This window comes from Enoplosus armatus, chromosome 6 (genome assembly GCF_043641665.1).
Source record: "Enoplosus armatus isolate fEnoArm2 chromosome 6, fEnoArm2.hap1, whole genome shotgun sequence".
Classification (NCBI taxonomy): Eukaryota; Metazoa; Chordata; class Actinopteri; order Centrarchiformes; family Enoplosidae; genus Enoplosus; species Enoplosus armatus.
The window spans coordinates 13,936,133-14,007,875 of NC_092185.1; the positions used below are offsets into that span (position 1 = coordinate 13,936,133).

Here is a 71,743-nt window from a genome sequence, read left to right on the forward strand (position 1 = left end):
CATAACACCAGGGTGGATGTGACTGAACTAGTGTTGACCCTATCTAGACTTTCTCCATGTTGAATGGCTGAAACTGGGTAGCTTAATCATTGCCCTGTTGCTTATGTTTTTGTTGATGGACAAAATTATGGGATTTGACTAAGAGGATTAAAATGACAGCAGTTAATGAGACACAGCTGGGACTGGATCACAACAGACAAAATTGTATTCCCCTCCACCCCCCTGTTGGAGTTACAAATCCATAAATACATAAACTGACAACACATGCACACATGGGCATACACATCACCACACAAGCACATATGTTCCCTCTCGCTCTATCTCTTTCTTTTTCTCTCCAACACACACCTAGAGGCCAAGAGACAAGCTGCCACTCACTCCCATATAATGCTTATTACAGGGTTTATTATCCCATTCAAATGAACCAGATTAATTCATGTCTTTTCTCCTGGATTTGAAGTATTTAGCCTAACAGGACACACTGTGAATAATAGCATAATTGTAAGCTCTCCCCCCGCCCCCTTTAAATGTTTGGTTATAGGGACAGGGCCAATATATGTACATGTCAATGAGGCCTCTGATGTTGTAAATGAAATTCAAGGTTGATCCACATCACATTACCGACTTGATCCATGTTATTATGTCTCATAAAGTCGGCTACAGTGACAGGATAAACAGGAGTAGCTGGCATCTGTTGGACAAAATATAACAACACCTTATTTCTCTATTCTGACGAGGAATTAACACTGATACATAAAGCAGAATTGTATCACCTTATTAAGTTAATATGGTGAATGTGTTAGAAAACAGAGCAACATTAGCAAACATTTGAATGTGTCTGGTCACTTGACTGCAAATTTAAGTCCAATATTCACTCACTTCTGTTTTGATCTCCACCAGCTCCTGAGAAAAACATTTGGCTCTTTAGCTGCTAAATTCTCCACTTTGTTCACCGGCTAGTCACTGACTAAAAGGCAACTGCAGAATTGGGTGATAATTCTCTGTGGGCTTTCACACTACATGTAGTCATCTGACCCACTGGAAACTATTGCAGCTTTAAAGACACAATCCATGATCCAAAAGTATGCAAAAACAAAATTAACAGGGTCAGTCAATTACCATAATTACATTCCATTGGTTGACAGGTCTTTTAATACACAGACTGACAGCAGACAACAGCTCCCTCAAAGTTATTAACATTTACTGATGAGTAAGGGTTAAGGTCAGGTTTGAATATTGTTTATTCAGTAATATTTGTAAGCACAGCTGTAAAACAAGCCTATTTTAAGTTCTAATCAGTTCCAAATAAAATTGCCTGTAATCTATATGGTTAAACAATGACTGGGCCTTTAATGATTTTTATAGGCACAGCATGGTCTCATATCTTCTATGTAAATGTCACCATGTGATATTTAATGCAGTAACTATAGTATCCTGTATATGGAACAGAGCTTGCTTTCATTAAATGATCTTGGATTGATTTCCTGTGATGATCACTGTCCCCAGATTTCTCCTCCAATATTTCCAATAACTCAAACTTTCCATCCCTCCACCTTAATCTCTCTTGAGTAATGACAGGTCTAGAGTGTATCTGATGGTGGGGTGTTCAATGTACATAAAATGCTAATGACATTCCTGGACATCATGTCCTCATGAGCAGCCTGCAGCGCACATACTAAAGACAACATGCTTAATTAAATTCATGGGGACCGAGATGGGCCTGCATGACACTAATGTGGCCTGAACCTACATGATAATGTAATATGCATGTTAATAAAGAGGCATCTAGTTTAAAGATTCTAAATAATGGAAGCAACACATTATTAATCATGGCTGGGAGCACATCTAGAAGACAGAGTGCCTGCAACGCATGCATTTTGAAACAATCCTGATGTGTGTATGTGTGTGTGTGTGTGTGTGTGTGTGTGTGTGTGTGTGTGTGTGTGTGTGTGTCCATCTGCGTGGGCGTTTTAATCTATGTACACCTTGCGACTTTCGCACACGACAATGATGCAATATATTACACTTTCTCAAACAGCAGTCAAAAATGACATTCCCAGCATCAATTTGCTGCAGTACATTTATTGTGATTCCTCACATCTTTCAATCTCACAGACAGCCCAGTGTTCGGTTGGTACATACAAAAGGGGGTGACTGTATAATAATCAAACTTTGATAAAAACTAGCTGTGGCTGTCTCAAAGATGTATCTATTAAAGTGAGCCCTGTTCGTCAGTCAGATACAAAGGATAAAATGCAGAGAAGGATTGGAAATCAGAGGGAGATCACAGCAGTAAGGCTGCAGCTGTGAATTTCAACATTACATGGTGTGATGTGGGCCGAGGAGTAAGCTAGCAAGATCAGGGGGATAACCCGTCCGTCCACAGCTTTCCTATGGTCATGCCTGCAGGACAGACATGGCATCTCACAGTGCAAAGCGGCCTACTTGTAGATTCCACAATTCAGATTCAACAATTAAGTCCAACACTTGTTTCGGCTGTACAGTCAACAGTCAATCTGCTCTAATATTTGGAAACACATCGCTCTTTCAAAGCTCGAGGGCCACAGCATTATTTAGCTTGGCCTGATGCTGTGATGAATTAGTGAATTTCCGTGAGTGTGCTCTGAATTCCATTATGCTAATATTAACAGACGGCCCATCTGCAAGGAGCATCAAATAGGATGTATTTCTGTTCAGTCGTGCAATTTCTACCCATTGGAACATAGATTTAACCACCTGTGCACATATTCTAATACAACATGATTTTCATAGAAACGCTGTGGCCATGAAAGAAGAAATATTGTGTAATACGAATTGGCATACTCACTGAAATGTAAAAATCAGTGCAGGTGGTGCCCAATGACCCACAAGCCCCTATCATGTCTGGGTTAAAAGCTGATTGACACCAATGACTTTGACTCTTACAGTAAGAGGGAACAAAAAGTTATGCCTCCATTTCAAATCATCTGAGTTTCAGCCCACACACAGGACATGCTTCAATGATCTGAGAAATTACAGGATACCACCCCTTCCAATTTCGCCATCACTGGACCAGACTGTTGCAGGCTTTTGAAACAATTACCCCAAGGGGACCAGAGTAACCTTGTTTATAGCTCATTGAGCATCCACAGTTCCAATTTAGCACAGGTAATTACAACATCGTTATCTTCTCCTAAATCTCCTCCAGAGGTGTTATCACAAAAAGCTACCTTTGGCTCAGCTGTTTGCCTTTTGGACATTGATCGAAACAAACACAGCATCAGTATGCCCAAGCATTTCTTGGATGGGCTTATGTTCGTTCTCCAGGTGTCGGTGACCCAGTGCAGCCTGCTCACCCAAAACACATCAGTCACACTAACACACATCTGTCGCACCAGTCCAACCCACTCCATCACAGCCATGGCTGGTCTCTCTCCTTGTCCCGCCCAGCTTGGAGAGGACAAACAAATCTTCTGATTTGCTTCTAATCTGCAGTCTACCCTCAGCGTGGGCCAGCGTCAACCCAGCACATCAAGGACAAGCGATCCACAGGGGGGCTATCCATTAGCACAGCATCCTGCCTCCACCGTAGTGTGATAGGGACAGGGCAGAGGGATATGCTCCAATTAGAGATGGAGACATGGGGACTTTGCCCCTGACATGCCCCTGCTGCTCCACAAAAGAAGTGTGAGCACACCTTTCTCATACAAAAGGAAGGCTTTCCTTCCTGTCGTTTCTCCTGCCTCGGGCTGTTGCTGTTCATTCACCTCATGAAGCCAAACCATTTCGCATCATGCTGTTTCTTTTTGTGTGTGTGGTGCTGCCTGGGTGTGTGTGCCTGTAAGTATGAATGGCTGGTCAAGCTTATGTGTGTGTGTATGACTTGTGTATGTGTGCTTGGGGTGGTCTTTGGCATGCATCTCTTGTCCGAGACTTCCATCAACAGAAATCCATCCCTCTATATTGTGCAGCATGTTCAGCTTGCCTGTACTGGGTTGAGATAGGTTGGACCAGTTTCATGCTTCAGGCATTTGCATGCTGCATGAACACAATCTGCTGACGCCCAGTGGGAACTCCTTCCATCCATTTGCATTGTTTTTACGCTCCTACGCGAAGAGAACCAATTTGCGGACATAGTACGTCTGATTTTTAATCAGGATTTGTGTACATAAGAGGTAAGAGACGCAGAAGAAAGCATAGCAACAACGCACTGGTATGAATATTTTATCTTTGTTCTATATGAATAAAACACAACATGGACCTGATTCAACCACAGGACAGCATACCTTTCACTGGTCCCGTGTGTATCTGGCCATTCTAAAGGGGAGAGATGAGCACTCAGATATGATGAGCTTTTCCATTATAAGACGCCTCCCATCGAATCTGAACTTCCCCAATGGCCTGCAAATGCAAGTGCAGCCTTCTACATAAGACAGAAGAAATCTAGTGTATTTGGTTGATTATTCAGTGTATCAACTATGCATGAAGCAATTACATATAAGGGCCTTGGGGCTCGGATGGAAACCGAATGGATGAATTCCTACAACGATCCCTCCCTCCACTCTCTCTACGTGTCCATTCATTAATCCAGCCGGGCGGCCATTTGTTTGTGCAAACATTCGTTGAGCTGTTTGTCTGTTGTTCGCTCAGTCGTGGAATTATTCTCTTTTTTTTTTAATCTGCTTCAAGAGACGTAAGTGTCTTGTGACCCAATCTATAGAGATTTCCGTCTGAGTTGAAGAGACTGGCTACATTGATGAATAAAGGTCATAGGTAGAAGAAGCAGGCCCAGGGACAAGGCTTGCGGTGACAGAAAAAAGAGAGACGAGAAATAAACCACTGGATCTGCAGAGGCTTAGATTGATTGGAATTTAGAGAGAGGGAGGAAAAATTAAATTGGGGGAAAGGGGGGGGGGGGTGGCTGGATCAGAGGAGACGGAGAGAGAGAAGAGAGCAGGAGTCAGCATGATAGGGGCGAGCCAGAGAATGAGATTTTTGCCCTGAGAGCACCAACTTCAAAAGCTTTTGGGGGCATGCCTTTACACAATTTTACTCTTAACATAATCCAGATTTCTGAGAGTGTGTGTGAGAGAGAGAGAGAGAGAGAGAGAGAGAGAGTGAGGATGGAGATGAGAGAGATGTATGAGAGACAGAAGCACCCCCCCCCCCCCCCCCACCTTCCACTGATCCCCCCTCAGAACAGAATTAATAAGTCATCACCCATTTCACTAAGTCCAACATTTATGATTGCTTTGAAGGTTATAAGCTACACATCGCATTAGCATGTTCTAAATGAATTTGGAGCTCTGATTGACTCATATGCAGTGTGTGTTTTTTAGGTTGTCTGAAATCTACTTTCTGTGTTTTTGTGTGTGTCTGTGTGCCTGTCTGTCTCACATTCTTCCATCTGGATTCTTTTAATCCCATTCTCTTCCTCTAATCCATCTTTCCCCCTCTCTGCCTCCCACACTCTCTTCCCCTGTCTTTGCCCCCCCCCCCCCCCCCCCCCCCGCTTCTCTATCCCTCTGCTTGCTTGATCGCTGCTGTCTGCATAGCGAGGAGCTATATCTTCCACGCTGTTGTGATTCACTTGGCAGCCACTCCAGATAAACATGTTGTGGTGGACAGACGCCTGGGTCCCGGTCCGGAGGAGCAGGACGGGGAGGACAGACTGACGTGGGTGGGCCCTGCCCTGGTCCCAACGTCAGCACGGGCAGCGCCAGCCACTTGGCCAGATGGTCCGGAGTCGAGCTCTCGCCACTGTTCATCAAATGCACCCGCCTGCTCTGTCTTGCCTCGCCATGGCCCCCAGCATCATGTCACAGTGGAACCAGAGAAAATTAGCACCTAATTATAGGCTCCTCTCTGTGAAGAATGGTACTGGTGCTGGTGGTGTGTGTCAGCGTGTGGAGGCTGGGTGGTTGACTCACTGTGGGACCGAGGCCTGCAGACCACGCAGAGGACATACAGAACACACACACACAGGCCACGGAGGAGACACAAGTGATTACACACACATATGCATGGGAACACACACAAGCAAAAGGCTGAAACTCCATTCTTTCTGGTTGATTTGTGCCTCAGCAGGGTCTGCCCCCTCCCCCATGAGGAAGCCACAACAGAAACCACTTGTGTTCCATCTCTGATCCAACAGGATTAATTACACACACAATGGAAGCTGATGCCTCTGGTTTCTACGCTCCACAGGCTCCCTTGTGTAAAGGATGGTGTAGTTAATCTTCACTGGGAACAATGGAGATTTTCTTCTGGTGTATTTGGTTGAGACGTAGACACAGAGGAGAGCTTGAGTATGCTGCCATCTTGTGATTGCATTTGGACAAGTACAGGATGTAAGCGAGGGGACTGCTTCATCAATGCGATACTAATCAGCAATGTTGAATTGTTGTCAAAGGTAAATAAAGCGCTATAGGAGATTCACTATCTGAAGCTAGCATAAGATCCCGGGATGTGAACAAAATATTTAAAGCCATGAAATTAGATGCTGGTCAGATACTCAGCCGAGAGCCTCTGTGATCAAGAGAAAATATCCTGACAGCTGCTCAGATGGAAGAACCAGCAGTGGTCTGAAAATAGCTGCATGATGAAACTATGAAAACCTAAAAAGTAAGAAATGCCTCCTGCTGAACTAACTAGCTCTGTGAGAAATCAAATAAATTCAATCACTTTTGTCTGGAAAGTTAGCCATTAAATCTTTATTAGGTCTGCAAAGACTTACCAAAAATAGGTTAATATAACAAAAAAAGTCAATTTCTCATTCTTAAACCATACAAAACCATATTGCATCAAACTTCAATACTGTTGATTTCTCCAACATCTCTTAACATCCATATATTATGTCATTCGTTTACAACACAACAGAACGAAGAGAAGAAATTTTATGGGCCGAGCAAAACATTTAACCACAAAGACTCGTAAAGCACACCGTCGCCTTTGCATCACTCTGAATGTATGCACACTTGTAAGTGTAATTTCTGGAGTTAATACAAAACTTTGGCACAATAGATGTTCTGTAATCAAGAAAACTGTAAGCAAATGTCCCTGCAGGTTTTAGTGCATGTTGAGTATATTGTAATCCGCTGAAGAGCAGCGCCGGAGAAGAAGTACTGGGGAGTTTGATTGAAGCGTGCATGTGATGAGAAAAGGGTGGTGGGTCAGGGGAGGAGAGGGGACGAGGCATTGGTACAGTTTATTTTAGGGTACGGCCACTTTGTAAGGGCTCCCGGGGATGTTGTCGTCGCCCCATTTGACGATGACGGTGTAGCTGCCCTTGTCCTTGACGGTGTAGGTGACGTTATAGAGCTTGTTGCCCATGTGCTTGACATACACCTCCTCGCAGGGAGCATGGGGTCCATGAACACCCACCATCAGCATATTGGTACCTGCAGAGAGCAGAGGGGGAGTTAATGATCGTGGTGTACAAAAGTTGCACAGGTGTTTGTGTGTGTGTGTTTGTTGTGTTGTCTTAAAGCTGCACTAATCAAATGTTATATACAACCCACTGATGTAATGATTATCTCTAATGTAAGAGGAGTCACTCATAGTGACAAACCCATAGAGAATTATGCCCCGATTCAGCAGTTTAGCTCAACGTTTTAGTGTCTTTCATCTCTTTGTTTTGGATTTCAGGCCGGTAACTTTAATGTTTTGTTTACTCTCACTCATAATTGCCCAACACCACAGCCAGACAGACAAAGTTAGCGACTAGTTCTTGAACGTAGTGGAGCATTCAGCCGCTAAAGAGACAGATGTTTCCCTTAGGAGTTGGTGGAGACAATACTGGACTTGGTCTGGTTGCCAGACACATGACTCCAAATTAATGCAAATTTTGTTCCATGTCTACTGGATGTGTAAATTGGCAATTGTTTGCTAACACATTCACCATAACAACTTTAAAAGAGTTGTGTTTACATCTTGTTCCTCTGCCTGCAAGTGGCCAAAAAGGAATCAATATTGCTTTAGTCTGTAGTGTCTGCAGAAACTACATGTTTGATTTATGTTTTTTCTGTACGAAGGTCTGTTTGTGTCTGTCTGTTAGCGATCATCTCACCTGCTTTGCTGCAGTCAACTGTAAAATTGTTTTTCTGTCCGACCAAAGCCTTGGACAGCCCTGCTCCACGACAAACCACCTTGCTGGCATCAGATGTCAGTGAGGTTGAGGTGGTGGAAGAGGAGGACCTGCAGGCACCACCCACTTTGGAGGTCTTGGTCACTGTTTCGACCAAGACAGAGGAGGTCTCGTGGAGGCTGTGTCCCCCTGACAGCCGGGTGCCTGTGGGAGAGGGAGAGAGAAAGGTTATCTAATATCATCATGGCTCAATACAGACATTATATAATATACTCAGTATTGACAAAGATATGAGTGAAGCAAACATGCTGCTGCTCGTGGTGAGAGTTTCCCTCCGTAGAAAAGTGCAAGGAAGTGGACTAGTGCATGAGTAGGAAAATATTTCATACCACTTTCAAATAAAGTGAACTTCCAGGACTCACTGGAGTTCTTTTTATGTTACATTAATAAAAAATAGGAATTTGTGTGCTCCAAGTAGTGACAGCAATATAGCGGTGAAGTGCCAGAGAAAGACAGCTATTATGTAACACGTACACTGAGCAGTATGAACGAAAAGGACACAACATTTTCCTGACTTCCACACTTTTTTCAGAGGAACATTTGTTTCATAATCGAGACACTTGTCATCCACAGATCAGATGGGAGAATGACTGTCAAGCAGACCTGTGATTTTAGCTTTGAAAGGGCTTCCCACTATGTGCTGTGGCCCTCCGTATTTAATGGTGATGAGATAGTTGCCAGGTGCCATGGGTGTGTAGGTGATCTTGTAGCCCTCAGGACACTCCCGACAGTCCATCTTGACCTTGGACGGCCCATCGATGTTGACCGATAGAGTGGCAGAGCCTGCGTTACAGGTGTTGACCACAAACTCTGAGGGCACACCTGGAGGAAAGAGGGCAATGCAGAAAAAAATGAAAAGACTGCTCAGTTGCTGCACGTGACCATGCTAAATTATCACGCGTATTTGTAGTGGTGATTGTGTATCTACCTGTGGTTCCTCCCTGCAGTCCAGGGCCGTGTGCTGTCACCATGCCTGGGTCTCCAATCAGCCCCGGGTCACCCACTCGCACTTTAAAGGGGCTTCCAGGAATGTGGCATCCGTTGAACTTGACATCTATGGAGTGAACGCCGTTCTCCCGTGGAATGAAGCGGATGGCATTTTTGTCTGCACACAAGCGGAGAAGTTACTGATCTATTACTCATAAATGATGCTCAGGGATTTAAAAAAAAGCTGAATTCTCTGTCTACTTTGCACTGCAAAGTGAGGTTGGTACGTACCGCTGTCCAGGTCAGTCACATAGCATTCCTCAGAAGAGCCAGAGGGGGTGTGGACTTTGGCGTCAACCAAACCTCGAGCCCCGTTGCGCTCCACCATGAAGGATGCCTCTTGGTTTACCTTAAAGTCCTTCTCCTAAAAAAGACAGGGAAGAATATGATCAGAATATGTGTGTGTGTGTGTGTGTGTGTGTGTGTGTGTGTGTGTGTGTGTGTGTGCGTGTGTGCCCGCACCTCGAGACACAAAGACACAAAGTGTGTGACTCATCACGCCTGAACGAGAATAGATTGAGCGGCTGGGTGTGAGAGGCAGAAAAGGTCAGAGTTTACAGCGAGGCGTTTAGTGTTTTTGCCCTACAGGCGGACGAGCTGTCCTACCAGACATAAGAGGTAGGATGACTTTTTAAACGCTGGTCTGATATCGCACTTCACCTGGCTTCTTGTGGCGGAAAAGCACTCTGAAGTGGCTTTTCAGTTAACTAAAAATACACGTTTTTAGCATTGTTGGCAGTTGTAATGGAAACTGTGAAAGCAAATAAAACAAGCATCTGTGAAGGAAGGAGACCGATATTGTGAGCTGTCACACGTCTTTATCTTCCGCTCACTCTTTTCTGTCTTTCTTCCTCTTAGACAGAAACACAATCACATAGACTAGCTGACTGCCCACACATAGCACAGCTTGTGTTGCCCAACATGAGCAAGGGACAGTTAATCCGGCCCTTCATCACTGGCCAGCATCACAGTATTATAGTCGCAGATAATGCTCCAACACTGGCATTCAATCACATTTCAAGGGCAAAGTGCTATTAGACAGAAATATCAACAACCACTCGTACATTATGTTACATGCAATCTGCTATTCAGTGCTGATATTTTGTGACTGTGCGTGTATTGTGTCTGTGATTGTTTTGTGCAACAAATTAACGTGGCTTCTGTCAACTCTGTGTGTGTATGTATGTGTGTGTGTGATCTTACCTGAAGGCTTGTGACAGTGAGCCTGCGGGCCTCGTCTGACAGTGTAGCAATCGGAACGATGAATGGGCTGTCAGGGATGTGCTCGTTGTTGAACTTGATTGACACCTCGTAGTCACCTGGGGAGGCAGACAGGTTATTTACTTTCACCATCAAATGAACTGGAGGAAGTATGGAGGAATTACTGAAAAGTTTAGCAGTTTAGAGAAAAAAAAAACATTCAAACCAGGAAAGTTCTACCTGGTTCTTTCACTATGTAGGAGACGCCGCAGGAGCCGTCCTTCCTGTCCTCAAAGGAGATTTCAGCCTTGCTGGGGCCCTCTACAGCGATGGACAGACCACCAGCACCTGCCTCTCTGGTCCAGATACTGAATTCAGCTAGAGAGGGTGAAACAAAGCTAAATCAGAAGAAGGTTCATCTAAAGTATCAACATTTCATGAAACACTTAAAATCATGTTTTAAATAGAATTTGGAGAAAACACAATTGATAGCATGTCTACGTCCTCAGAGGGAACTTACTAGGTGCTCTAGCCACGCCTCTTTCCAGACCAGGTCCTCCTGCGCGGACCTTGTGTGCTCCTCCCTCCCCCATGGGCCCCACAGTAAACTGGAAGGGGCTACCAGGGACATGTTGGCCTCTGTACTTGACGTTGACAGTGTGGGGTCCAATTTCCTGGGGGATGAAGCGCACGCTGTAGGTGCTGCTCCCTCCATCCATTATGTCAGCATCCACAGTTTTCCCACTGGGGCTGGTCACCTGAGCCGTCATGGCCTGAGAGCCACTGTCAACTGGATGAGGCAGAGCAGCACAGAGGATGTGTTTAGATACAACCAAGACATTTGCACAGGCTATATTACAGATAGTCTTGGTTAACAAATACAACATAAATCATTTAGTGGGCAGTTAAAGCCAAATCTTGAAAGATTTGCTTTAAATTTGGACTCACCCTCAGGTCTGGCAGTGATGCCAGCGAAGCTGCTGAGGCTCTCTCTGCCCAGAAAGTCTCCAAAAACATCTCTGAAGGGGCTTCCTCCTCCTCCCACCTGGGTGCTTTCCTCTACTCGTACCTCCCTCTTGGTCTCTCCGCCACGGGTTTTGCTGATCTCTGTGCGCTCAGTGCGGGTGTAGGTGTGGCTGCTGCGGGTGAACGTCCTGGTCAGCCTCTCCTGAGCTGAAACCATCTGGAACCAGTTTCCTACAGCAAGGAGAAAGCAGTGAGAATACAAATGTGAGTGTACAGCAGGGTAATTTTTTTAAAGATGGTTGGCTGCTGCCCTCTAATCACTTCTCACTGGCTTCTGTACTCACCTGGGATCTTGAGGTTAAGGCCACATGTGCTGCCCACTGAGGCAATAGAAGACGCCTGTCTCTTTCTAGTAATACTCTCCTTGATCCTTCCTTCTCCGGTTACCTTCACTGTGAAAGGACTTCCTAATGGGCACAAATGCATATACAGTAAACAAAATATATACAGACTTCTTTTATTTTAAGATGCCAAATGCTTTTGTATTTGTATTTGTCCAGGCAAAATATTCAAACCTGGGATGTGCTTTTCAGCAAACTTGATGTTAACCGTGTAACTTCCAGGTTCTGTTGGACAGTAGGTCACTCTGCACGTCCCATCCTCCACATCTTCACAGTTGATATCCACTTTGCTCGGACCCTCGACTGACAATGCTAGACCCCCATAACCTGACAGAAGAACAGAAGTAGAGTGAGGTTGAAAAAGTAATTCTTGCCTTTGTGTTTTTTCCGACTGTGTGTGCCATAAAGGTGAAACGCACCGTCTCTAAAGCTTACCTGCGTTCCTTGTATCAACAAAGAATTCAGCCATTTCGAAAGTGTGTGCCTCCACCAGGCCTTTACCGAAAGCCTTCACTCTGCTGGCCTCGCCAATCTCTGACTGGCCCACCATGATTTTGAAAGGGCTGTTGGCCACGTGCATGGCATTCTTCCTCACGCTCACTTCATGCTCGCCGACCTCCTTAGGGGTGAAAGAGATACCTGTGACCATAAAAAAGGCAGAGATGGGAAAAAAATCAAGACCAGAAAAACTAAATTTAAATGCATTAGATGAATCCAGCAATGTCTCTATGTTCTGCTAGTATCTGGTAAGTGAATATCTCACCAAGGTGTCTGTTGGGCAGTCTCTTGAGCAGGCAGGGCTCCTCATTGCCTGATGGTGCTCTGATACTGGCAGTCAGAGAGCTCAGATCAGTCTCTGCGATCTTCAGCGACACGTCAGCCGCTGTGCCGACGTTCAGCTGTGATGTCCTGGTTATGGAGTCATCCCCTTGAAATAAAAAAGGTGGTTTAGATGTTTGTCAACCCCTAAAACCTGATTTAATTTATAATATACACATCCACAATAAATATCAACAGTTTAAAAAAGTCAGTCTAAGGGAGATATAATTTGTGTCCTCACCAGTTATCTTAGCAGTAAAGGGACTGCCAGGAATGTGCTTGTTGTCAAACTTGACAATGATGTTGTAGTCTCCAGGAGCTGTGGGCAGGTAGGACACAGTGCAGGTACCGTCTTTGTTGTCCTTACAGGTGATCTCGGCCTTAGAGGGACCTTCCACTGCCAGTGACAGACCACCTGAGAGCGGGAAAAAAACACCCAGATTTTAAATTTTCTGCAGTGTGGTGCTGACAACAGTTTGTAAGGGTTAACTGTATTACTACAAAACTGGAAAAGTAAGGCGTGGTACCTTCTCCTGCATTCTTGGTCACCACAGTGAAAGTGGCAGCCTTGTTGACCATGCCGTAACTCAGACCTGAACCATAAGCAGTCACCACTCCAGTGTTCACAGCATCCACAAAGAACTGCAGAGGGCTTCCTATAGGGGATGTAAGGCAAACAGTTATGAGACTCAGAACTGTGTACAGTATTTATTTGTATTGTGCTTACAAAAACAAGATAGCACAAAATCCTGATATAAATCAATTATAATCATTATTTTCAAAGCAGACAACGACTTCACATCCGTCTAACGTGGCGTGTTTCTTACCTGGAATGTGGTTGCCCTCATATTTGATGTCCATCTCGTGCAGGCCTCTCTCTGTGGGCTGGTATTTGATTGTGATGGTGCCATCCTTGTTGTCAGTGATATGTGGGCAGGCAGTCTTGCCTGAAGGCATCCGCACCTCACCTAGAAATGACAGCTATTTGGTTAAATGCCAGCAACCTAAAAAAGATGTTTTGTGGGTTTGTGTGTGTGCAGGGTTTTTCTTTCTGTTTGAGTAGTGTTTGTCACACCTGTGATTTCTCCTTGCTGTGGCATGAAGGGGACGAGGAAGTTAACCGGACGGAAGAGAGGATCCACAGTATCGCGGGGAACTACTGGCTCATTTGTGGCCTGTCAATACAGAGAGAAGAAAAATAGTTGGTTTCATTCACCTAAATGTCGGAACAAGAGTGCACCTCGCACACACTCAACTGTAGCAGCGGTTAAATACTTTACTCACCACCACATGGAAGGGGCTTTTAGGGATGTTCTGCCCCCCAAAGCGGATGGTAATAACATATTTCCCAGGTTCAGGCGCCGTGTAGTAAATGTCAAAGGTCCCATCATGATTCTCTACCACGTCCATGTCCAGCTCCATCCCTTGTGGGGTCTGCACCTTACAGGTCACCTTGCCTTTCCCAGCAGCCTTGGCATCCACTGTGATAACTGTATCCTCAGAGGTTTGCAGCTTCTGAAGACTTGCTGTTAAGGACAGAGAGGGAAGGAGGATAAAGGGTAATGAGAGTTGCAATTTTCTAGCAATGCAGAGAAATAAAAACAAAGCCTTGGTTACTCACACACGCCATGTCCTCCAATAGAAACTGGAAAGGAAAAATGCAGGTTTTGAATATAAATATGTAAATGCTACATCTAAATGCTACATATAAATAATGCATTATTTTTATCTATCAGAACAATTATGGATTCACAGTGTTTTTTATTACCTGTGAGGCGACATTTGCTGGCATCTCCTGTGGGCAGGGACTGGATGCGGTATGGGGAGTAAGGAATCTCATCTCCTCCATATTTAATGGTGATGGTGTAGGGGCCTGTAGAGTCAGGTACATAGGAGACAGTGTAGGTGCCGTCTCTGTTGTCCTGGATGGTTGCATTCTTTGGCTTGCCCTCTGGGTCCTGTCAATAGACAATATTGAGTTATTTTAGATGGTGGTTTATAGTTCAGAAATTATCGTGTTAAAAATAGCTGAACCCACCAGAATCTGCACGGTGAGCAGTCCCTCTCCAGCGTCACGAGCATCAATGGTGAACTCAACAGGCAGGCTTGCAGACACACCTTTTGTGTCTAGACCAGGGCCACTGGCGCGTACCTTGCTGGCATCATGCCCAGGCTGAGACATTACCTTGAAAGGACTGTGGCAGAAGGAGAGAATATCAAGTCTAATTACTAAACCCAGCCTTACAAAAGACAGAAATGGGAACAGAACATTTGCTGAACTACACTTTTCTTTTTTAAATCCAACCAGACAGAGCAGAACTTTAATTAAGACATATCTGCACATACTGCCTGGCTTCACACTGTACCTGTGTGGGACTTCCTGATCTGCGTATTTGACAGCTACAGTGTAAGGGCCATCCTGGGCTGGGGTGTAGTGAACTGTGTGGGTGCCATCACCGTTGTTCTTCACACCAACTGGCTCCACAGTACCTGGAAATAAGACATTATGGAAATAATCATTTACCACCAACTTGCAGTTACTTGTCAGCTTAGAGTAGACAAGGTTTATGGGTTTTCATGATTAAACAGCATGTCCTCACCTGTTGGGCCATAGAGTTTGACATCCAGTGGGGCCTGTCCAGCCTGGGTACAGTCTGCTGTGAAAGTCTGAGGAACATGGGCTCTCACTCCAGCACCCAGACCTGGACCTGAGCACTTCACCTTGCTGGGGTCCACAGGGTCCCTCACTGGCACACGGAATGGACTGCCAGGAATCGGGTGACCTCCGTAGGTAATGTTGACGTCGTAGCTTCCAGGAGTGAAGGGGATGTACTCCACACTGCAGCTGCCATCTTTATTGTCCTTGCAGGATATTTTTGACTCTGAGGCTCCCTCGATGGTCAGGCCCAGGCCTCCTGTACCAGCACCCCTGAAAGAGGAGCCAACACTTTGAATTTTATTGCACATGTTTGAGTTAATTTGCCACAAATTTCCCCTTCAAATGTGATCCAACAGTACCTGGTCTCCACGGTGAAGCAGTTGGGCTTGTTGGTAATTCCTCCCTCCAGACCTGGTCCATAGGCGCGGACTCGGGACGGATCGCATCCCTCCACCACAGACACCCTGAAGGGACTCTTAGGCACAGGCGCATCGTCATACAGCACCTCAATCAGATGCATTCCTGCACATAAACAGAAAGATCAATGTCTGATGTCATACCTCTCTGCCTGAGTGATCTCAAAGCGAGCCAATATTTCTGTTATTGCCACTTGCTTTTAATTATGGGCCAGACAAATTCCCTTTTAGGGAGATAAACATCTGTTTATTTATAAAAGACTGCATCTACAGCGCAGACACTCTGGTGAACGTACAAGGCATTACATCTGTTCCCTATTCATTATTCTGTTGCAACATTTTTCTGACAGAGCCCTCTCAGTAGGCCTATAAGCCAGATTCCCAGTCGCACTGCTATGATATTAGAGCATGTCTGGTGGTGGAGAAGTGCTCTGTGATCTCTTTGCTTTGTGTTATAGGCCTCTATTAATATCCCCTGTCATTTCCCTGCTGTATAGCTGTGTGCAGGCAGCCTTTAGCACACATACCTGCCTGGTTAAGAGCTTCTGTTCCAGAGCACACTATTTATAAAACAGAGCCTGTCTGCCTCTCTGCCTCCCTGCTCTCTGCCCCTCACATCATTGCTCCACTGCATCATTCTGTATTTATACCCCTCTTTTTCTCATTCTTTTTTTTCCCACTCTCCTGCTTTACTCCCAAATGGCGCCCAACACGTGCACCTGTTAGTGATTCCTCCGTCTGTCTGTATGCACTCTTTCAGACAGCCTGTCTATGTAAAATCCTCTATCTATCTTCTGCAGGTTAGGTTTGTTAATGTTACATTTTTGACAAAGATCCTACTTAATCCTTGAATTAAAACTGTTAAATGAAATAATGTAATATTTTTCTCCTACCATCCTCAAATGCTGTGTACTCCACTCTGTAGGTGCCGTCTCCCTTGTCAGTGATGTAAGTGTCTGTGTTGGTGCCGGAGGGGTTGATGATGTGAACCTTCACATGACTTCCTCCAACCTTGTTGAGGGCACGGGCATCGACGATGAAGTGGGTTGTGACTTCTCTGAGGACCCCTAAAAACAGAAAAGCCCTTCAGGTGATTTGTTCCCAAAGAGAAACAAGACCAAGTAGGCTCAGTCCTGTTAAGACCTGAAATCTTTATAACGGATTTATGAGCTGTTTATGAACCAGTTAAAAATAGTACATACTAGGGCTGCAACTAACAATTCAGTATTTTCATTTTCAGTTAATTAACTTGTAAATAATTTTTGGTTTAATGAACTGATCATTTAGACTATAAGACATCAGAAAATACTGTTAAATAACCATTAAAAAATGTTGCAGAGCCCAAGGTGACATCTCCTAACAGCTTGTGTTTCAGAGCTACAATCCAAAACCCAAATATATTGAAACAACAATTATATAAAACATAGAAAAGCATGACTTTAATTGCTTTTCTGATAACTGACTATTTATTTTAGCACTAGTACATACCCTAGATTTATTAAAAATGTGCATGTCATGCTAACTCATTTTAAACTCGGGTTCTTGGTCTCGTTACCTCTGGGCTCCACTCCTGGCCCATAGACGTGCACCCCGCTGGTGTCCACAGAGGGCTCGACCTGCAGGACCTTAGGAAACTGGGGAATCATATGGCCACCATACTTGATCGTGATGGTGTGTGTGCCATGGAAGGGTGGGATGTATGTCACAGAGAAGGTCCCCTCTGCAGTTTTCTGGATGTGCACTTCGGCCTTAACTCCGGTCTCTGATACAATCTCAATGGTGAGCTCAGCGTCGCCTGCCCGGGTGCAGTCCACAGTAAAGGTCGCTGGTTCACCTGCCTTGGCCCTCTCCAGACCCGGCCCGCTAGCTGTCACCTTGCTGGGGTCGAGGACCGAGCGCACTGCAGCCTTGAAGGGAGAGCCGGGTATGTGCTGCTCGGCAAACAAGATGTTGATGGCATACTCCCCAGACTCAGTGGGCAGATAGTACACTGAGCATGTGCCGTCACCGTTGTCCTGGCACTCAATCTTCGCCTCGCAGGGACCCTCCACAGTCAGGCCCAGCCCACCTGCACCAGCTCCCTTTGTGTCAATAGTGAATGGAGCTGGTTTACCCACAATGCCTCCCTGCAGGCCTGGGCCAAAGGCTCGCACCTGTGATGCAACAGTCAGGTCAGTTTTTGAGATGTGGTGTTACAAACTTGTATTCAATGTCATGTTTCATGAGCCACATGCATGTAGCTGTCATGAACTTTTACCTTTGAAGGATCAGCAGGCATCACTGCTTCGACCCCAAAGGGGCTACCCATCACTGGGTTCCCATCATAGCTGACATCAACCTTGTACGGCCCCTCCTCTGGGGGAATGTACTTCACACTGTGAGTGCCTTTGGCTTTGTCTGATTCCAGCTTGCATGGGATTGGTCGGCCAGAGGGTGAGGTCATCTTCACGCCTACATTACCCTGCCCACCAGCGCCCTTTGTGTTGACTGTGAACTCCTGATCCTTTCCAACCTCCACTTCTGCAAGAAAGATTAATATGAAGAACTTAAAGCATAATGAAATTAACTATTTTTACATAGTTAATGCAAGAATATAGTATTTAGTGCTTGTAACTTACTGTTGTCTAATCCCTCCACTTTCACCTTTCCAATATCCAGAGGTGGTGCCACTGAGATGTGGAAGGGGCTCTTGGGAATGGGATCTCCTCCATGAGTGACTGAAATTGCCATGTTACCCTGAAAAGACACAAGAGGAAGAATGAATATTGATTGATTTGAGGCGTTATTATGAATAATCTCTGCACCCTGTTCAAATGTTAATGGACTTCAAAACAGAGGCCTACTGTACCTGTTGAAGAGCCGTGTACTTGACAGTGTAGGAGTAATCGTGGTTATCGATGATCTCAAAGTCACGAACCGCCTCTCCTGGGCCTGATGCTGCGAAATGCACCTCAGGCTTGGCCTTGCCAGCTCCCTTTGTGTAGATGGTGAAGTGGGTTGGAGTGCCCACCTCCACTCCTGAAACACACACGTGTTTTTTCAATGCTATCAATCCTAGTCAAATCAAATCATTTCTATGACATCAAGAATTGTGGTGGGTGTTTGTTGCAAATGCAAATACCTATACATTTAGTGTGCTTGGTGTTTATACTCATTGTGGTTCTTGGTGTCAGCTGATCTCACCTGTCTTGTTGAGTCCGGGGCCCTCTGCTCTCACCTTGCCAGCATCATGGGAAGGATCCACTTTGACTTTGAATGGACTGATGGGAATTTCCTGACAAAGCCAATCATAAAACAATCATAAGAAATTACTCATGACTAAATAAAATAACAAAAATGATTCTACAAAAGTCTTCAGTCCCTTTTGCACTGGAAACTGTATTCTTACCTGGTCAGCAAACAGCACCATGATGGTATATTTGCCTGCACCAGGGGGAGTATACTTGACAGTGAAGGTGTCATTGTCATTCTTGATGATGTCAAAGTCGATGTCTGCCTCGGCAGGGCCAACCACCCCTGGGGCACACTTGATTCCAATACTGATGTCCCCTAATGGTGCATAGCAATGAGCACAGTTCACGAAGGTCATTCAAAAGTAGATGATGTGAATAAATAGAAGCAGTCCCTCCACGGCCTAGAGCTTTATTTCAAGTACATTTCAAATAACTTACTTCAGCTTTGTCAGCTAAACTGCACACAATTACTTATTCTGTTCATTCTGTGTTTTATTCTTTTCAGCATTCATATGATGTAGCACTAATGCCATTTAGAGTCTAAACTCAGAAGTGTTTTTGTATCCACCCACACCAACTCCTCACACATGCTCACCTTGTCCAGCCTCCCCACAGTCCACGGTGAAGTATGTTGGCTCGTTAGCCTTGAGCCCCGTCTTCTCCACTCCAGGCCCATAGACCTTGACTTTGTCTGGATGACAACCCTCTCCAACCAGCACCTAATGAATTCACAGTGTACTTGAGGCAGAAGCAGTTGGTTCAAGTACAACTGCTGCAGTCCTCTTACTTTATCTATATTTGATGGAGTATCATTATATTAAATTGACTGAATTCTAAGTGGAGCATAGTTGTGTTTGTGTGTGTGTGTTTACATTGTCATGTGTCTTACTCTGAAGGGGCTGTTGGGCACGTTGACCTCACCCCAGGCGATGATGATGGTGTGTTTAATGGGCTTGACAGGAGTGTACACACATAGAAATGTGCCGTCTCCCTTGTCAGTGATCTTGATGTTGATGGCGCAGCCTTCAGCATCCTTAGTGGATACAAAAGCATGTCAACTCTGGTCTGTATGCAATATAAATGATGTGCTCCAATAAATAAACAATGACGGTTTCACAAACTGGTGCTCTCCATACCTGTGCATAGATCTTGAGGTGACCCTTCCCAGCCATGCGGGCATCAATGGTGAATTCAGTTGGTTTGTTCACAATGACACCAGTTGGCTTCAGGCCTGGACCATAGGCTTTCACCTGCAACATTTTATTGTTTTAATGTATTTTGTTTATAATAAGATCAAAACAGGTGATGAAAAACGTGGTGACCTGCTTATACGTATGGTATATAATTCAGTGAGTGGGAATTACCTTCTCAGGGAAGATGTCATTGGCTGCAGGAAGGATGTGGGCCATGAAGGGGCTGTCCTTTATGTCCTCGTCGTCACAAACGACATGGACAGCATAGTCACCAGGCTCAGTGGGCCAATAGCGCACATCACAGGAGCCATCACCCTTATCGTCACACTCAATTTTAGCCTGTGATGGGCCTTCGATGGAGAAGCCTGAACATCAAAAGAATTAAAATGTTCAGATTTCACATTTAGAATACATTGAAAAATTCCACTTTTCTCCTGTGAAAGCTCATATCACTTGCACACGGCTCACCTAGAGTTCCAACTTCAGTGCCGATGGCCTCGACCACAAAGTCAGCAGATTTTCCCACCATGCCAGTCTTCAGACCAGGACCCCAGGCCCTCACCTTCTGAAAACCTGCCTCCTCACCCACCTCCACTTCGAAGGGGCTGCAGTACACAACAATACACAACATTACCTAGCGTAAACGTGAATGTGCATCATTAATGAATAGGTAAAGGCAGCAATAGGACCTTACCTGCGTGGGATGGGCTGGCCTCCCCAGGTGATGCTAACTGTGTATTTACCAGGCTTAAGGGGGTAATATTCACATTCGTACACACCGTTTCCTGTGTCTCGCACTTTCACTTGCTCCTCTGCCCCAGCTGAGGATGAATAATAGAGTCAATATGGATTCTTATCAAATGGAAGAGACATGTTATGCATTTTGTTTAGCGATTTGTCATATGTGAATGCTACCCTTCAGACAAAAAACAAAACAAAGCAAGTCATTCTAAAAATGTACGAGGACTGAGGAGTGATGCAGAGAAGTGAGAGCTGTCTGACTTACTTGGTCCTTTGACTGAGACACCTAGTGCTCCGCTGCCAGCTCCCTTGGTGAAAACTTTGAAGTCTGCAACCTCCTTTACTCTCACGCCTTTAGGCTGAAGGCCTCTGCCTGTAGCTCTGCAAGCGTTTGGGTTCATGGCTGAAAGGAATACCAACAAGTGTGAAAGAGTGAAATATTTAGCAAAGCTAAAGACAACGAAGAGTAGCCAGCAGTTGACAGCAATGTTAGTAGCAAAGAGATCCAATTCAAGTGGGATTCCTTAAAGGTTGACTGACAGAACCTGTAAATGAGAATGATGCTTTTTTGCAGCACACATAACACAAAGTGCACAACGTTGAATAGGATATTGACACATCTGAGAGCATCGAGGGAGCATCTGACAACATTTCAGTCAGGCACTCCGAAATGTTGACTGCAGGCTTAAAACTGAATGCTGGCTGATGCAAATTTAGATGTGATAAAAACAAACATGTCAACAGCACAAGCAAAGATATTTAACAGAGAAGAACAAAGTCGACAGAAATGCCAAGTGGGACAATCTGTAAACTATTTGTACGACACTGCATCTCATCTCTGTCTGAACATAACTAAACCATCAAGCTGCAGGATGCAAGAAGATGGAGCAGGCGACCAAGCACGACATCGAGCCGCGGCACCCTAATCTTAGAGAAAGCACAGAGGGGCATCTGCAGGGCATGGCATAAGAAAACGTTTGGGGGGGTCTGGCTGAGCAATGGGCACAGGCTCCTCCCGGCAGACCATACTAACTTGGGCGGCCTGGTTTTGGGGGGGGTACCCCCTTCCCACCCTTCGCTCCAGGAGGGATGCGCACTGACTGAGGGGCTATCTGCAGTGGAGCTCCCATGGGAGGAGCAACGGATGGAGCTAGAAATGACAGATAGCAAGGGTTATGGTCTACACTGGGTGGCTGTTCCCAGGGAAAATAAAGATGAGTGTAGATTGTGATGGATAGATCACCCTGACAGCACGCTAAGAAATCAGATTTGTCTGACAGTAATTTACAACACAGACAGATGGCTCACCCTCTGCGATGTTGACAGTGAAAGGGCTCTTGGGTATCTCTTGGCCTGCAAACAATACATGGATAGTGTGAGGCCCTTCCAGCATGGGGCGATAGGTGCAACGGAAAACACTGTCGCCCTTATTCTCCAAGATGAGCTCCACTGTGTCCTTTTTGCCCTGAGGATCAACGATGACCACACTGACATCGCCATTACCAGCACCTGAGTGTGACAGGGAAATGATCAGTTATCACAGGTCAAAGCAGATGCTGTAGCTTTAGTTTTTAGATTCTTTTGAATTTGTTTTAAAACAGCCTTTCATCACATTCCTGTTGTCTGCATGTCATTATGTAAAGTGGTTGAATCTTCCATACTAACCAGCTGTGTAGATGTCAAAGTAGGTGGGTTTGTTAGCCACATTGCCTGTAGGATCCAGACCTGGTCCCCTGGCATGGACTTTGCTAGGGTCACCCATGGCCTTTGCCACATTCACCGTGTAGGGGCTCTTGTCAATGTCCTGACCAGCAAACAGCACTTTCACCTAAGAAGAAAAAAGCAAGAGAAATATGAGACACCTTTAAATAGAGTCCATGTTGTGCTGAGTGATGAGTGCACTTAGTACATCAGAAAATAGCAGCTTGGGTCTTACCTTGTGAACACCCTCAACTTTAGGAACATAGGTGACAGTGTAGGTTCTGTTTTTGTCATTGTTTGGTTTAACCTTAGCCTGGAGAATAAGAAGACAAAGTAACAGAGGGTTCGATTAAAGATTAGATGCTACACTTTGCAAAACTCCAGCAGGGTCATATGAGTTGGCTAGCAGGCTGTATGCTAAGATCCCTTGTCTATTAAATATAACTTGCCTCCTCTTTGTGTCCCTCAGGATCCTCCACATAGACCAAAACCTCACCACTGCCAGCTTCCAGAGTTTCCACAGTGAACACAGCTGGCTGCAGCACCTTGTTGCCATGGGGCTCAATACCTGTAATGTAAATACAGAGGCTAGAGATAAATAACACCAACATACACCAACAAAACAAGTATTACAACGTTTCCTGAGAGTAAGATGCTTGTACTATTGCTAAGGTAACATCCCTGCTTTGATACTGAGGACTGAGAAGGTGAACAACATTCATTATACATTCATACTGCTCATATGAAGTGTTGTGAACCGTGCAGGTGTTCATGGCAACCATTGGGCAACCCACCAGGTCCGTAGGCTTTGGCCTTGCTTGGGAAAAGCTGTTTGGGCCTGACAGGAGCTCCTGGCTTCAGCTTTGCCTTGGGGAACTGAGACAGGTAGGTCATCACTGAGTGCTCATCCACATCTGGGTCCACAATTTCCTCAGGAGCGATCACCTACAGCACAGAAAGACAACCAGCACATCAGGAGTTAATCGTGTGTGAGAATAAATGGTTGGGTATGAATCGAAAAGTATAGTCAACATAAAGGGTAAAGTTCAGTTTTACACGATAGCCTAGTTTATGTTTAAATTAACTGTACTGCCATTTTTAAGACTCCTTTAAAGACTAATTTCTACAACTTTCCCTTATTAAGCAAAGTGCAATGGGATTTAACAAAGATTAGATTTATTTACTCCTCTCTCCCTCCCAGCACTTGTTTGCCTGTCTATCACACAGTGGCACAAAGCCATGCTCCATGCTGGTTATATTTAACCCCAGGACAGCAGGGTTAAGGATTGTTGCCCTCAATAAGCCAGCCAGGGGGATTTATCCTGAGCCAGACCTCTCCCACATCTCCTTAACACCACCACACTGGAATCCAGCCGCCAGGCCTGCAGAGCCATGACATACACCCCCCGGCTATCTCACCAATGCTAAGCCTCATGGAGAATAGCTAACCCTGTGTCTTAGACAAACAAGTAAACAACCTGCATAGTGCACATTACAATATGGAGACTCAGAGTATTACAAATGGGACTGGAAATGTTGCAGTCTTTCTCTGTTCACATTGTTATTCTGATGAGCGCCGGCATATTTACACCTCTGTTTCAGCGGCTGGCTCGGAAGGTGTTAAGAAACCTCACACCACCACAAATTCATGAATCTACTAAATAAAACTCCTACAAACTCACTAACTGAGAGCTACAATACAGTAAATGGAAATATTAAAAGTGAGATGGGTAATAAATATTTCATGACACCCTCCAGCATGATCTCCCTGGAAAAACACTGGGCTCGATTTCATACACAGTACTGCCTTTTTTTGGTTCAGTTTTGCCTCGCAGGTGTGCGTACATGTGGTGAGGCCTGTTTGCATTTGCAAATGCATCTTGGTACTTGTTTTAAACTGCTTGGAAATGCTTGGTGCGTAGTGAATGTCTATCCGCTGAGTATAAACTATGTTGCCAATTACACCTGAAAGACACCTGCTTTCCTTGTTGCACTGTCCTATGAGATCAGCCCCACCCACCTGACACCCAGCTGAGATAAAGCAAACTAAAATAACACCTTGTGACCGACATCTATCATGCATCTTACCTGAGGCACACCCAACCAGTCGTCAGCCTGTTGCATGGCTTCTCTGGCATTCTGCACAGGCTGGTTTGGGTCCCACTCTGCCCAATCAGGACACAAACCTAACAGAATGCACACAGGGTGATTAGACAATTCTGCACGCACGAATGCAGTCAGTGTTACACTGCGGTTGCTATAATAAGGCACACTCGGGCTGTCACTACTATCTGTCTAACACCTCCAACTACAACATCGCATGACCATACCCACACTGCTCCGCTCCTCTGAATTCACTGAAGGACTCTCTCGACTGTTCAAAAGGAACAACCTCGAGACGCTCTGGCATTTTCACTGTGGCTAAAGCTAGCCTCCTCCGTGCTGCTAATGCCTAAATTGGATTAGTGTTGGCGATAGAGTTGCCACACACTCAAAAGGCCCATACAGGCACACCATAGAACACTATTATCCAATTAAAATAGACACAGGACCACAGTATTAACAGGGCTGAGTTTACGTGCATCTGCAAGGAAGGAGTGTGCAGTGACAGTACAGCTGGGAAGCACCGGGGTGGGCCCTCCACCATGTTACTATGGGAAATCACTTCAAAGTGATGTCAGTGCTGGATTAGTTCATAATGTAACATCACTGTAATACCAAGAGAGGCAGACATTTGCTATAGTTGTATGAGAACATACTGGATATACTAACAGACAATGCAGCTGTGTGCCTGTCAAAAAGAATATTGGTTTCTTCCTCGTCTGCCCAATTAACTTGTTTTGTACATTTGTATCTGAATTAAAAGCAGAGCTTCTGTGTTTCAGAACAGAGCTAGTTTCGTCAGTTACCCTGCTGTTTGGTATTAGCTGATGAAACAACAGAACCTTGTATGGTCAATGTTACAGCACAGTGTTTGAAAGATGCGTCTCGTCAGATCAATGGCTCATATAAACACAGTTAAACACAGTTCTGTACTCCTCTTGCTACTCCTCCACCTTTCGCTCTGTGAAGCACAGCTACAAGAGGACTTTCTACTGTTCAGTGTTGGAAGCAGAAGTCTAAACTGGCAGTGACTCAAACTGTGGCCTTGTGGTCCCTGGATCTGTGGCTTAGGCACCTCTCTGTGACAGATCAATGTGCATTTTGATGCAGAGCCAAGCATCCCCCTTGACAGAGGCGGAGGAATGGTGCCCAAATTTGGGGGTGTTGTGTAGCAGGACGGCTATAAACACTACAGCCTCAGGGTCCGAAACAGTGAGAGTGAAAGCTTCAGTCATTGTGGGACAGCTGGCAGGGACGTCCTCCGGCCATCAGCAACCCCTCTATATAACCCACTGACACTACCTGGCCTCCAGAGACAGATTACACTGGCTGACATCTGAATCTGATCTGGATGTGTGTGTGTGTGCTCCAGCATGAGTGAGAGATATACAGCCTTCATTTCTAGATGAGGAGCACAGGAGACAAATTCTCCTGAGAAGGTGATACTGTTTCAGATACACTGACTGATACATGCCTGACCCCAACCTCCATAGCAACCAAGCAAAACCGCAACATACAACAAGCCTGTTAACATGCACCGCACGTATTCAGACTCAGCTTACTCCGCCCGGCCTGTATGCTCGGCTCATGCCACTACACACTTCTTACCGGGGGCACAGTTGTCGACCAGAGCTCCCAGGGCTTTGCCATCCCGCCAGTCACGGTTGAAGTTGTTGATGGGCAGCTGGGGCACCTTGTTCTGTATCCAGCCCAACAAGCGCTGTTTGGGGGTCAGCTTCTTAGTCTCCTCGTCGTCCTCGTCGTCCCACATGGGCATGGAGATAGAGTAGTGGAGGATGAGAGTCCAGATAAGACCCAGGATCAGCTTTAGATTCCCATCCACAATGGCTTTGCTATCTGTAGTTGGACAGCAGAGACAACAGTGTTCATGAGGATTTATAACTTCCAAAAGTTCACATAATGCACCATGTCTGACAGTATTTGGTGGAACACTAGTTAACTGCATCTTCCAGCTGTGTTTTCATCGATAATTGTTCCAGGGAGATTTGTGCAATCTACTAGTAAGTTGCTTTACATTCTGTATTTTGCTGCCCAAAGCTAAACCACAACAAATGAAGACCTAAGATCTATACATAAGAGTATTATATCCAAACAGTCCTCCCTTGCTGTTCTGCAGAGTTGACCAGGCTATTCTGAGTAGAAATATAAACAATGATGATTGACTGCTGAGGAGACAGGAATCTAATGCTCCTCACTGCTTCCCCCGAGCCCCTTTCTCCCAGACAGCTGTCTGGCTGAGGACCCCTGACAATCTGTCACCCAGTCACAATGGTACTCTGAAGACTGTGACAGCTGAGGATATGTGGAAGTGGATCCCTCTCTGCATAAATACCACTTGGATTTCAATTACCTCCAAAACTTGTAGCGCCAGCGTGTGATAAATCAAATAGGTGCAGATTAGATTCAGTGACAGCGAGCACGCAGCTCATTTCCTTAAGTTCTCCGAGGAAAAGTTTGTCAAATAAGCCATTTTAAATCCACTCTAATTTAGAAATTCAGCCATTGAAGCCGAAGAGAACCTCTGAGGAGCGCTTTACTTTAATGTTTCATCGACTAATCTTGTGTGATACACTCCGGTTAATTCAGTAAGACCTTAATAACAGAGGGACTTTGATGCCAGTTGTTTATCACGAGACTGTTTTATTGAAGCTGTTTATCTTTTCATAGATCAGTGCCTCCTTTCAGAGGGTAATATTTGATGTGTCACCGTTTGACTGGCGCAGGCAGGTGGCAAGATGCAGCACAGGGTGGTTTTGATCCCGCTGTGCCCGGCTTTAAGGGCAACTGTGTGGTCAAAGAGATATCCATCAAATGGTATCTAGTTACACACTGCGACACATGTGCACCTAAGCCTGTGGAGACTCTTTTAGTGTCTCTGGGTCACTGGAATGAGACATTATCTTAAGAGGGCTGCATTGACCCACTAGAGAGAGGGTGCTAGGAAGTAAAATGCCAGAGCTTCTATTATCACGGCCTCTTTCTGTCAAAACAGTCTGACCTAGTATGTGTCTGTGCAGCTGGGACAACGGTGGCAGGCACACACTAACATATTAAATCCTAGACACAATGTCCTGGACACACTCTGCAGACTGTGGTGATATCTGTGATTGTGACCTTTGCTCTCCTGTGATCACCAGGACCCCTGATATTTGAGCTTGCCACTGAGAGTTTTCTCCCAGTATCCTCACACACACACTCACATTAACACACTCAGTGTATATCCAGGTGGACACACTGTGGCCTTCACAGTCCACCGGCCAAAGCCTCAGCCATGCCGGGAATTTCACTCAAGTGTGTGGCAGGACCATTAGTCACCAAACCAGAATAATACTCTGTCAAAATGTTAATAACTTCTCTCCTGTATGAATTGTGGGGTTGTCTACAGGTGTATAATTAAGCCATAGCTCTCCATCTTACAATATCTGTGCTTTTCATATTAGGCTACTAGTTTCTCCTCAGTTATTAAATCTCTCAAAGAGTTGGTATTCTGTCCACTCTGGTGGACTGAAGTCTTCCTCTGGGGGCTCTGTGGATGTGACACATATCCACAACAATTTATTGTAACTTCAGCAATCCGCACCACAGTCTGATCTCCAAATCCCCCTGGAGTTAATCCTCACCTCGCAGGAGCTGCTGAGGGCTCTGGCTGTCAACGAAGAGCCCCAGTGAGTCCTTCTGACCCCTGACCTGACAGAGATGAGTGTGTGCGCCTGCTTGTGTTTATGTATAGAGGGGAGTGTGTGTGTGTGTGTGTGTGTGTGTGTGTGTGTGTGCGTGTCTGGCACTGCTGTCCATATGTATAAATTGTGTCATTCTCATTAGCACAGTCCTAGTGAATTTCCAGCCCATAGTTTACCACATTGCTGCAGCAGGAGTAAGCTTAAGCACACTATGGAGCCACACTCTGCCTTGGCCCTGACACAAGTTAATGACCTCAGTGGCACCTCTGCAGTAACTTTCCAATAGGCTGCTGACCCCACAACGCAATGCATCTTTCCAGAGGCCTGTGAAAGCCAACATACCAACAGAGCAGCTACAGAATGTGTACGTGTTTGTGAAGATATGACAGACTTAGAAATATATAAAAAAAAAGATATTAAACATTGTTATCATGGTTCAGCTTTTAAATCTTATTAGGATCTGGACACACTGTCTCTGTCAACTATAATAAAGTCGTTTTTATTACTTTTTCCTATCTAATAATAGCCTGGTAATTTTTATGTTTGCATTTTACAACTGAATTGGAAGAAGCCATTGAATCCCAAGTCTAACTTACCAATTGAAACCAGTTTGATATGCTCTCTGTCCAGGAACTCCAGTGCCACAGAAACGTTTTCCAGTTTCATCTGACGGAAGTTGGGTCTGGTGTGGTACTTTCTGTACATTTTCTTCTGGCTCAAAACTTCCAGGAGTGAAATTAGCTTCAGCCCGTCAGTAAAATCCCTCTGCAGGTCGGTGATCGTCTTGTTGACACACTTGAGGTGCTCATTGGACCACCTGGTGAAGGTGTTCTGCTGGATCTTCTTCCATGGCGCGTCCTCGGCCAGATCCTTCTCCGTGGCGGGCATCTCGTCGTCCTCCTCTTCCCCAAAGTCAGTGGCCTGGTAATACTGCGGAGGCAGCTGGTCGTCGCTGTAGTTATTGCTCATCATGGTGGCTTTTTCCGTGTCCACTTTTATACCTCGCTGACACTTGCTGGGCAGCGCAGAAAACTTTAGCAGGTCGATGGCAAGCGCGCTCTCGCGGAGGAAAGTTCAAACTTGGAGGAGTTTAAAAAGCAGCCTGGAGATTTTTCGGATGTACTTGCGAAGAAACCACTTATGTCAGGACAGTGATGGATTAAATTATCCGATTTACAATGTGCCAGGCAGCTGGTCGTCCGCTTTTTTTTAATTGGCACCCTCTTGACAAGTCGGTCCTCTCTAATATGGCCCCGAGAAGAATGTCGCTTTCTGAAAAATGGGGTTTCGTGGCAGGTGAGCTGGAGCAGCAGCACTGTTGGAGTTGACTCTGTTTAACTTGACTGTTGAAGGAGGAAAGAGTTGGATATATAAAGGACCCAGGGCCACGTCACGCAGCCTCTGTGATCATAGTCTATTTGCTAATCCATAAGGATAACGGGAGTCGGGGTCGGTTTACGGGGAGGATGGGGCAGTGATTGGTCAGACCCCGGGCAGCGCAACAGTTGCGGCATGCGCCTTATTTTTAGGCGCTCCTATTTGGGCGGCTGGGGGCTGGGACTCAACGATTGTTGCGAATGTGTGTCACACAAGTGGCAGAACAATTGAACTATGAAAAGAAAGTGAGAAGTGGAGTTGTGAAGCTGCTTCTTTACAGAGGATGATTTTGCACCTTCATTTCTCTCACTGAGGCCTCAGAGAGAAACATTTTAAAGGATGAGGTCACCCTGGTGAAGATGAAGCAACTGTATTACGTGTGTTTCACAGCTATCTGCCACCCCTGAGTGAAATGCATTTCTATGTAGACAAGCAAAGGTCAATACAAGCTCAAGTGAGGTTATGGGAGGATGTTTGATATTATAGAAAACCAGTTTATTTGGATTTCAAGTCAAACCACAGTAATGAAATATATAGCAGGAAATATGTTGTGTGTTATGTCACCAACAAGAACTGACTGAGAGTTATTACCTTTCAACTAACTAAATTCATAATTTTAAAGTTTACACATTTTAAGTGGTTTTTCTTTTAAATGTCTGTCCAGACCACATAAGAATCTTTTTTTTTTTTTACCGAACAAGAACAAAGTGACTTCTTGAACTAACTGAAAACAAATTAGTGTCATCTCCAACTCTGATCAGTGACAACATGACAGCATCCATTGACTGAAGATGAGGCTGTGTATAGAAACACACTGGGACAGTTGTCAGTGTGTGTGTGTGTGTGTGTGTGTGTGTGTGTGTGCATAGTAAAATTGATCATCTATATCTAAAATGAGTCAGTTCCAATGAATACTGTGTTTGCTGCAGGTTCCTGGACTGTCAGGGTGTTGTGACTCAGCAGTCAGTGACACGGCAGTGACACCAGATGCCAGCACCATCCTTGATGAAGTAGTGGGAGGTAATAATAGCTGTGACACATCCAGAAGGCATTCTTAGGATACTCAGTCTGGACACAGCCAGGGGTCCACGTGTTGATTTCCCACCTTTTAATAAGACACTCTTAGAGTTTTAGTTTATTCCTCAACCATTTTAGCCATTTCCTTTTAGAACAATTCCATATATGAATCACATAAAACAATCTATCACATAGACTGTGCAGCAGTCTATGTGACAGACATCTGGACAGACATCTATGTGATAGCATTAGGATTAGGATAATTTTAGGAATATTCTCCAATAATGATAAAAATTGCAGTAGCTGTGTTATTTTATGATATTGGATTATTTTTACTGATGTATTGCTGTGTATGCAGCATTTTATGTTGTAGCTAGGCAAAGTAAAAACTTTTTCTTACTACTTTAACAATGCATCATATTGTATTAGCTGACCATACATTTTGTATGTTAAACCTTGATTTCCACTTCAGTTGTTGCCATTGAAATGTAGCAGAGTTATAGTTTATAAAGTAGCTTAATATGAAAATACTCAACTTAAATACAAGGACCTCAAAAATGTACTTAAATACAGTACAGTACTGAGGAAACACCACTGTGTGTAAATGAATGCTTAGAAAACTTAGCTTGAGACCTACATGAAATATTCTTCTAAATTATAATATATAAGTTTAACTCTTTTTACAGTATGGTTTTTTATACTTTGGTATATGAAGTCTCATAATAATACAATGTAATCCCACCCTTGATGGGAAGTATAAAGTATGTGTGAACTAAACCAGAATCACTGGGCTACATCTGTTGACCTGGACGCTGTTCAGTTGACATTATATCCCCAGAGGCTGCCCATGGCTGCTCTCACAGTCAGCTTGCCACCTTTTTTAATCAGCCTTTTCCCTGTTAGTCTGTCAGGTGAATATATCAAATATTTAAGAAGGGATTTGGGGTGAATTTGCTGGACAGATAGGCCCGAGGACAAGGCCCGGTTGATTAGGTTTCACTGGTGATCTAACTCTGACATTTCGACCGTTAAGACACTTTTTTTTATTTCTTTGGCCATAACTCTGACACAGAATGAGACAGAAACCTGATTCAGAATCTGTTGGGAATATTAGCAGACTCTGGAAACTAATTTAACTTAAGTTAGTGACAGAAGGTTGTTCAGTGAGGGATTACGCTAACTGTACCCCATGACTAGATCTGTACATCCAGACTACTTCTCGGTAATTAGACACACTTCAACTCAGTAAGTCAGGAGTCCTGGCAGCAGTAATGAGTGTAGAGGCCCTCATCAACAACGTTGACACACCAGTTCCTGCCATCTGTAAAGAATCCGTGTCTGTGAGCTTATGTCACGTCTCTGGAGTGAAGTTTATTAATATCCATTCAACGTGTGTAATGCGACGCCAGCAGAGAGACGGTTCTCACTCAGGTTGACTCCTCGTGATTTCATGAATGGGATTGCGTGAGACCTTAAATCCTTGAGACTGTGACTGCCAGTGAGGCCACCTCCCGAGAAAAGAAAGCTCTCAGACATCATGTGGGGTGATTATATTTATTTTCTCAAGTCATTTACAGTACAAAATAGACCTCCAGGTAACAAAAGAGCCACGACTATATTGAAAACAACAATGCTATCAATATGTAAAGCAACAAGCTGAGAAACACTGTGCATTACAGAAGCCTGTGAAACTATGACAAAGTTACAATTCATGAAATAAGCTCAGAAATAATGAAAAATAATGTTCTGAATCAGACAACATTCAGATGTACCATTGCAGTCAAAGGGAATTGAATTTCAAACTGATCATATTTTTAAATAGACAATGACAACATTTGCAGTCCAGTGGCAGATTATTTCCTTAGTATAGTGTTCATATGCAGAAATAACATTGGTCAGGCATTGCTTATCAAGGTTCTGTTTTATGACAAAGGTCTCAGAAAAGATTTCAATACATTAATGAAATTTAACAGACTGGAAAAACCAGGACTCATGTTGCTCTTTCTGGCAACTAAGGTCAAATGCAATCCAAATGCATGCAATGACTACACCACCTTTGTACAAAGAGGTACTGAAAATGATCAGCAGTGCTAGCAGTTGTTCTGAGTAACGTCACCATAAATAAACATTTACACAGAATATAATTCGGCTATCAAATATACGATGCTCTTTCAAAATAGAATAAACTTTCTACAAAGCTAGTACAAATGGATTTAAGAAATATCTCTCCCATAGTACTGTATGTCACATCTATTTACATGAAATATAAAGTGACAGAATCAACATAAATTATATATTGTGCTTCTATATGGTTTCTAGCATGCTTTTGTCAGTTCTAAAATATTTTCACAAAAAAAACATATCACAAATGTAAACAATAATCGGAGTCCTTCCACATGTACATATATTTATTGTAATTGATGCTTAAACTAGCTAAATCTTTCTGACACTTTCTTATTTACATTGGAACCATATCAGTTTCTAAAATGCCCTCACAGCTGACTAACCCTGATCATTCACTTCAGTCGCATCAGTGGTTTAATCTATGTGACCGGATGTCAACCGGTGTTTATCAGATCAGCAGTTTGTTGCCTGTTACGTGTCATCAGAAAACATTCTCACAACAACCTGCGATCATAAATCTGAACAACAGTGCACTTGGAAAAAACAAGCCATTTAAATCCTGCTGGAGAGGACAAAAAGTGCATTTCTCTCCATCGAAATCAAACTTGAGTTGAATCATACTAATATAGCTCGATCATCCTAGAATTTGCCCCCAAGGTTGTGGAGCTATCTTAATTAGCACGTTGTAAGTGCACAAATGTAGCTGTGGGTGTAAGATTTCAGATGTTCAAAGTGACCTGTGAGCAAGTACAGGAAGGTGAATCACTGCACTGACTTTCTAGCGTCTTGGTTAACTAATAATTAAAAGGGGAAGTTGTCTGATTTCAGAGTCAGACACAAAACAACCGTGAGGCAGACGGAAGTGACAGAGCCTGGAGATAAGCACATAACTGAAAAACACTGTGAAGACGAGCTGGGTTAAACATCAGCCTTATACACTGAGCTTACATTTACAGGTGTTTGTTAGCCAAACCTGTTCTCCTTGTAATAGCATGTTAGTGGTGTTCCCCATGGAAAGAAATCAATTTGATATTCCAAACTTGTGTGGGGGAGAAAAGCAGTGGTAGGAGATTAATTGCATTTAGTATTTGGGAGGGAAGCAACAAGTAATTGATACTCATTAACAACAAATGCAAGCTGCTCTTTCTGTAGATATTTAAAGGGCATAAGTACATTTCAGGGTTTTCAGTGCATTAAACGTCCAGACTCCATGTTCGTCATTATAATCCGAGACAATTATGAACAATATTTAAACCAAACAAATAAATAAATAATGGTTAAATAAATTGAAAACCATTTGGTGCACATTAATAATCAAAACCTTCATTGTATCACATTGTTAGCTAAAGGAGAGGGAAATAATATTCACAGACACAGAGGAGGAATGACACAGCACTAGCATACATTTAGTGGAGTGAGATCGTGTCCTCATGTGGGCTCTCTGCAGGTCTACTCGTCACCGCAGCCGCCTTCAATCTCAAATGACTCTGAGCGCGTCACCCTCAGTCTATGTGTGCATGTAGTACCTTCTCATCAGAGACAACATCTTCCATACATTTTCTACTACACAGTTGTTAGCTCTATCACATTTAGAGAAATCCAGTTCAGTCTATAGACATGGCAGGAGAGAACGAGGGCTGGTCTGAAGCAGACGTCTGTCCCTGTGCAGTTGTTGCCCATCCAATCAACATCGGACGAGAGCTCTCAACAAGCTAGTCATCATTAGTAGCACTGCTGTGGCGGCAGTGATAGTCAAAATGGAGTTCCAACCTACCTCACTCCCCTGAGGGAAGACAGGAAAAGAGTGTCATTAAGAGTCAGTAGAGGCTGTATCTACTGTATCAGCCATAGATGAACCGTTCTGGGCTTTGAAAGGAATAGTTTGACATTTTAGGAGATGCGCTTATTCGCCTTCTTACAGAGAGTGAGATGAGAAGATTGTTACCACCCTCATGGCTGTACATTAAATATGGAGCTGGAGCGATTAGCTTAGCTTAGCATAAAAAATAAAGCAAGAAGAAGCAGCTAGCCTACGGGCACCTCTAAAGCTCCCTAATTAGCATGTTGTAGCTTGTTTGCTTAATCCGCACACAAATAGAAATATATAAACAACAATTTGAGGTTTTAGGGTAGTTATGTGCTGTTCCTATTTCTTGACAAACAGCAGTTTATCTGTCCACCCAGCAATTAAATGCTGTCTCCGCTGGATGTGGTGACAACGAAGACAGCACTTGGCCAACAATTAGCCAGTGCTCCTAACTCCCACAAATCGTTTTTACATTTCTTTTTGTGGACAGATTAAACAAACAGATCCAATGCATTAATTACTGAACTTCAGATGTGCTGGTAGGAGTATCTTTGAATTTTGGACAGAGCCAGGCTAGCTGTTTCCCCCTGTTTCCAGTCTTTATGCTAAGCTAAGTTAACCGTGACTGGCTGCAGCTTCATATCTAACGCACAGACATGAGAGTGGTATCAGTCTTCTCATCTAACGCTTGGCAAGAAAGCAAATACGCATATTCCCCAAAATGTTGAACTATTCCTGTAAATGACTTAGCCCGTGCCATTCAAGGAAATATTTTGTTATAATTTGCCAAACTGCTCACCCGCCCCACGTCCACCTTCCATAAATGTTCAGATTTGGCATGACTTCAGTTTGGACCCTCCCATAACAACCACCCCTCTAAATTAATCTTGAACAATGATTTATATTAAAGGGTCAGTTCACCCAAATAACAAAAAATATATTTTCTCCAGAAATACGTCTTTTCAGAAACAGTGTCCTGATTAATCTGGATAATCCACACAATATACTGTTTACAGTTTTCATTGAACTACTTTTTTTCTGAAGACATAGTCCCTATGAAGGCTGTTGAAGGTGTGTGAACAGTTTCTGTGAATTATCCACAATAAACAAGAAATTATTTTCACTTATTATATCGGGGTAAGACAGAATTCTCACAAATAGATATCTCAAAACCTGAGCAAATAAAACCAAAACTATCTGCATAGCTAGATGCAGGAAACTATATATTTTTTATGTTATTTGGGTTAACAGACTCTTACGTAGCATTACGTATCAGATAGCGATAAGCTCCTCCCATACCTTGCCCTCTGGGACGCCAGCTCCGACAACCAGCACCAGACCACAGCCACAATTACAATCATTCCTATGAAGGGGATGGAGAGAACAGGGTGCTCAGACGGATGGATGAATCTCTGAGGAGGAAACAAAAACAAACACAAGGACCATGGCAATGAAGGGAATGAATGAATGGATGGATGGATTGAGGTACCCAAATAATAAATACACAGATAAAAATGGTGTGACAACAGCACAAATGGACCACTACTACAAATCACTAAATTAAAAGTGTGACATGGTCTATGGCTGTGATATAAAGGGGAAGGGTTGTGATGGAGTGATTTACATTTCCCGTTAAACAAACAAAGCAAAACTATATGGTGACATACACATCAACTCAATGCCAGTATGTGTGAGCAGTCATATGTGGCATTTATTGGCTGCGTGTGATGTTATGGTGACAAAAAAAGAAAGACAGAAAGCATGAATGTTGTGACCAGCATACAGTATGGTGGTATTTTGTCTCTCTATCCTCATTTTGTAGTTCATTTGTTGTTTTGCTAAATTTGTCATCATACAGGCTGATAGGGCATGGACATTCAGAGAACAAGGACAGCATCAGAGACAGGCACGGGTAGACAGTTTGACACAACGCAGAGACATCTCATCACGGCTGTTGTAGACAAAACACAGAGTTTTAGTCCTGTTTGTTTCTAACTACATAAAACATAAAGGACAATATTAGTGTTCACACACATACAGTGCTTTGCATTGCTGTCAAACAATTCCCAAAACACAGCATTGTTTTTTGTTTTGTTTTGTTTTTAAATATTTTTGGATGCATATTCCATTTCCTTACAGGTAGCCATTGGTATCCATTCCCTTTAAAAGTGTATGAAAATCAACTTGCAGAATATTGACTCTGTCTTTGTGTGGTAATGGAGTTGTAACTGCAGATTGTACTTGGGTTGGTGCATTCAAGTGCCACACTATGCTGCGTTCACAAACTGTGTTGTCAACAAAGTGAAACCCTGAGGACAAATATAGACGACGAGGAATTTGGTGCGGTCTTCTTGCGTTAAGAAGTTTCCCGTTAGCACTTGAAAACACAAATCCTGCTTGATTTCTCAAAACCATTTCAAACTATTATTTTGCAATAATAGTGTAACTATGACAACAGTAAAACACTACAACAGTAAAACAGGGTCATCCCACTGCAAGTTGACTTTCATACAACACCTTATTAAAATGAACAGAAACCACTCATATGGTAGGAAATCGGATTCAGTGATAAAATAAGCATTCTTTGCTTGATGCCTGCATGCCTTTTTTTCAGATTTTGTGTTTTTGTCCAACAACAGTATTAAAGCATAGCTGTCACAGAGAAGTTAGACCACAGACACAGCGGGGGAGAAAGGTCTCCCAGCCCAAAGCACACAATAAATACTGATATGGGCTGACAGGCCAGGTCAACTCATATCAAAACATATATTGCTACAGTATGAGACACATAAGAAGAGGGCTCAAAAGACACAGGATACAGTAGGTGTGATGTGAGGCGTGTTATGTGTTAGTTGACAGTGTGGGTGCAAAGAAAAAGCATTATATTTCTTTAATCACGTAGAAATCATGGCTGAAAATTCTCGAAACTACTTCCAGTTCACGTTCATTTTAAAATAAATGAAGAATTAGAAACAACACAACCTGCTTATTTATGAATCTCCAGTCAAGAATGCAGAACTAAACACACAACTTAAATGTCCTAAAGATTGTTATCATTAATTACTTAAAGTTGTTTCCTACTTCTGATACCAACTGTATACTGCTGTGTTATTCATGTCTGTCCCTCACCTGAGCCCCCCCTGACAGCTTCTCCAGCTCTGCCTTGCAGCGCTGCAGCTCCTCCTCCAGCTCTGCTCTCTCCTTCTGACTGCAGTCATACAGTACCTGCAGCTCCTGCAGCTCCATCTTCAGACCGTCACACTGGAGGACACAAAGGTCAAATTTTCAGTCTTTTCGTTACAGTAGTGGACTGATTGCATTTATTGAAACCAATTTGTGTTTGATTTAAATCATCGTAGCTAAAATCAAAAAATAGAATTAGCTAATAATGCTTGACCCAAATCTGTACTTGTTTTAGTCATAATCAACTCCCCAGGCATTTCTGCAACACTAAGGCATCATACCTCTCTCTGGACCTGCGAGGCCTTCTCCTCTGCCTGTTTGAGCTGGTCTCTGAGGGAGAAGATCTCCCCGACGCCTCCGTTCCAGCCGGTTGGTGTCATGGGTTTCCCATCAAATGAAATATTTTTCTGGATGGAGGCATCCACAAGGCGACAGTTCCCAGACTGGGCCATGGTCATGTAGCTCTCTGTCATGACCTCATCTGGGCCAGTCTCCATATCTTTCCCCTCTGTGCCCTCCCCTGCATCTTCCTCTTTCAGTGACAGGTAGACACTGGAGCTGGACGAAAGGAGTAATGGTGAAGAATACAATGTACTTTCAGTTTCAGCTGAAATATCTGAGAGCTCAGAAATGGGCTTCAAATGGGCTGATAACTTCTGTGATCAAAGGTTGCTATGCTCTTTTATGTGATAACCAGAGAGCTACTTAGCTCATTATGGCATACACAAAGTCTGAAAGCTGATGCAGAAACAGTTTTTTCATTATTTGCATTTCTGTTACAGACATGAAGCCACATGTATTTAGCCAGCCTTATAATAGGACTGCAACTAAGGATTATTGTCATTTTCAAAATTATAGTTTTCAATTATTAGTGAATTGTTTAGTCTATAACATGTCAGAAAACAATGAAAAAGGACAATTTTTCTATTGCTTGTTGTCTGACCAACAGTCCAAAACCAAAACGGAATTTCTAAAAGTAAAATTAAAAAAGATGTAAATAAGCAGCAAGTCACATTTTAGAAGCTGCAACGAGGGAATATTTGGCATTTCAATTTGATTAAGCTTTTTTTTGTTGTTGTTTTAAAAACAATCCCATCACAAGGTCCATTTAGTGTCTGCTCTGGTGATCATGCTATGCTAAGTCTCAGAGAAGACAAATCAGTGCACATCTTTACAAAGCATCTTAAAACTCACACATAGTTTTCTTTGAGTTTTTCTTGATTTTATAACTGTTACTTTGTGGGTTATTTCTCCCTGTACTATTCTTCTTCTCAGTCTCTTCCTTTGAAGCACTGCACAACTTCTGTTTTGCATAGTGCTATAAATAAAGTTAGCTTTTGTTTTCGATGTGTCACAAGATCTTCCTCAGCAGATGGAGTACGCCCAGTTCTCCATCTGCTGAGGAAGATCGTGCAAAAAATGTCAGAGCAGCTAATAAATAGATGTTGTGGGGAGATCGTTTTCAAGGTCCAGAATTAACTTTCAATCTCAAAACTGTTGTCGATTCATTTTCTGTCAATCTGCTGATCAATTAACAAACTAATGGTTTCAACACTTATGTGTAATCCCTCGTATGATATTACAGTTTTACTGCAGTGATTAAACAGGTGGCCGGTCTTTTCTAAATGAGACATGACGTGAATGGCTGTGACGAGGGGTAGTATTCCAGAGGGTATCCCCCTCCAGCTGATCCAGTAAGCACAGCTGATGAGTGAGCAGTCATTGACCTCTCACCATGTCCTCTGTCGCTGCAGCAGCTGCAGCCTCTCAGAGAGACGTCTGTTGTCCTCCTTCAGCGTCTGACACTCCTCCCTCAGCATACGGCACTCCTCCTTCAGCAGGTCCACGTCACCTGACAGAACAAGGAAGGTCAGAGGCGAAGATAATAAGATGATGCAGGACAGTAGAGCTCATCTCAACATCATTACAACATGTATTTCCTAAAATGTCAAACTATTCCATAACAGTTTGACATTTTAGCAAATACACTTATTCTCATTGTTGCCAAGAGTTGGATGAGAAGCTTGAAACCACTCTCATATCTGTCTGATAAATATGAAGCTATAGGCAGTTAGCTTAGCTTAGCATAAAGACTGGAAACAGGGGGAAACAGCTAGCCTGGCTCTCTCCAACAGTAACAAAACCACCTACTAGCACCTCTAAAGCTCACTAATAAAGATATTATATCTTGTTTAATCCAAACAAAAACGGATGTGTAAAGACAGCAATTTGCCGTTTTACACAGGGTTATGTGCTGGACTATTTCTTGGCTGGCACCTGTTGCCAAGCAACCAGCTGAGACTTTAGGAAGTTACTGGTACAGGTCAAATAAATAATCCAGCACATGAACCCCATGTCAAACCACACTTGTCTTGTCGTCAAGAAAGCAAGAAACCTAAAATTTTAAACTATTCCTTTACGATGAATGGAACTGTGAGTTCCTCACAGTATGTATATAAAATGTATATAAAATACATTTTGGGGTTTTCATGGAAGAACACAATGAAACTATACGAACTCTCCTCCCTCAGTCCCACCCCAGGCTCAGCTGCAGAGCCCAGCGATGACATCATGTGTTAGAAGTGTGTGTCCCTCCCCCTCATGACTTCATGTCCCTGGTATCCTAAATGCACACCCACACACACACACACATGTACACACACACACCACTCCCCTCGCAACACTCAGCAGTCACATTTGTAATTTGCAATATTTATTAAACCCCACAAATGATTTATGTGCTTGACTGCGGGATGCTAACATGATGTGAGCATGGAATAAAACATTCATAACATCATGCTTTGTCCTCATGATATCAGGCACAATGACTGATCATGGGCTATTTGTGCAAGTCATAAGCTGGATGAATTCCATAGTACCAAGCAGAGACAGCAGGGTTTTTTTTAGTGTGTCCTTCTCACTGATGGCTGTTTACGTAAGGTGTGAAGATGAGGTGTGAAACCAAGACTTATTGTATTTTAACTTTGTTGTACTGTGAGTAAAACAATGTTGTCTTCTCTGACATCCATCTATACCTGTCTATACCTTTTCTCTTCTATTTTTACACAGATCTGTCCTCTCCATGCTCCTCGTCCCTCACCCTCTCTCCTCTCAGCCACCCTGCGCTGGCTCTTCATGCTGATCTCGGCCCTCAGCGTGGTGATCTCCAGCTCGTACTCCTGGGTCTCCTCGCTGAGGCGCTGCAGCTCGGCCCGCCGGCGACACAGCTCCTCCTGCAGCGAGGCGATGTCGTTCTCCCTCTCTGCCGCCGCCTCCTCTGCCGCCTGCTGTAGCAGGAGCACCTCCTCCTGAGCCGTACGCAGCTCCTCCTGGGCCTCGACCAGCTCGCTCTCCTTCTCCTCCTCCAGGCTGTCCATCTCCTCCTGCACAGAACGCAGCTGGGCTGTGGGGAGAGGAGGAGGAGAAGGTTAGGCTCTCTTTAAGGGGGATGTGTGGGTGAGACTGCAACATCAGTATGGGTGTATATGTGTGTGTATATAATCCTACCTGAGGTTTTGCATCAGTGGGCCTGCATGTGATTATGCGTGTGGGTGGTGTGCATGTGCCTGTTTGTGTGTGTGTGTGTGTGTGTGTGTGTGTGTGTGTGTGTGTGTGTGTGTGTGTACATGCTGTATGTGTGGGTACTGTTTGAGAGGAGCTGATGTAACTGATGGTAACAGACTCTTTTGAAGGGTCGGATTCAGATTATTAGTCAAGTATTTTCAGGAAAGGAAAATCTTCACCACCTCTCACAATAACAACCACAATAAGAGCAATAATACAAGGTAATGTCAATAAAACCAGTAAAAGCAGTTTAGTCATAATCCTTGCATAAAGGCAGATGCGTCAGAAAATAGTTTGTCATTCACTTAACTAACCGAACAATTCCTGGCAGCTTTAAAAAAAATTCTCCGCTGATGCTTTTTCTATTTTTCTTTGTCGGATTGGGTTGGGAAAAATCTATTACTAGCCAAAGCCAGTATAAATGGTAAATGGTAAATGATCTCACTTATATAGCGCTTTTCAACCTTCACGGTTCCCAAAGCGCTTTACAGCTAAGTCTCATTCACCCATTCACTCACACATTCACACACCAATGTCGACCGAGCTGCCATGCAAGGTGCTGGTCTCCATCGGGAGCAACTTAGGGTTCAGTGTCTTGCTCAAGGACACTTCGACATGACGGGGGCAGCCGGGGATCGAACCCCCAACCCGCTCTAGCCAGCTTCACCTCCCGTGCGACAGTGCTAACCACTGCGCCACCATGCCGCCCAGTATCCTTGGGTTTTTTGGATGAGTTGTACTGTGTTGGTTCCCTCATGACCGAGAACATGTTTCATTTAGGCTTTTTGAAGAATAATTGTATATAAAAAAAAACAATGCCCTCAAATCAATAAGCCAAACGATTGCAAGCATTTAACATATTCTTGTCAAATACATCCCTAGCTTACAGTCAAATCTGCATTGACTATTGCCTAACATATCTGATTTGGATTTTTGATGCTTCTTCCTGTTTCTGCTGTTGAATAGTCACTGTTGTATGGCTTTATCAAAGAACAGAACTGCTAAGTGTTTGTTGTTGTTGATGTTGATACCTTGTAGATTCTGAATCTGGCGTGTGAAGGCTTCAGCCTGATGGGCACTGGCCAGACGCTCATCCTCCAACAGACCTAGTGGAGAGGTGAGGTGAGGGGGGGAGGAGAGGTGAAGAGGGGAGGGGAGAGGAGTGGGCAGGGAGAGATAAGAGGAAAATGTCACTTCAGCAGGAAAGATGACAACTTGATAAGCTGTTCAACCTTGAGGCATGGCTGAATGACACAAGCAGTTTTGTGTGTCTGTCTGTGTGTTAAATACAATGTGAGCGGGACCATCAGTATTCATATTATATTCATTCATAAATATCAGTTTTATTAGACAGTCTTCTCTTCCTGGATCTAATAACGTTTAAGTACAGCAGAGCAAATAAAGAATTTTACATTTACATTAAATAATTAATAACAATAATGATAAATTACATTTTTAGGAACTAGTGGCATGGCTCTAGGGATGGCAAAGTCTGACGTGTGTGTATGACATCACTTTTATCTCAACATCTAAGGTTGCCATGAAATTTTGTGCAGACACTCGTGGTCTCAACACCCCCCCACCCCCCACCCCCACCCCCCGCTGCCAGCAGCTGCCAGCAGCCTGAACAGCTGATTGTTCCCAGTGGGAGTTGTTGACCAATAGTGGTTTCTCGTTGAGGTCTAGGACACCCAGTCTAGAAGCTTCCCTCAGCATGCACACAGTTGTCTGAGGAATGCCTCTACCGCTGCCAGACAAACAACTGAGCTCACCACGCCATGTCTTTTAGTATGACACACACTCATATATACACACTCATAAATACGCACACGCACGCACTGGTGCACTGTAGCCCCATTCCCAAGGCCTTACTCACTGCTAGTGTCCCTGAACGTTAAGCTCATCAATTCTAAGGTATGATGTGATGCTCCATTTAGCGGCTATGAGGAACTGACCGTGTCAGTGACCACATATAAACATTTACGCTTCTACGTGTTCAACTAGATTGTGATGAACAGGAGACGTCTGGAAAAGTACAAGTAGGTTGTGTGGAAAGAGTAGAGAAAATGTAAACAATCACTGAGATGGAAAGTGAAATGTTTATTGTGTTTTGCTGTGATAATAATTAAGGTTGAGATTACCCAAACAGGAATCCATTCCCATGACACCTTACAACATAAATGAAGTTGATTGAGTGGGACGACTCCAGATGGCAGAGGGGCCATAAATGTTAGTGTTTAATTGCATTGTGATTTTTTAAAACTTCTAAACGTTTTGCTCATTGATAATTCAGTTGAGATTAAAGGGTAAACTCTGTTATTTGTCAATGGATCTTTGGATCTTATTTTCACATTTTGTCCACTTCGTTTATTTGCTCTAATCAACATTTTACTCACCATCTCCACTGCAGAGATTTGGGAAACCTGGATTCAAGAAACGTAACAATTTTGTTTACTGGTTGTAGTGAAATGAGGCCAGTTTCAAAAACGAGCACTGTGTACACACAGATTGAAAATGGTGGCAAAATGATTGTCGAATCCAAACTGCAGATATATTTACGCGTCATGCTCATGTCTGGGTTGCAAGTATACTGTTTGTTTTGAATGGTAAATCATGTCAACATTAAAGGGGGACGGAATTATCTCATGTTGCAAATTTGGTGAAACAAGCCCCTGCATCGCATGACGTATTCACTTTTTGGTCAACTTGCCACCGATTTAACCGCCACATTTATGCAAGCACACCAGTTTGCTTACATTTGTAGGAGTCTGGGGCTCATTTTCAGTTTAGCTTGTGTTTATGCTAAGGAAGTAGTAGCAGCAAGCACAAGATGATGTCAAGTGTCTGCATGCTTCCGAATTGCACAAGTAAAATAACAAGCTACACACTGTGCACACTGCGTTGGATTTCACTGACTGCCGCTATACGGATATTATAGGAGACTGTCTTAAAGAAGATTCCAGTTGTGGATAATTGTGCTACAACTGATGTAGTTCACTGCAAGAGCCACAGGGATTTACTCAAAAATACATAAATGTTTGAGATGATTTCTTTTTGTTTGTGCTGTAGCTTCCTCGGTTCTTTGCCCCAATCGTTGTGATTTTTGCCTGCATTTCACGGAGATGTTGCCATGACTAATAGTCTTAATGGACAAAAATATGAGAATAAGATCCAGGTTGACAAATTGCAGATTTTCCCTTTAAATGTATGTAATTGTACCCAGGATGACAGGATTTATGGCATGTGGATGACGTTTGCATTCAGTTTCATATATCTTGATTTCAGGTCGTCAGATGGCTGTAAATGATGAATAAAAGAAATTAAAAGAAGATTAATATTACAATGCGTTAAATAATAAATAAATAGTATAAGAATACAGTCTCAGTGCTGACAGCCACATCCAAGGCTGGAGGGCTCACCTTGCAGCTCATGGAAGCTCTCCTGGTGTTTGTTGGAGGTCTCTCTGGCATCGTCCAGCTCCAGCAGCAGCTGCAGCACCTGGGCCCTCAGCTCCTCCAGCTCCTGCTCCTCAGTCAACGGCTCCTGCTCCTTCCTCCTCTTCTCCTCCCCTTCGCCTTCCTCCTCCTTCAGCTTCTTTTCCTCCCCCTCCTCCTCCTGAGCTCTCTCCTGGTCCATCTCCTCCTTCTCGTTGTTCTCCTCCAGGACGCCTCTCTCCTTCGCTGTTATCTCGTTGTCCATGGTGGGGCTGCACTCTGCTTTTAGATCGCACGGGTCATCTGATGGAAAGATGACAGCGGTGTTAGAGAGGGATGCCTGACAGGGAAAGAGATGAAGACAGAGAGAGATGTTTACAGGTGACAAACCCCTCTGTCATCACCCAAATTCAGTCATGTTATAAACGCTGCATAGATTGTGTTTTTTTTTGAATCAACAGCACCATCTTGTGATTAAAGTGGCACTGAGTTATTTGTGCACCAGGCTCTATTCCACTCGTGTACCTTAATTTAATAACACACAAATTTAAATATACAAAATCACTAACAACCCTCTTATGAGATTAGAGCTGCGATTTTAATAGAAACACGAAATCCATGCATTCAGAAAGCATCAGATTAAAAAGCTAAAACTGTCAAGTGTGTCAAAGTTTTGATACTATCTAGCTGTCAAGTGAATATTAATATACAACACATATTGATGACAATTTTAAGACACATACAGTAAATCACTTTGTTTTACGTTCCTCTATCTGCACAGTGAATTGAAATGTGACCAGTAGGTGGAGTGAGTTAGCTGACACAATGCGGAGAGAGAAGGGGGAGGTGGGCCTGTATGCTGAAGCAATCACTATGACTCACCACTCAGCAATGCACCTCTTTCAATGCAAGTTCATAATAACAGCGCTAGCGCTCACAGTAGGAGAGATGTGACAAACACACGTCTTTCTCGTATTACACTGTGTCACACATTACATGGTGGTCTGCTGTTTTTTGGGGGGTTTTTTCCCGTCCTTGCAGACAGCCTGGGCTGGGTCAGGAGCTGTTGTTAATGTGGGCCTGGAAAGCCCAATGAGACAATTGTATAACATGTAGGGCTACACTAATGAACTTGATTCGACATTACAACAGCTGTTGGTTTGCAGGTCAGAGAACAAGAAGGGAGGGCATCTTTTACAGCACAACATTATGACGGTAAATTCCCATTTGACGAGGGAGAAAAGTCTTTTGCCATTAGTCAGATGAGATTTGCTGTGAGGCAGGAAAGGCCAGAGCTTTAAATGGAGATTATATTCACAGGGTCAGTTTGCTCTTAGGTGCAGTTAAAAGGTAAAAGATCACTTGTGCCTCAGTTGCTGTCTCACCCCAGAAAACTCTGCTTACATCTCACACACTGGCCTGCTGTCATTTCTCTCTTGTTTCCCAATAACATGTCCTCCAGGGTCAAGTCCATCTTAGAAATAAATTGATATGTCGCATCACACATTCATGTTTGAGTGGTTTCCAAGTACCTCGAAATTGCTGTTTGTACTTTGAAGGCAGAGTGAGGATGGGAGGGGGGAATGGTGTTTGCTGAGAGATGGGAATAGAGAGATGTGACGATAAAAACGGTGCAGCTGGGGACAGAGTAAAGCATTAACTAAAGACCTACCTAATTAAGAGTGATGCTCACTGGTGTAATCTTGGCTCAGGGGATGCTTCCATTTCTTGTGGTAATTATTTCTCTGCCTTGTTGTTCCCCTCACTAGATCTAACTATTTCCATCACAACCAACCACATGCAACATGTTGTTTTTATCCTATCTGTGTGACATTAGCAGCAGGCTTCATCCTCATTCCTTCCTGTCTCATAATAATGTTAATTTAAACAATGCAGTCCCTGAGAGGTGTGTGAGAGTTTTCATGAGCACTGGGCTATTTTGTCATTAAACTTTGATGCTGCTGTAATGAGTTAGTCATAAAGAAGAGAGCTGGAGCCGTGTGGCAGTGAGAGGGCCGGAGCTGCTTGTATAGCCGGCAGCAGCTAAAGGCCATCAAGAGACAAAGAGGCTTCCCACTGAATATCACTCACATCCAAATCCTTCAGGATGTCTAGCTCAGGGTGCAATAACTCGGAAAGCTTTGGCTCGTGTGACTTATTCTGTATTTTAGTTATTTGGTTTTGTAGCATTCAGACTGGCACAAACTACAGCTGAGCAGAAACAAACTGTAGATACTGTAGTCAGGTTACAGTGAAAACACGGCAAGAATGAAGTATCGTACACACTATTTACACACTTTCTGCACTGCTGCTGGGCACTGAGAATTTTTTTAGGGCGTCCGCTAATTCTGAACAGATGTGGTGGGCAAGAAAACCCTTCTCAACTTTCTTCAACTTCCTGTGACGGAATATTTGCAAAGGAATTAGTCTCTAACTTATCATGGCACCTCTCAACATATTATTCATCAACTCTGCACCACCCCTACTATCTTCGCAGTGTTCCCATAAGTCTGCCTTCTTAGCTTTTCCCAGCAGCTTGTTAATCATTTCACTCCTTAAAGAAGTTTTGTCACCTCACCTTGTGAGTAAATGTCAAACACATTGTGCAGCACAATAAGCTGCAGTGACACCTGTGATCACTCCACTGCATGCTTGGCACAGTGCTGATCTTTAGTCACGCAGGGATTGCATTAGACATGGACGCTGCATGCATACAAGAGGAGGGACAGGCTGGAGAGCCATCTCATGAGCGGTGTTACAGCTCCAGGGAGAGGATGGCTTTATCTAGCCACAGCACATTCCTTCGTAATCACATTGCAGCAAAACACATTGAGAATGTCACTGCAAACATTGTGCCACTTTAGAGAGGAGACAACAAGCAGGCTGAGTGTTCTTTGTCAGCATCTCGGAAAAGCTGTCTGAGATTACATTTAAACATTAATGTGGCAACACAAGCCCTTTGTTTTGCCTCTGATTTGGTGTTCAGCGATGGAGTGAGTGTAATGAAATTTGCACTTTGCAAAATTGAGGAGCAGAGTGAGGATTTTAGCAAACAGAGGCATGCTGGGAGAGGCGTGGAAGTGGGACATAGAGCAGCTTTAATCTGGCACCAAAGGAAAGCCTTTCTCCATAAAACAATCAGTGTTATTCTGCAGTTTGAGTTCTGTATATTAAATATGCAGCATGGACTGAAACTCAGTGATAGAGTAGATAGCAACATACTGAACAAGATACAGTATGTATATATAAGCTCACCAAAAGTGGTGCTCAGAAATCATAACACAGTGATACACAAGCCTGCATGGTGTGTATACACACACACACACACACACACACACACACACAGGTGCGAGGTGTTCACACACAATATACACTCATATGCACATACTCATACACTTTATACACAGAAGCACAGAGAAATCTTCAAACCTAAAAATGCTGCACACGAACCACTAACACTGCCAGCACCAGCAGCACCTGTCAAGCTCGGTTCAGCACAAGGCACCCATCACACTACACCTGTAGACAGCCTCCAGCTCCTGTTTCAGTGAGCCGTCATTTCTTTTCACAGCTGATTTGACTCCAGATGTTCTTCTCAATACTGTAAAATTACATATATAACTATCAGTCACAGGGAGAGAATGGAGAAGGTTCTCTCTTGAAAAATGCTTTGTGCCACAGTTGAAATCGTGTAGCACCTGATTACATGAAGCAGAAAGAAAGATCAAAATTGTAAAAATGCGTCAAGGTGAAATGACAACTCCTTATGCAGACGTACAGCATATGATAACACAAGTCTGCTGTGTTTAAACTGCATGTGTTTAGCATGTGTACGTACGCCATGGATCCCTGCGGCTGTGTAGGAGGCCATGCATAATGCACACCACCCCCTCCTACCCCAGCTTTGAAGCCAGCCCAGCACTGATGTTGTAGCTTTTCCCCTGCACTGGCACACTTCCTCAGCAACACATAACACGGAGCAGGGAGGGGGAGTCGAACAAGATGGAGAGACTGTGTGAGAGCAAAAAGACAATAAGAGAGATGCGAGAGGAAGGAGAAGGAGTTATGTGGGCACTTGAGCGGCTCCCTTCCTCATGAAACTAACAGTCAGGTGAAGCCATACACTACTTCATCTCCATGGTGACCTCTGCACACCAACAACCCAGGGGTTCACCATATGGAAAGTCACCGTGGTAATAAAGCTGTTTTTATCCACAGTTTTGCTCGACATGGAAACTCTGTGTGCCGTTTGCTTTTCCCCACAGAGAGTGAGAGCCCGAGTGAGCTTATCGGGTGTCCCTTCATGAAGCCCACACTGAGGTCATCATCACATGAGATTCGCCGAACTTCAAACTGCGTGAGACTCAACAGCTCGAGATGCTGAGCGAGCTACAGGGGTGGAGGTCTCCTGAGGTTAATGTGAGTTTATCTCTTTCTCTCTCTCTCTGTACTTTGAGCCTGATGACTCCAGGGAGAGTGAAGAACAACAGCAACAGGATAAGACAAGAGAGGAAACTGCAACCACCAGCACCCAAGAGTTGGACTGACTTAATGAGCCACTCTGTTATTTAAATGGAAAATCCATGTTTGCACTTTCAAAGGGAAATAAGAGAAAGTGGGTCAACTGAATAGAGATGCATTGTAAAATGTGCTATAATTAGATCTCATTAGATGAGCGTGCACAATAACTGTGTCAGTGTGTACATACGGTAGGTGATTGATTCAGGGAATATGCTTCTTTATGGGAATATGTGTGGCGATGCAGTGTGAGTGTATATATGTGCTTGTTGTGTAGCTATTCCATTGAGGGATATGAAGCGCGACAGATAACAAAGCATGAAAACAAGTGATACGGTAATAATCCATTAGATCACAAATCAGTGCCTCCCACCTGAATGCAATCTCTCTCAGGAAGGTTTAACATCACTTAAATCACAGAGAAAAGACGAGACACCGCAGCTCAACATGTAGCTGCCACATTCAAAAAAGGATAAAGACCCAGAGGGAGAGAGAGGGCCCGCTAATGATAGGTTGACAATGCAGAGCATTTCTGCGAGGGAGAAGAAAGGTTTTTAAAAAATCTATAGAATAAGCTGAAAGAAGGAGTCACATGAGTTCATGAACCTCCTCTATTCACTTGAAAGTTTTAAGATTTTTTTCCATTATGCAACGAAGAGAGAATACAAAAACATGTGGCACACTCAATTTTGTCAGGGACCTGCAGAGTGCTTTGAAAGCCTGTTTTAAAATGAAGCACTAAAAGTCTGATTGGGGGGCGGGGGGGGGGGGGGGGCGTACAGGGAGCTATGTCTCAGGGTTTCAGGGCTGAGAGAGATGGAGCTGGGATGCCTCAGGGTGGAAAAGCACGCAAGATTTGTTTTCATTTAGCCCCATGACAGGACATATTAAACACTGACTTGAGAATCTCACATTGTTGTTTTTCTCTGCAGCTCCTAGATCTACAAAGTTTGTCTAAGGCAGCAACTTTGCTGTTTATTAGTTCCAGAGTTTGTGCACCCTTGGGGAGTATCACTGCTGATGTGAATTTCACAGCGTGAGGGCACAACACTGGGGAGGAGCGAAGGGAAAGCAGGAGAGAACAGGAGAGAAATGCTGTGTGGGCTGAGGCACTGGCAGGTGCAAAGGTTTGCATGTGTCTATGCATGCGCATGCACGTGCATGTGTGTGTGTGTGTGTGTGTGTGTGCGCGTGTGTGTGTGTGTGTGTGTGTATGTGTTGGAGGGTGTGTGGGCGCTGAAGAGAGCAGAGGATTGCAATTGAAAGAGGGAAAAGAGATATTGAGTGGGAAAGCAGAGAGAAGGATGGAGAGAGATATGGTCGACTACTCGTGCAAGTGAGAGGAACAATATGGCCGATGGTTGTAAGATACACAGACAGCTTGCAAATGTCAAATCAGCCTCTGATGGTGTTTTATTGATCAGTGGGAGCGTGTGTTTGTGTGAGAGCATCTGTATTCCCTGTTGGTAGATGTATAAGTGATTGTAGAAGCAGTTCTTCCAGGGCAGTGTTATATTCATTCCCAGCAGGACTGAAAAAGCTGTTCAGGACAAAGCCACCTTTTGTTAGCTAGAATTGACCTCGGCCAGGACAGAGTAAATGCACTTTAATCCATTTAGATCCCCTAGTGTATGTAATTCAAAAAGATACAACTTAATACTAGCCGTCGCTCAATCCACTTTTCGTTTGCTGTACGTCTATCCTTATTACGGTCAATCAGTCAGGATTCACGCTACATTAAGCCAGGCACTTGCCATCACTAGGAGCTGAATTTCCAGCTTTAAAAGCATGCCTCAGGCTGTGATGAAAGAAAAGAGGTCCCCATAGTTAAGATAACAGGAACAAGCTTGTTAGGGAGGACGAATTTCTCCTGAGACAGAGTCCATGTTATGATGGTCAATACGCCGGCTTCAGCATAATGAATGTAATAAAGGAAATAACTCACTGAACATTTACAGCAAAGTGGTTTAATAAGTCTACAGCTTGCTCTGCAGAGCAGGTGGGTTTTAAGAAATAATCCACTCAATACATGTTATTGAAAGTTCAAGTTTAGGACAATACTACACAGGAAAAGGAAGCCAGATTCTGGCAACCTGGCCACTGGTCAAAGGGTTGCTGACCCGTGGTTCTCTCTGAGCCCCTCCACACCAATAAACATCCTCCTAGCAGTGTCCCACACAGAGCTGGTCTGTCTGCACGCCCATTCAAAACATGCAGACAACACACTCTTCTTCCTTGCTGGGACACACAGACACAAAAAAAAACATTCCACTCACATTCTTCCCTGAACTGTTGCACCCAGTTACACAGTGCTGATTGTGTATGAAGATGCATTGTGCCAAATATCATAGAACAACATTCAGTGGTATGAAGTTACCAAACAAGCTTAATAGCAGCTGTTCAACACAGCCACTACTTGCAAAGCGAGTCTTCCACAGGAATGTGTGAGCTGAAAACAATCCAAGCATAAAGTATAAAAAAAAATTAAAAGCTGAACTAAAATAAATCCAACACTGCATGACTCCACATTGCATAAATTCTCAATCAGCCTCAGAATAACATATGCAACACATTTATCACAGCACGGACTAATGACTACATTATTTCCTGCCTCTGGCTGCCGGCCATCCATTACCTGGCAGCATGTAGCCTCCGTCAAATGTCCACAGATGCCTCAGCTGACAGTAATACCCTCTCGTCAGTCAGTCTGTCTGCTCGACCACAGCTCCTAATAAAGACGGGCTTCCACAACAATCTCCCCACCTCCTACCACCTGACCACCTCTCTCCAGCTCCTCCGCCTCCTCAGTTCATCACCCCATCCCTCACTTTAGAAGTTAACACAGAGGTAACATAACCCTCTACCTTTTTCAGCTGATCACATCTGATCTGTAGTGCAGGGCTAAAAATATCCACACGGCATCCAGCTGCACAGAATCACTGATAAACACACAATGACAAAACAGCTGCACAGACCTGTAGAGTCCAAAGCCTCCTCGATGAGTGGAGGTAAACGCAGTCCATCCATAGCCCCCTGTAGCCGCAGCAAAGAGGGAGAGACAGAGAAAGAGAGTGGGCGAGAGAGGGTCAGAGGCTCCACACGCCCACCTCAGCTGCAGGGAGAGAGAGAGAGAAACACACGGAAAATACTGAGTGCAGCGTCAAGTACTCGCACACACACTCAGGCTTCAATGCATACACACACACACACACACAAACAGGCTGTACCTCTGGAGAATTTGGGTGGATCCGGGGAGCTGAAGGCTGAGCTCTAGAGCGTGGGAGAGATGCCGAGAGGGAAGAGGGGAGGAGCAGAGTGGAGGGAAAGATGCTGTTTTCCAGACGGCAAGCTCCGTCTCCCTGCACAGACCTCCCTCTCTCCCTCTCGCACACACTCTCTCTCTCTCCCTGCCTGGTCTACACTACACACTATTTTTGCTCTCGTCTCTCAACGTCTTGCCTCTTGTCAGTGCCTCTTCTTGCTTCTCCATCTTTATTATGGATATATACCACAGACCTAACCATCATTACACTTACATGGTCTGACTAAGGGAATACACAGAAACAACATATTATATGCACATACACCAAAAATGAGGATTAAAATACAGATAATATCTTTTTGAAAAAGTTTGTAAATGTTTCCAAAAAATCAAGATTCATATGGAAATCTTGGAGTTTCCCTTTGATGTTATGGCAGACCTTAACAGGTCTTAAATAACTGGAGAGCTCAGTCCACCAGTGTGAAAGAGTTGGCAAAATAGCAATGCATTTAGCTGCCAGGTGATAAATCTAAATATATTTTATCATGTAAATTCCAACTGTCTTTTGTAGTTCCTAATAAACAAAGTCAAGGATTTGAATATATGTCAAGACGAGTGCACAGAGACAAAGTAAGTATGCAAACTACTACTAGTAGTAGTGTGCAAACTACGTCTTACGGCTACTTACAGCCTTCATCATTCATCTGTGCTTTCCTGCACACACACATGCTTCCTCAAACCCTCGTGTACGTTCGGCCTTGGCCCCTAAACCAAATGAATTTACCTATAATGAGATCCAGACAGGCTGTTGCAGTGGAGGCTGACAGCTACAGCAGCAGATTACTGATCATTTCCCCTCCATTGTTCATTTCCTCCCCTCCTCTTGCTGACTCGCTTTCTCTCTCTGTTAACTGCTAACGAACAGTGGCTCTTATGCTATAAACAGCATCTGACCCCCCATTCTCATCACTACCCTTCAAACACATACACACATCTCTTTCTCTCTCCGTCTGTCTCTCACCTCTTTCTCTCTCTCTCTTTCTCTCCGTTTCAGCTCCTATCACATCTGGCAACTTCTGTGCAGCACATGAGGAGCCAGAAAAGTGAAGTGTGCTGGGAAACAGTCTGAAAATATGTCAGCGTAGAGAGAGAGAGAGAGAGAGAGAGGAAAGGAGGGCCAGGCTTAAATGTTCGCTGGCCCAGTAGGAGGATATTCCTATCACAGCACTGTCAGAGAGCAGGAAGTGCTTTGCAGACATACACACACACACACACACACACACACACACACACACACACACACAAGATAGTCACACATATATGAAACCTGCCGACATCTGAAAGAGGAAATGTAAAAAGCAAAACGAGAAGTTTGTGAAACGGAAATAGAAAGAGGCAGAAAGTCTGTGTCTGAGTCTCCACATGTGCTTGTTTGTACCTGTGATAAACAGCAAGTGATTTCTCAGAGACAGATAACAACAATACGTTATAACGATAAAAGGTACCAGATTGAAAAGATTGATGCCTGCTTATAAGCACTTCCTTCAATGTGGCTCTGTGCAGCTTTCCTCAGGCAGCCAGCTGCAATCCCCGACAAGGAGACTGAACATGGAGGCATCTTTCAACTTGATGTCATCCCACAGTCTCCTTACCACATACAACAACAGCCCCCCCACACAGACACACACACTGAAAGGGAGAGCTGCGGAGTGGAGAAAGTTGGCTGACAAGGTGTTGATAATGAGCTGACAATGTCTGGCTTCAATCCACCCGTGTCACTCTAGTGTGGCAGGAGCCTGGGTGCAGAGCAGAGTGGGCACAGAAGGAATGCAGATACCATCAAACCATGGTCAAACAGCAAAATAATTCTCATTGTTTGTTTGAAACCGCTTGCTGAACCAGATGGGCTGGATGCAAGTTCCTCGGGACAGCTCACAAAGACTCAGCTATAAAGCTATTTGCCAAAGTACATTAAGATGATTGTTAAATGCTGTGCTTTTGGAAGATACACTCTCCAATTTCTCTTTACGGGCAATCCCCACCCATACGACAGCTATACCTAAAAAAACATAACAATAAAAAGGAAAATCAAACTACAAAAAGTATCTAGAAGAAGCCATTCAACCAAGGTGGGAATAAGAGTGTGTTAGAGATGAGCTGTTGTTACAGAGAGCTGTCCCACAGAGTGTGAGGTCATACGCAGGGAATCTGTCCTTTCCACTTATACTGAGGTCTTTGTTTTGTCCAGATTCAACAAGTCATATGCAGGGCGCCCACAGCTACAGTATAGACCTCAGGAATGTGAGCCTGTAATTGACGTGTAACACACACAGAGACACAAACACACAAAGGGCCAACAGTTTCTTAAAGTATTTGCAATCTGTGGTTTTACATTCAACATCCTCCATTCGAGTAATGTGGAGTGGAATTATAGGGAGTGTTTGAAAACGGATTTACACAAAAATGTGCATCATGAATATGATTATGTGTGGAAGTCATGCAATGTCTGATTTTCTTTTAGCCATGGCTCTAGGGATGGCAATGTCAGTCCGTCTCAAAGCTCAAAAGCAAAAACACAAAGCAAGACAGAAACATAGCAACTAGGACAAACTGACAAAGGAGCTGGGACGGTACATGTAGAGAGTAGCTGATAAGGGAATGAGATGCAGGTGGGCGGGAAGGCCCGGCAATTGCAGAGCAGACGAGGGAAGTGAGAACAGGTGTGAAGATGGTGGAGCAGTCAGGTGATGGGGAAAGGAGGGAAAGTCTCAGGGCACCTGGTGGATGGAAGAAAATGGCAATGAAGGGCCTGGGGAAATAGAAATGTGATTGGAGAGGAAGGACAAGGAGACTTAACTTATATATTTTTAGACAAAACTTATGACATTCCCATCAGCCTCAGCTGTTCCTTGTGGTTAGTGTTAAATAGCAAATGTTAGCATGCTGACGTTAACATTTACCTCAAGGCATTGCTGCGCCTAAGTGCCTCCTCACAGAGCAGCTAGCGTGGCTGCAGACTGTTGTTTGTTACTTTTTTAGAATAATATAAAAAGGCAACATCTGCAGTCTCTGGGCAGGTTGATGTTGAGGATTAAAGAAAAAAACAACCAAGACAAAAAGCAAACAAACAACATCAACAGACATGCAGTACAATCAAAGCTGGTTTGCCAACAGGGACAATGCCTCACATTTTACCACTTGGGGGCAACTGAACAACCTGTAAACACAACATTGACATTACCTTAAAAAGGTGAAAAGGTGAAAATGCTACTTATCAGCAGACACAGAGCAATATTGGGATTCATTTGGAGTTGTGTTTGTGGCCACTGGATGAATGAAAGTCTAATATCCACTCTATTTTTAGCTCTATTTTGGTCTCCATCAACTCCTACATGAAATATTAACTGTTAAATAGCTAGTTGCTAACTTTGTCTGTCTGCTGTTTGGAGCTGAGAAGGAAGTGTGCAGTAGGTAAAACAATGACTTCATTATTATTATTATTATCATTATTATCTCATCCTAAAGCTTCTTGTAGAGGAGTGATATTGTGTTTACATGGTGCAAAGTCTTAAATGAAAATGAGAGCAAAACTGGGGCAGGTAGTACTTGGGTCTCCAGGTGAAATATAATGTTCCCATGTGTAGTCTGCAGTGTGCTTTTAATAAGAATTGGAGGTGACGGATCACATGCACAGAGAGCAGGAGGAACAGATGGTCCAAGGGGATCCAAAAGCTCATTTCTGTATCAAGGCCCCATAGTGCGAGTAGAATACAGGGTAAAAGAAAAGAGCCTTTAACACAGACACATACAAACCAATATCAGACATCACATATAGCATGCAGTCTTTAAGTAGACTTCATAGACATTGATGGACAGAGCAAAATTAAAATATTATCAAGTATCATGTGGGCAAATTTTCCACGCTCAAACAAAAGTACCATATGTTGTTAAATCTCTAAAATTGTCCCTAATGATTCTAACAGTTAACTGCTTGTCCAGTGGCTGTGGTAAAATAGCATACATAATTTGCTTGTGGATCCACCAGAAGGATAAACAGGCTGTATAATTACTCTCCAGTGTCAGTGTATCATTGTCACTGTCAGCTGGCCATGTAATGGAACCTCAGCGCTGTAAAAGACAGTGATTCACCCCACAATCCATTTTACAACACTGGGCTGCCAGCCTTTAACTCCAAGCATCACTGTGGTGCTCTACAGTTGCCTAGCAACTAAAAGAAATTGGAGGTGCCTTTGAATTAGGAAATTTTAAGAGGTGATTTATATGAAGACCTTGATGATAAATGTCTCCATAAATCTGAAAATTTTCTACCGGCTATTTCTATGTATTTGTCATTGGAAGTTTCTAATTCTGGTCACAGACACTGCAGCGTAGGAGCTGCAGAGCTTGTGCCTGCTGAGGTTTGAGACTGCTGGCTCTTTGCTAGATGCAGGATGCATTTTTATGTTATAGTGCAAAAGCAGAGGAAGGGAACATGGCCCTGTTTCCATGACACCATAAACAGGAAATGGGAAGGGGCCAGTGCTGCCAGAGGAGTCTAAATCAGTGTGGAAGTTGCCTGAGAGGTCAGAACTTTCCCATAATATGAGTTCACGCAGAGTGACTGAAACACACAAACCCACTCACTCACACATGTATTTATAAACAAACAACTAAAATTCACAAAATTTAGACCAGCCATGCTTAAAGCTAATTTGATCTACACACTTCCCACTCTCTGCTTTGTCTTCCTGGGAGTGAAAAAAACGTGTCCCTCTCACTCCCCCTCAGTAGGAGGGAGCAGGAGTGAAGCTGCACCGGTCCTTTTGGTGGCCTCCTCCATGCAGGTCCCATGCCCTACGGTCACCATGCCAACCTGTGTGAGGAGGAGGCTTAGCTGTGGGCCCAAAGAGACTTGATGAGGTCCTGGGATAATTAGCAGCTCATTATGGAGCCCAGTGAATAGGCCAACGAGCTCCAGGAGCCACAAGGGAGAGCGCAATGGAAAACACACAGGATCAGAGCACACATCAAAGGGAAACGCTCACTTTTTAGATCACATAATATAAAGGAGAGAGAGATTGGGAAAGAAAATATTGCTCTCCATTCACACCTACAAATATAGCTCATAATCCCCGTTTTTAAGCCTCTGTGTTTGTTTGTGTGTGTGTTTGTGTGTGGGGGGTGGGTGGGTGGCTGTGTGCATGTGTGTGTGTGTGTGTTAGTCAGGATCTCTGCGTCACACCAATCTGAGTTTTTTTTTTTCTCCCCTGGAGGCCTTATTTGCTCCACAAATGCATGAAGCACAACCAGTCCTCCTACACACATGCGCACACATAGACATCTGCACACAACTCACACTTAAACGTAAGCTCTCATAAAGTGCAGGAACACTGTGTGAGTCCCAGAGATCCCCAGTTAAGCTATCTGTCTTTCATCCCCACTCCCGTACCTCACCATGTGCCTGTGCCTCTGTTTTGCAGGCAGGCACTAGTCACGCAGACTAAACCGCACACACCGCTGTGCCAGGTGACCCATATCGCAGTGCGGCTGAATTTAACCGTGCATGAGCATCATTTTGTGTGTATATGTGTGTGTTTGTGTCTGGGCCTCCTGCTCCCTGACAGTGATATGCAGCAGTAACAGTTGATGCTGTTGTATTGTTGTGTAAATGCTGTTTGTTATCTGTTATTTGAAGGTGATATTTTACACGTAGTTATGTGTCATTATTTATCATTGTGGCTGTGTAATGTTGTTGGAACTGTTGCTATTGTATATTGTACCAACTTGACTGAGTGATCATTAAAGTGACTGTAATTGAATCCGTCTCTCTCTGTGATCATCAGCGTCCTGGGACCAAAATGCACCCTGATGGGAACCACACCAGTCACACTTACAGACAAGTATCAGCCTACAGAGGGCATTCCTCTTCACAGCATGGGATACAGTATGACCCAGATTTGATGTTAATGGAAATATACAGAAATGATGCCGCAATGAAGGTATGCACTCTCGATAACTGAATAAATGTGTGGAAAAACTGTATGTTTCATCTGTTTCAACCGGACTGTTTCAATGTCCTTTTTCTTACAACAGCAGAGGGCGCTACTCTTCCACATTGCTTGTGACATAACTGCTGCAGGAGAGTGTTGCCTGTCTTGAGTGATTTCTTCATGTTTGTGTGAAGTGGTGGCATTGATTTTGACAGAACGGAAATTATTAATTTGGATATAAAACACGCATAAAATCTGGTTGGTACCATTAAGGCTGTGTAAGATGCTGCAGCCTGCCAATGTGTTTTCTGGATCTCAGTTGTGTCAACAGTGCAGCACCTACACCCCCTAGTGGCAGTGAAGGAGAGAGTATTTAGGAGTAAGAGAGCAGCAAATATTTATGGTATTCATAGTAATTGAGTGAAACTGTATGTCATTAATTTTTTCTAAAGGTATAATGTCCCAAAGGAAAATAAAGAAGATAATGACAAAGAAATCAGCAGTTTTGATAAATGAAGATTGTACTCAATGTCCTCTGCGATTATAAATAGGTTACGTTCAAGACTTTCAGTGAGTTAAACTTCCATCTCAAGTTCCTTTTTTACACCAATGTCACACGGTGAAGTAATCTCTGATGACCGTTGTCCACACTACTGAGACTTCTCAATACCTGAATGTGTAAGAAAAACCCAATCATATGACAAATACCAAACAACTCACGTCACGTTGATTAAAAAGGCTTGTTTAATTTAACAGAAAATTGTCAGACAAAAGGCACGTAATGCATTAAAATACAAATGATTGATCACATAGTGCACCAGAGATGAAAACAGAATGTAAACCAGATCTGTAGGTAAAACGTCCTCCAATATGTCAAAACGAGAACAAAAAAGTATGATACAGTCAGTAGAACGACAGAGAGACAACAACAAACATCAAAATAACCATGCTATTATGGCAGACAAACATTAAAAAGTGGTCCGTAGCTTCATGTGAGATTCTCATAGGCAATGTTCGTAAGACAAACATGAAATAATACATTAGTCAGTCCAAAAAAATAGGCTCGTAGTTCATCATTTAGAGGCTGTATTGTGCTCCTCTGTCATCACTGGGGTACTGAAGGCTGTTTCTTAAAAAAAAGGAATTGCATTTTTCCTTGGAAAAGGCCTGGTATCACAGTATAAGCTTCTCAATCACATTATTCGTAAAAGACAAACATCAGACCCATAAGACATAAAGAGAGCCAAGTGACTCTGTTGTTGTGTTGTTTGGGTGTGCGCACGTGTGCCTGCACTGAAGAGCTGGCGTGTGTTGATATTAGCACGCAACCAGCACGGTAATGCAGTGGGATTGATTTTTGGCCCATGAGAGAGGAGACAGCTGGTCTTATGAGAGCCCAGCAGTGTCTTCAGTGGTTATGGATCTCTCATGCCAACATTAATGACACTTCCTCACCCAACCCACCCCAGCACCCGGTCACTGTAAAACATTGACGTAAAATTTTCAATCCTAAAAGAAACATTTTAAAAACAGTGCTCTTAGAAATCAAATATATTGCACTTTAAACATCAGTAACAGTAAACAGAAAAACTTTAAGAGATGACCGACCACACAGGGCAGACAAGGCAATAAGGACTAAAGAAAATAAACACATAAAAGATGTCCATTGCCTCTGTGCTGTAGTCTGTAGATTCTTCATTTAAAGAAATAGTTCAACATTTGGGGAAATATGATTAATTTTTTTGAGAGTTAGATTAGAAGATTGACACCACTCTCATGCCTGTATGCTAAATTTGAAGCCACAACCACTAACCACTAAGCTTAGCTTAGCATAAAGACTCAAAACAGGGGGAAACGGCTAGCCTGTCTCTGTGCAAATGTAACAAAATCCGCCTAACAGCACCTTTAGCGTTTCATAGCTGTGGCCAACAAGATACCAAGCTTGAGGTTTTGTCTGTGTGTGCATGTGCATGCTTGCAACAGTTTGAGAGATGTTACAGAGCTGAAACAAAATGAGAAAGAATAATCATTTTCCAAATGTTACCTCATCTATTGATCATTATATGATTATTTCCCCCAAAACTGAGGGAAAGAGTCCCAAGTCGCTGCATTGTAGTGATAATGCACTTCTCTTCACCCTGACTACTTATGCCTTGTGATGACTTCATAGCAATTCTTGGGGAAGTAACAAAATTTACGGTTATATAAATATTATTTTAAAGGTTAAATGGAAATTGTTAGCAACACACATTCAAGTTCTAGACAAGAAGAAAAAAATCACCAAAATGTAATTTCAGTCTGAGTTAAAAAAAACAGTGACCTCTGTAAATGCATGGCGATCGTGTCTTCTGACGATTGTACAACCAATCTTCTTAGACAGTCCTATCCTCATAACTGACATGCTACTGCGATGTTGTTTAAAGTGTGCACTCTTCACTATCAGGCGGGCACCAGCAATCTGTCTATGGTATACTGTAAACGGTCCCAGTTCTTCCAGAACATGGTCAAAAAACAAACTCCCAGGAAGGTAGCTACCACATGGTACCGGCTCCTCATCAGTGGAGCAGCAAACTTGGCAGCAGTGGAGACACACACCAGGATGACGGTGATGATGGCCAGCATGATGTTGATGCTCTTCCCCAGCAACACTCGGGCGTCACGGCTCTCGAGCTGCACCGTCTGCTGCTGCTGCTGCTGCTGGAGCTCCAGCTTGGACACTCGCGTCTGACACGACTCCAGAGCCTCCTGAGAAAGATGGAGAGAGACTTTGAGGGTCTGAATGATTCCTGGGTGGCTAAAAGGACATTTTTCAATCTATATTTCAATTCAACTTACTCACTCCTTTCTGACCTGCCTGCTCATACCTCACCCCAATGACACACAGGTAAGCTACATGGTCTGCTGTTTCCAAGTCAAGTACCGCTATATAACAGATTCACTATTGCATACTTGTATGTCCCTGGCCCTTTCATGAGCCTGGTAGGCCACCCTCTCCTCGATGCTGGCCAGTTCCTGCTTCAGATCGGCCATCTCATGTTGGTGAAGCTCTGTCAGGTCATTTAGTTGGTCTTCCAAACGTTCATACCTGAAAGCCCATGCAAGAGGATGCAGAAATATTAGTTTATTATAAATGAAGTGCTTCTGCATTATTTGTATTTAGTAAATACTTATCTCCTAATTCTCTAAGTGCTATGGTTGTTTACATTTTTAGATGAACAGTAACTATGTCTATTCTCAACCTGAGAATAGACATAACATTAGACATTCGGCCTGGTGCTGTATTATGTAAAGACAATAAAGCATTAGGTAATACAAATATACCTGTATCTCTCCTCCTGCAGTGTTTGGCTGATGATGCCGTACTCTCGCTTGAACTGAGACTTTAGCTCCTCCATATCCTCCTCCAGCTGGCTCTGGGTGTCTTTGATCTCCCTCACCTCTTCCAGACTCAGGGCCAGTCTGCTCTGGCCGTCTCCCCCGGCCTGCTGGCTCAGACCCTGACCCTGTGCCTGCCCCCCTGACACTCCTGCCCCCGCTGGATTCCCATTACTGTCTGCTGAAATGGAAGCACTCCCTGAGGAGCACTCATCATCACTGGGATACTTGGGCTTGCCCACCATAGAGGTGCTGCTACTCAGCCCTTTTCCTGCACTGTCAGTGGGCAGCGGCGGGGAAGCATCCAGACTGGTCTTGAGGTGGGCGATGTTGTCAGCACTGCCAAACTTGTTCCTGATAAGGTTGGCGAACTCGCGTGGCTTGCTGAAGAAGAAAGGAGGGGAGAGGGAAACTCCTGGTCCGATGGTCTTGATCTTGTCCATGGTCGGGTGTCGGCCACTGCCAGTCATATCCCTCAGCAGCTCTCTGGGAGACACCCTGGGTATGGTGCTGTGTTTGACAGAGGACGGGTGAGGGGAAGGGCTGTGGTGGATTTCATTGTCTTTCATCTTTCGATGGTACTGCTCCAGCTTCTTCTGCATTTGGGAAATGTTTTGAGCCGACTTCTGGTTCTTCTTCTCAAACACCTGCTTGATGCGCCCCACCTGCTGCTTGTCCGCACTGTTCACCAGCTTCAGGTACTCTGCTACGTTCTCGTCCCTGGCCGTCTGCTCAATCTTCAGCTGCTCTGTGACTTTCAATATCTTCTGCTGGAGGTTGTCCAAGCAAGAACGACTACGCTGGACCTCGAAGCCCAGAGCAGGACCAGGACCTCCATCACTCAGATCCAGGTCCAGATTGTTCTCTGAAGAACCCCGACGCATCGACACAGGGATGCTCATAAAACTAGCCTCGGTACTCCGGTCCTACAAGGAGGAGAAACAAAGATCAGATGCAGATACAGTATTAGATATGGAGAATGTGCAAGGATGATCTTTTACAATGGAAATTTGTCTGATTAGGCTTCCAGTTTTATGCATTACAAATGAGAGCCTAAGGGAAAATTTCATTCCATTTCGAACAAGAAAATATGGTCCTCTTCTAGTTTTGGCTATCATTCCTCTTGGTTATGATACAGTATTTCATTTTAAATCACCAGATTCTTCATAGAGACTGGTTTGCTAATTCAAACCACCTATTGGAAGGTAAAATGAAGGTGAACTTCTTTAATCTGTCCATTATAATCTACAATTGTATCGCAAAACTACATGTGTGTACAACTACAGGCAGCGTACGTTTGGGCAAGTAACACTGCAGCACAATGAACATAGCCTCTGCTCTATTCAGCTTTTTGCTATTGCCACTGCGAGACCATCTGGGTGTGTATGTAATGCTCTTATTTGGCACATCTGTTGCATTTTAAAGCCAGAATTTAATCCTGTTTGTTTATGTATAGCACACAGATGACAAAATTCAGATAACAGCTATTAATGTGTGTGAAAGAAGTGGAGCGTGCACATCTAATGTAGGTCAGTAATAATGTCGCACGAGGCCACAAGGCTCAGGAAATCCCTTTTCCAGACATTGTCCCCTATTTTTACAGTGAATTACCATTTTCCTGACAGAGGCTCAACATTACAATCAGGGAACTACTGACACATCAGTCAGAAACTGTCGAGCACAGAACTCTTGAGTTTGAGGAAGTGATATATGGTTTAAGTAAGCATGTTTAACTATAGCAGGACGCCTGAAGAATTTCCATAAAGAGGAAACTGAGAAAAGCAGCGAAGACAGAATTTAATTAGGTTTCGGAGCAGCATTTTTAGAACAGAAGTGTCACTTCAAGTGTAATGCTGGGGCACTGCAATGTAACGGTGGCCTAACAAGCCACCAAATCTTGCAAGTTGATCACAACACAGCACCAATGTAATGATAGGAGGTGTAAGCTGATAAAGCCTAATACGAAGTGTTGTACAACAAGCACTATGGGCTGCACAAAGCTGCACTAATCCTTCACAAATGTAACACTGCTAGTTTCAAGCAAATAAACAGATCACAGCCAACTCAAGCAGACTTAAGGCTCAATCCTGCTTAGCATTTCCACATCACCACGTAATGGTTACATATTGCAAGCTAAGTACCTTCACAATTGAGTAATGCATCTAGAGTTCACCACGTACGCTGACACTCCTCGACACATGACTGTCAGATGGAACTCAAGAGACAGTTTACCAGTAATAGGGTGACTGAGTATGACAAGACGTACACTGAATAACTTTTAGCAGACACTTAGACAAACAAAAACACATTCAGCAGGACTATTACTCATTCAAACCAGTTGTATTTCAGTTATCTAATTACACATGTGCATTCCCATTTATTTGCTGTTGCCACCATGACCTCACACTCAACTAGTCAAACGTGTTTGTGAGGACGATACAGTGAGCAAGAATTTGGTGTGACATCTCTGACATCTCCATTTACTACGAGAATGTGACTTCACCATAATGTGCAACACAGAAACTGCTTTATACTTGTTTTTAGCCATGCTAGCAGCAATGTCTGTCTGTCTGTCCACCACTTTTGTCCAAACTGAAATATCTCAACAACTAACAACCATGTTCCTGAAAATAAAAAAGAGAGACGTCTTCCGCCGCGTACACGTACATTCGGCCTTGCCCCATCCACACTTTTCACACGTCGTGGCAATGTGTGAAAAGGCACAAGACGGAAATGTTCTTGAATGTAGTTGCATGTGTGAATAGTGAAAATCACTAGCAGTGCCTGAAAGGTTGTTCCAGTAATTTACCAGGGACTGTGTGTGAAAGAGGCTTTATTTTGCAAAGGTATTTGTGTTCCCCAGAGGATGAATCCTAATAACTTTTATCCTAATAAGTTTTTGTTTAGCACCAATTAGCAAATGTTAGTATGCTGACACGCTAAGCTAAGGTGGTAAACATGGTCAACAATATACCTGCTAAACATCAGCATGCACTAGCATTAGCATTTACCTCAAAGCACTGCTGTGGCTAAGCACAGCTTCAACGATCTTCTAGCATGGCTGTAAACCCTAGTCTTGTTTGTACATGTTCATAAAAATGTAGTTTTATTATTACTGTGTCTAGAACTATTCTGTACATACATAATAAATACTTATTTATGTATAGTGTGTGTAGAGAATGCCACGCTTCTTTCTACAAGCATGCCCGGATCATTTCAGCCTCTGTCCTCATCTCAATCTCTCCCCCCTCTCTGGCATCTGTCCTTCTTGAACACAGGACTCTTTGTTTACAGAGAAAAGAGCACACTTTGTCACGTCCTACCTCTGATCTGTCCAGGACTCTGATGAGCGAGCTACTGCATATGGATTCACTGGCCTGACGTATAGCCTGAGGAGCCCTGCGCCCAATCACAATCCTGCTCCTTCCAGGCTGCACGCAATATATCTTCAGTCATAACAGTCAGGTTCACACATATGCTGCTCTTTTGTCAAACCTGTTTGTCATACAAAAGAAAGAGGAGCTTAATATCCTCCTTCAAGAGGAAGTGTAGGGCAGGCTGCTCTGTGTAGAGCTGTGTAGGTTGCTCATATTACCGAGTCTTTTCAGTTTTCAAACAACAAACACAAAGAGCTGCCTGTTCGACCGGACAGCTCGGACTGCATGCTATTTCTGCAGTACTGGAACTAAGCTAGCTCCTCAGGCACTCTCCCACCAACAGCCTTAACTCTGAAATGTTCAATATTGTCTCCTGTAGCATTAGGGGCCAAACACAGAGCACAGAAGTGTAAGTTTATTGCTTCAAGGCGTTGTATCATAGATACAGGATGAGCGTAAAATAGATCAAATTGTGACCTGGCAACCATTGATGGATCGCTGCTGAGGCCTGCAGCAGAAGCAGAGCTTGACAGGAGTGGGAGAAGTTTGGAAAGAGTATCGATACAAATTCCATATTCACACTCACGCACCTGGAGTAGTGAATGTCAAGCCACAATTGTATTACACAGCTGGAATGAGGGGCCTAAGCTTTATTCTTATAAAAACAAGATGACTTTTGGCAGGATGAGGCCTGATTCATGAGAGCAGCTCAAATAACACGAATAACACAACCCAGATGTTTTTACACACATGAGAACCCAAAAACGAGTATGACATCTGACTATTTCCTGATAAGAGATTCTACAAAAATTGTACCATCTCAGTTTAATAAACCTATTTCCACCACCGCTGCTGCTGCTGCTGCTGCTGCTGCTGCTGCTGCTACTCAAGATTTCTACCCACGCTGATTAATCAACGCTCGAGCAATCTGAGGGTCTCTCTGGATGAGTGGTTCTGCTAAATGAATTAGCCTCATGCTGATGAAAATGTCCTCCCAAATTTGCTGAGGAGCTGCCCTACTTTTCACTCCGTTTCTCCCAAACACTTATGCAGGCGTTCTCCAGGGGTTGTTGAGGTGAAACAGGGCGAGGATTGGAGGTCTTTGGGGACGGCTGGAGACAGCGAGAGATGGTGTTCCCATCTACAACCAGGTGACCAGTATTGGTGTCCTTGAACAACATGATGGACTCTACTTGCGCTCGCTGACTATGTGATTATTACTTGGATTTAAAAGCTGGGCCGTGTGAGACCCATCTGTCCGATCATATGCTTACAATTTGGTTTATCACTATCAATGTGAGAAAATGTTGTCTTTGAAATTAACAAGCCAGGCATACGCCCACTGCTGCTTGACTCACCCATTTATATTAGTGTGTCAGTAGAGCAGAAGAAGAGAGACAGACAGAAAGTGGGAGACAAAACAGAAACGAAAAAAACGAAACAGAAAAGAGATTAGAGGACAGGAATAGAACAAAGGGAGGATGTTCCCAAACATGGCACAGCAGCACACATCATCCCAATCATCATCATGTCCACCAACAGGATTTACAGGAGCCCTCTGTGCCCCCAGGGTGCCTCCCTCACACCTCAGCCCTGTATGAGCCCTCTGTCCCCCCACGCTGTCCTACATACATACAGCGTCTGTCCAACACCATGACCCATTTAATATGCTCCGACCTCGCAAGACAGCATAACATAGAGATCCAACTGCATTAGCCTCAATCTTAACCCAACAAGGAAGAGCTGTGTGTTGTTCTGCTTGAGAAATCCTCCCAAATCGTAGCTGTATTTTGGGGGGAAAGTCGGGGGGGGGGGGCGGCAGATGCTGCTTATCTTGCACTGCAGTGTGCTCTCTCTTGGATCAATGATCTAGTTAGTGATTCAATTTTTCATGCAAAAACAAACCTTATGCTCATCTGACCACTGCAGCACCAGAAAAAAAACAGGCAGCAAAGCAGCAATTTAACATCTACGTCCTGAACTGGAGTGAGGTGAAAACACACCAATAATTTAGAATTGGATGAATGTGCACAAAATACTCAGCAGTATTAGTGGAATAAGCACTGGTTCAGATTAGCAGAACATACAGAAACTGAGCCTGTTTCTTGCTAAACTCGCTGTCCCTCCCTGTTGGGGGGCAACGTTATTAAAACCACAGACTTTTTCTTATGCAAACAGGAATGCATTGTCCCTGTTACAAGTAATGTTTGTAAGTACTCACAACCGCAGCGGTAATCTGGTTAAACCATCAGTTCACAACGTAAGGTCAGGTCATGCAGAAAGGCAGACACAAGCACAGGTGTTTGCAGCGATCTGAAGAAATTGGATCAAAATGATGAGGCTGTGGTGTGTGGTGCATAGTGTGGCATTTATTTAGCGTTCTCGCTGTCATTGCCTCTGTGCAATCCAAATAAACACACACACACAGTGCGAGAGAGTTGCCACACTCATTGAGATGGAACAAAACCGTCCCTTCAGCAGAGAACAGAGCCACAGAGGGGAAGAAGCCTGCAGTCCTTATTGGTATTCCCTCCAGCTGATCCTCATGGCTACAGACACTCTCTCCCACTCAGAGCTCACACAGGGGAACGGGATAGAAAACCAGGGAGGGGGACAGGGAGAGCGACAGGGAGCACATCTTTGATTGTAGTCAGAAAGCTGACCCAACATCCTCCTCCTCCTCCTCCTCCTCCTCCTCTCATCTGCATCCCACAGCTGCCTATGTGGCCACACTTTGATTGCAAAACCTTTCTTTACAGGCCAAACAGTACGACTCATCAGTATAAAAGCGGAAAACAAAAATAGCTAGCAAGAGAGTTTGAAGTCTTGAGTTTCCTGAATGACTAACGTCCGGGAGGTCAGTGGAATGAATTGCTCAAGACGTATTTGCTATTATCTCATAGACAAGCTGTCCAAGACTAAATCAATAGCCCATTAACACTCCCAGCGTCTGCTTGCCCCCGTGGACTGGGAGAGCATTGAATGGGATTCAATTAAGATAAATATGCAGCTATATTCAATGTGAGAGAGTGAATAGAGCTGATGACGCAGCAGGATTGGTGGAGAGTCAAGCACCTCATTAGCTGTGAAAAACATAATAGACCTAAAAAAAAGGACAATAGTTGCCATTTTATGATTCACAACATTCAGAACAGCCCATTAAAAGGTTGCTACTGATGTGATGGCTAATGTGTCTGCCTTTTGCCTGGTGACATGAGCATTAGAGAACCACTACAGGTAAAGCACAAGGTTCATGTGAGGACAGACATGTCACTGAGAAAAGGCACCAAACCTCTACAGAGCCGCCATCCAGTGAGGGCTAAAGACAACAAGCCACTCAAACTGAGGTGTTGCATCATCTTTGGCCTCTAACTCACTACATCTGCAGCACAATGGCTTTTTGAGAAACAAAACTGGAATGTCATCTGCGGCCAACAAAAGGAGGAAAAGCATAATTACGCAGTCCAGTGATGATGAACCAACCAAATCGTCAGATTTGTTGTTCCGTTAGATTGTGTTTGTGGTTAGCCCACAACCGCCTTAATTGCTTACTTGAGAAGCTGGCTGAAATTATTTGTGTACGATTCTTTCAAGCTCTACTCCAGGGGAAATGTTATTGATTGCATTAATTTAGAAGAGTTAGTGTTACATTGTAATCTAAAGTACCTGCAATTGCTCGCAGGGCAGCAGGGAAGTTTAAATAAGAGCTAAACAGGCTGAAGAAGACCTGCCAGAGCTCAATTAAGGATGATCCCACTGATGGGTAGATCAAGGAGTCGTGCTCCACCCTGTAATGACTGTAGGTGACAATAGTGGCAGGCCTGAAGGCTCATGCATAAACGGAGAAGAGAAACAAACTGTTGCACGATACCTGACTGACTTTCTGATTGCACAAGACTCACAGTTGACAGAGCATTCCTCTCCTGTGTGTCACTGTGACTGAGAGCACCTGGCCTTAAACGCATATTCACGTTGAGCTGTCACAGCCTTTAGGGGATTTTTCTGAACGTCTGACATTTACATTATCAAGTAATTGGGTGGTTTTCCCCAAAACCTGTTACTGTAAGGTTGAAGGTTTTGGGGATTTTTCTTATCCTTGTCAATGGTTTAACGATAGAGGGCATTGCATGTTGTGTGTACAGATTGTAAAGCTCTTTCAGGCAAATTTGTGATTTAGGCTATAGAAATATAATTGATGGCCTTGACTTGAGGTCAATACTACATGTCTGTGTAAAGGCATAAAATAAGATATGCTCTGACATTTCCCTACGTGATTTTAATCCCCTCTTTGCTGTAGCCATAGAATTAACGTTTCCAGAACATTACCAGTATTTACACAGATTTCACATACAATTATTAGACTGTAAGAATCTGTCTATGTATTATATTTTCAGAAAATCGTAATATAAAATAGCTTTTATTTCAGAGAAGGTCCTTCCACCTGTCTATCTGCTATGGTTCTGTATATCCTAAATGTCAGCATAAGAAAAATGGTTACCATGAGATGGGCACCACCACTACATACGTCAGGTATTGAGTCATTGAGTGACCACAAAAACAGAAACACCTATAAGAGGAAATGTAATTCAGTAGCTCAGCAGTATTACTATTACTGTAGTTGTTTATGTATTGACCAAATTTTATGGAACAATTTGAGGCTGTACTTTGCTGTGCTGCCGTTGTATTGGACTTCATTGTTTTTGTATTGGAAGTGAAACACTTCGTCCATCTTGTTTGGTTGGAGGAGGACACATACTACAAACATCTGCAGTCCAATACAACATTCCTACAAACTACAGCATAAAGAAATCATCAAAACCACCTGTTTCAGTTCAAAACAAAACAAGTATTTATTACAGGACTACTGGATTACAATGTACAGGGATTTATATCTTTCTTAGTCACTCTGTGTAGCTCTGTATTAATCTGACAAATGTGTCCTAATTTCGATTAGAGCTGAAACATGTAGTTGATTGATTGATTAGTCATTTGCATATTTTTTTAAGCCCAAATCCCCAAAATTCACTGAATCAAACTTGGGAATACCCACATGGGAATATTTTGCATGTTTCTTGAGCTGGAAATCTTTTAGGTTTTGGACTGATGGTTGAACAAAACAGGCAACTTAAAAAAAAAAAAAGAAAGACGAACACATCTACTTGGGCTCTGGGAACTTGTGGTGGCCATTTTTCACTATTTGATTACATGTTATAGACCAAACAATAAATTGAATGGAGGTCAGATTAATCGATATGAAAATCAATTGTCAATTTCAGACCTAATTTCGATGTAAAGCAGCAGAAAGATTATTGTTTGGATTTCGTCAAATATGTGCACACACCCATTATATCCCGATCATGATATTGACCGCGTAGTACTCAGTACTACAACAGTTTACAGTGATACTTCAAGACATCTTTGTTCCACTACAACACCTCCACAAACACGTCCCTAAATGCATCACAGGGTTACAAGCTCTTTGTTAGGAGAACTGTGCAGCTTTAAAACGGCGCAGCTGTTGGTTTCACATGACGTGGAGATCAACAGACAACAATGTACCGCTGGTACAGTACGGGACCTGCCGTTTATGACACAACGATGCTGCAAAATACACTCACCATCCGGCTGCCGAGGTATTTCTCTACTTCGGATAAACTTCGCACGGACACGTTGGCGCTGGGCATAATAATCCCGTGTTGGTGGTCAGTTAGGGGCTGGTAGTTCTTCAGTTCAGAACCAGGTCTAGTTCACAACTCACGCCTGATCTCGTATCCATGTTTAGCCCCGTTTCTTTCTTTCTCTCTCTCTCTCTCTCTCTCTCTCTCTTTGCCCCTCACACACACACACACACACACACACTGACACACACTGGCTGCCCTCTTCAACATACAAAAACTATGTGTGAACCCAAACTCCGCCTCTTTCTCTCTGCAGGGTGGCTGAGCTGCGCGAGGAGGGGTTAACTCTTTCAACACACGTGCCCATCAGTGGTAAACGTACTTAGTTTGTGATCAAAAGGAATTTCTTAAATAATTATACTCCCACAATTTGGCCACAATGGTTTAAAGTGTGGTCTAAGTTTATCGTGACTTATAATAAATGACTCTCAAATTAAAAGTGTCTGAAATGTAATAATAGATAATAAATTATGCTTCAAACCACATAGAAATTCTATCAAAGCTCAAATGCCTGTTGCAATGCTGTATATAATACAGGCCATTTTACACATCATACTGTTTACTCATCAGTGGTGGAAGAAATACCCAGATCTTTTACATAAGAAAAAAGAGTACTTCAATGTAAAATAAAATACTACAAGTAAAAGTTCTGAATAAAAAAGTACATAAATATTATCAGAAAATGTGCTTAAAGTATCAAAGAAGTGCTTTTGGGTTCTAATTACTGATGCATTAATGTGTGAACAGCATTTTAATGTAGCTGGTCAAGTACTTTATATAGTATATAGTAGT

General features: G+C 43.6%; 3 protein-coding genes across 4 annotated transcripts; all 3 read right to left on the reverse strand.

Moving 5' to 3' along the window:
* Positions 1-6,686: 6,686 nt before the first annotated feature.
* LOC139286905 (filamin-C-like) lies at positions 6,687-29,217 on the reverse strand. 2 transcript variants are annotated; one of them, XM_070907842.1, is made up of 46 exons: positions 28,842-29,217; positions 26,153-26,401; positions 24,530-24,627; positions 23,236-23,386; positions 22,891-23,009; positions 22,677-22,754; positions 22,406-22,568; positions 22,049-22,249; positions 21,006-21,143; positions 20,694-20,820; positions 20,468-20,604; positions 20,171-20,364; positions 19,943-20,056; positions 19,696-19,839; positions 19,402-19,525; positions 18,962-19,122; positions 18,757-18,847; positions 18,422-18,591; positions 18,192-18,309; positions 17,831-18,093; positions 17,129-17,726; positions 16,467-16,640; positions 15,517-15,679; positions 15,099-15,427; positions 14,865-14,988; positions 14,537-14,693; positions 14,267-14,456; positions 14,116-14,143; positions 13,783-14,020; positions 13,574-13,673; positions 13,326-13,466; positions 13,026-13,154; positions 12,740-12,913; positions 12,443-12,607; positions 12,115-12,318; positions 11,854-12,006; positions 11,623-11,745; positions 11,261-11,509; positions 10,833-11,102; positions 10,553-10,690; positions 10,316-10,431; positions 9,344-9,476; positions 9,054-9,230; positions 8,729-8,947; positions 8,048-8,269; positions 6,687-7,379 (listed from the first exon to the last, which is right to left on the reverse strand). In XM_070907842.1, exons 1-46 carry the CDS (start codon positions 29,215-29,217, stop codon positions 7,192-7,194), a joined length of 8,118 nt encoding a protein of 2,705 aa, XP_070763943.1. In that variant the 3' UTR covers positions 6,687-7,191. The 2 variants fall into 2 exon arrangements, with proteins under 2 accessions (XP_070763943.1, XP_070763944.1); XM_070907843.1 differs by lacking the exon at positions 11,261-11,509 and having other exon boundaries at positions 10,833-11,095; positions 11,619-11,745; positions 14,122-14,131.
* A 10,266-nt stretch (positions 29,218-39,483) lies between these two features.
* On the reverse strand, positions 39,484-45,016 carry LOC139286294 (coiled-coil domain-containing protein 136-like). The gene is made up of 4 exons (XM_070907036.1): positions 44,737-45,016; positions 42,349-42,423; positions 40,854-41,156; positions 39,484-39,605 (listed from the first exon to the last, which is right to left on the reverse strand). Exons 1-4 carry the CDS (start codon positions 45,014-45,016, stop codon positions 39,484-39,486), a joined length of 780 nt encoding a protein of 259 aa, XP_070763137.1.
* Positions 45,017-60,960: 15,944 nt separating this feature from the next.
* On the reverse strand, positions 60,961-70,996 carry LOC139286708 (transmembrane and coiled-coil domain protein 3-like). The gene is made up of 4 exons (XM_070907605.1): positions 70,892-70,996; positions 61,843-62,822; positions 61,471-61,606; positions 60,961-61,266 (listed from the first exon to the last, which is right to left on the reverse strand). Exons 1-4 carry the CDS (start codon positions 70,955-70,957, stop codon positions 60,961-60,963), a joined length of 1,488 nt encoding a protein of 495 aa, XP_070763706.1. The 5' UTR covers positions 70,958-70,996.
* Positions 70,997-71,743: the final 747 nt, after the last annotated feature.

Bases quoted from the DNA above. Each gene is read 5' to 3' on its own strand.
- LOC139286905 (XM_070907842.1), bottom strand. From the start codon at position 29,217: ATGATGAGCAATAACTACAGCGACGACCAGCTGCCTCCGCAGTATTAC. The intron at 13,155-13,325 runs GTAAGAAACACG...CATCCCCTATAG, and splicing joins TGAGGGCAACCACATTCCAG to GAAGCCCTCTGCAGTTCTTT. The intron at 9,231-9,343 runs GTACGTACCAAC...GCTTGTGTGCAG, and splicing joins TGTGACTGACCTGGACAGCG to ACAAAAATGCCATCCGCTTC.
- LOC139286294 (XM_070907036.1), bottom strand. From the start codon at position 45,016: ATGGACAACGAGATAACAGCGAAGGAGAGAGGCGTCCTGGAGGAGAAC. The intron at 42,424-44,736 runs GTGAGCCCTCCA...CCTCTCCACTAG, and splicing joins GAGCTTCCATGAGCTGCAAG to GTCTGTTGGAGGATGAGCGT. The intron at 39,606-40,853 runs GTGAGGGACGAG...TTGTTCTGTCAG, and splicing joins GGTGGCTGAGAGGAGAGAGG to GTGACGTGGACCTGCTGAAG.
- LOC139286708 (XM_070907605.1), bottom strand. From the start codon at position 70,957: ATGCCCAGCGCCAACGTGTCCGTGCGAAGTTTATCCGAAGTAGAGAAA. The intron at 62,823-70,891 runs GTGAGTGTATTT...TCCTCCTTGTAG, and splicing joins AATACCTCGGCAGCCGGATG to GACCGGAGTACCGAGGCTAG. The intron at 61,267-61,470 runs GTATGCAATAGT...CATCTTTCTCAG, and splicing joins AAAGGGCCAGGGACATACAA to GAGGCTCTGGAGTCGTGTCA.